The following is a 72089-nucleotide window of genomic DNA, read 5'->3' as shown; positions in this document are numbered from 1 at the left end:
GGAGCTTCATGGGTGGGGTATTCATTGCTAAGATTGTAAAGCCAAAAAAACCCTTGAGATGTGATTTGATGATTCTGCTAAAAATGAATTAGACAATATTTTGTCGTATTTCTTTACCAAAGCACTTTGCACTATTTTTATTTTGTCAATATTAATGTGTGCACTGTACAGTGGATCAAACCTCCAAAAATTTGGTGTGAATAGCAGGAAATGTACTGCTGGTCACAGACACTGGAGACAAATTCAAGGAACGTGGACTACATCGGACCAGTGTGGCAACCTTGTGGGTAATAAATTAGTGAACAAGGGAGTGTCTATTGTCTTTATTTCTGTCTTTTTATGTTTTACAGGTATCCTTTTCTGAACTACTTTGAATTCATTGGATTACTTTGGATCTGCATGGGAGTTTTTTATTTTTTTTCTATAAATTGGTGAACAAGGGATAGTGTGGGGGAGTCTTTATTCAAATAAAGTGTTTTTTTCTGTGTGTTTTATTTTTTATTACTAGGTTAGTAATGGGGGTGTCTGATAGTAACATCTCCATTACTAACCCCTGGGGTTGATGGCAGCTACCAACCCCAACTACCTTTATCCCGATTGCCACCGTACCAGGGCAATCCGGAAGAGCTCAGCGAAGAATTGGCTCATCTAATGTGATGCAACAATTCTGGGGCAGCTGCAGGCTTTTACTTTTAGGCTGGGAAGGGCCAAATAACAGTAGATCTTCCCAGTCTGATAATATAAGCTGTAACATCCCTGGCGGCGTGCTTGCATGGCTTACCACCTCCCACCAAGAACGCAATATTACCTATCAGGCCAGGCTGCACACTTTGCTCCAGTACCTGCCTTTTGTATGTCTCTTGTTTGCTGGCTTAGGGTGGCGGCGCTGCTGCTTCCTGATTCTTAAAGCTACAGTGTGCGCAGTCCTAATGCCTCTCCAGCCTATTGCTGTGAGTCACTGGATACTTAAACCCCCTCCACCCAGTAGGAGGGGCCTGAGCATCACTTTCTTACAGTGTGTTCTGTGCAACTGTGAGTTGCCAGGTCCTGTCCTGACTCTAGTCTGTTTCCGCCACCCTGGGGGCTGAGTACCCAGGGCCGCTACCTGTATCTCTGACTTCTAGTCTGTTTCCGCCACCCTGGGGGCTGAGTACCCAGGGTCGTTACCTGTATCTCTGACTTCTAGCCTGTTTCCGCCACCCTGGGGTCTGAGAACCCAGGCCGCTACCTGTATCTCTGACTTCTAGCCTGTTTCCGCCACCTTGGGGGCTGAGTTCCCAGGCTCGTTCATGTATCTTGTTCCCGGTTCAGTTCCTGTCTGAACAGTGTCCTAGCCCGTTACTTGTTTATCTCTATGTCCGAACCTTCTCTTTTCCTGCAGTGTCTGAACCTGCACCTGACTCCAACTCATTGTCTCTGTACTTCTGTTTGTGAGTTTCGTGTCCACTCGCTACTTCATTGTAAGTACCTTGTGTGTATCTGGTACTGATTGTCCCCTTTCCCTGCCTCCGTATCTACCTCCTGTGTTCTAACCATCTTCCTGTATTTTCCAGTCTGTTCCATGTGAACAGAGCCCTGTCCTGTCTGCCTGCACCTTCTGCTCTGCTTGTTCACTGCACCTGCGGTTCCACTCTGCTCTGCTTGTTCACCGCACCTGCGGTTCAGCTCTGCTCTGCTTGTTCACCGCACCTGCGGTTCCGCTCTGCTCTGCTTGTTCACCGCACCTGCGGTTCAGTTCTGCTCTGCTTGTTACATAGTTACATAGTTACATAGTTTATAAGGCCGAAAAAAGACAAGCGTCCATCCAGTTCAGCCTATTTCTTGTGCACTGCAGCTATTCCGCTATTCCTATACCATGCGGTATAGGCCAATTTACATCATTGAGGAAAAATTCACTTCCCGACTCCAATCTGGCAGTCAGATTAAATCCCTGGATTAATTAACTAAGCAAAAGATGTAATTTTATTGTTCTCAAGAAAGGTGTCCAGGCCTCTCTTGAACTCATTAAGTGAGTTGGACATCACCACTTCCTCTCCCAGAGAGTTCCAGAGTCTCACGGCTCTGACCGTAAAGAATCCCCTTCTATGCTGGTGCAGGAACCTCCTTTCCTCCAGACGCATAGTGTGCCCCCTCGTCTTTGTCACCATCCTTCGTATAAACAGGTCATGGGAGAGATCTCTGTACTGCCCCCTGATGTATTTATACATGTTTATGAGGTCTCCCCTAAGCCTTCTCTTTTCCAATGTAAATAGGCCTAATTTTGACAACCTCTCTGGGTATTCTAGTCCCTCCATTCCCTTTATTACCTTAGTCGCCCTCCTTTGTACCCTCTCTAGCTCCAATATGTCTTTCCTGAGCACCGGAGCCCAGAACTGTGCACAATATTCTAAGTGCGGCCTTACCAGCGCTTTATACAGAGGAAGAACAATGTTCTCATCATATGCCCCTATTCCTCTTCTGATGCATGCCATGACTCTATTTGCCTTCGCAGCTGCTGCCTGACACTGGGCACTCCAATTTAATTTGCTATTAACCAAGACGCCCAGGTCCTTCTCCATGTCAGATTTCCCCAACGGTTTCCCATTTAATATGTATGGGTGACTGCTGTTTTTCTTTCCCATGTGCATGACCTTACATTTATCGGCATTGAACCCCATTTGCCATTTTTTAGCCCAACTCCCCAATTTATCCAAATCCTCCTGTAGCTGTGCCCTGTCCTCATCTTTATTAACTATTTTACAAAGTTTAGTATCATCTGCAAATATTGCTATTTTACTATGCAACCCTTCCACTAGATCATTAATAAATATATTAAATAATATAGGGCCCAAGACAGACCCTTGAGGCACCCCGCTAGTAACCCTGACACACCCTGAGCTTACTCCATTGATAACCATCCTCTGCTTTCTATCACTCAGCCAGCTATTTACCCACTTGCACACATTATCCCCCAGACCAAGCATTCTCATTTTATATACCAACCTTTTGTGTGGCACGGTATCAAACGCTTTGGAGAAGTCAAGGTATACAACATCCACTGACTCTCCCCGGTCCAGCTGTGAGCTCACCTCCTTGTAAAAGGTGATCAGGTTTGTTTGGCAGGAGCGATCCCTCATGAATCCATGTTGATATGGAGTTAGACAGTTATTATCATTAAGATATTCTACAATAGCATCTCTAAGAAATCCTTCAAGCAATTTACCCACAACAGACGTTAAGCTGACTGGTGGGTTTTACGCCGCTCTGCTTGTTCACCGCACCTGCGGTTTTGCTCCGCTCTGCTTGTTCGCCACACCTGCGGTTTTGCTCCGCTCTGCTTGTTCACCGCACCAGCGGTTTTGCTCCGCTCTGCTTGTTCACCTGCGGCTCTGTTCCTGTGTCCCAGTCTGTACTGGACCCTATCCTGCCTGCATTCCTACCTGCCAGTACCTGCCTGTCTGCATGCCAGCCATGCCTGCCAGTGCCCACCTGTCTGCATGCCAGCCGTGCCTGCCAGTGCCCACCTGTCTGCATACCAGCCGTGCCTGCCAATACCCACCTGTCTTCATACCAGCCGTGCCTGCCAGTACCCACCTGTCTGTATGCCAGCCTAACCTGCCTGTTCCTGCATTCCCCGGTGTGGGTCAACAACTGTGACCGGGGTCTGACCTGGAGTAGCACCTGGTCCCTCTGCTCGGTTCCTGCCTGGTTCACGGAGTCGACTGAGCCACCGTGTGACCTTGGTCGGACCGAGTTGATACTTAGTTACGCCCCTCCAGGCACTCCTCGGTTCATGGTCCAGTGGGATCACTAATCAAGCTCACGCCAGTCAGTCCGGGCGCGAGTATAACATAAGCCCAGAGCTGTCTGCTTTACCTTGGCTGGTTATCAAAAATAGGGGGGGGGCCAGGTTGTTTTTTATATTTATTTATTTGGTTAATCCATGTAAAGTAAACTACACACACATAATTATATATCCCAGCTTCCTAATTACCCTATATCTATCTATCTATCTATCTATCTATCTACCCCCTATCTTTATATCTATCTATCTGTCTATCTGTCTATCTACCCCATATCTATCTATGTCTTTGCACATCTAATAACATACCAAACAGAGACAAAAATGCATGCAGCAAAAACACCTGCAAAAACACATACATAAATGCAAGGAAAAGCCCAAGTGAGAGGAGGTGCGGTATTCATGTAGAAATTTCAGCTGCATGAAAGCCTGAACAAACAGTGATTGTGGGAACGTACCCTAAAAGTGAAGTAATACTCTGACAACATTGTTCGCTACAGCGACCTGGGAGTCAGAGATGCGTCCAGGCGTCTTCCACACTCTGTTCCATTCCATTTAATCGCTGTTTCCATCTATTTCAGTTATTTTCTTGACCACTAGACCTCCTGTTAGGGTCTTTTGGAAAAATGCTCCAGTTTCCCAATAACTTCTATTATACTCGTTGCTCGAGTCGAGGCCGTCCGATCTTCCGACCTGCTTGATTTGAGTACAAGTCACTATAGCATTTTAATGCTCCCTCATCAATAGGTTTCACCAAACGTGTTGCAGTCATTATAACAAACATCTCCACTTTAGTCTGGTCTCCCCAAGGAATATAGTTTCAGAACTCTTTTTGTTTGTTCTGATGAAACTTTGCAACCTTCTGTTATGCTGCCATATTCTTTTTAGAAAGAATACATTTTCTCATGGCAATCTTTTAAAAGAATCCATACTTGTTCAGTCTTTCCCCAATTATACTATCATGAACGTGAACATTTAACAAGCTAACTAGTGGTGAGCAAACATGCTCGGTGATACTCAGATATCACTCGATCATCTTTGTACTTGGATGTGCTCGGCACTCGCCGAGCATTGGCTGGTGCTTAGATTTAATGGTCATATCCCCGCAGGTCTGGCACCTGTTAAACAGCCAATAAACATGCAGGGATTGCCTATCAGTCATTGTAATGCCGTAGCCATCTTTGTAGTAGCATTACTGTGATTGGCTGACCCCATTACCTCATTAGAGGTTATAAAAGAACCCTCACCGCCATGCTTGGCATGCTGATGCCATTGCACAGCTGAGGGACAGTTTTAATTGAAGGGAGAGAGTAGTTGTCCAGGCCTGTGTGTGCACAGTTTCACGAATCAGAGTTCTGTACTGGTGATACTGGTGCTAATGCTGAACCATCATATTAAAAGTCCTTGTAAGGACTAATCCTGTGCTTTGCAGTTTCTAAAAGATACATTCTGAATTTAGCCTAGGGACAGCTGCAGGAGCAGGGAAAGTGGCTAAATACAGTCTCTATGCATGGCTTTGCAGTCCATTTCTAAATATTTAGTTGTAGCAGGTTACCACATTTTTTGGAAGGGTTAAAAATTTGACTATATTGTCATCCATGCAGTTTAACGTGCTTTGTGTTATATTACGATTTTATATTAAACTCAAAAAAAATGTTAAAACATTTTTTCTGGACAGAATTAGTCATCCAAAGAGTTTAACATAATTTCTGTTACATTATGATGTTAAATTAAACTAAAAGAAAGATCAAAATTTTTTTCTGGGTTTAATTTATCATCCATGCAGTTTTACAAGCCTTCTTTTACATTAGCGTGGTATTAAACTCCAAAACAACGCTTTGCCTGCTACAGGTGACCAATTTTTTTAAATAAAAAGTAAATTTGGTTTCCAGAGATCTAGCAATTAGAAAATGAGTAAGGCGTGCGGTAATGTACGGGGAAGTGGAAGTGCTGATGATGTAACACGCAGACGCCAAGGACATGGGGCAGGTGCGACTTTGCCTGTTGCCATAGCACAAGAAACATGACCATCCTCGACACATACTGTAACTTCCTGTCACACTTTTCAGGGAGGCACGGGACACCACTTCTGAAGCCATACCAGTGCAAACAGGTGGTCTATTGGATAGCAGATAATGCTTCCAGCATGCTTGCCAGCACCAGCCAGTCTTCCACATGGTCCAGTCTTACCAGCCAAGAGTCTGGATCACTTAATCCTCACCTTGATCCACCTTCCTCCCACCATGTTGAGTCCCAGGATACCAGTAATCCCACACTAGGACACTCTGAGGAGCATTTTAATTCATCATTTCTTGATTGTGGCCTCTCATTCTGCATGTTCTAAGAGTAATCCTCTTAGAACATGCAGAATGAGAGGCCACAATCAAGAAATGATGAATTAAAATGCTCCTCAGAGTAGGACATTCTGTTTATTGATATACAAAACTTACAGCAGCCAGGAGGACATTCTGTTTATTGATGCACAAAACTTACAGCAGCCACGGTCTCAAAAAGATGATGTGGGGAACAGAAAATTTTGTCTAAGGAGGTGGATGATCATGATGAGACACAGTTGCCAATAAGGCTGCGCGCCCACATAGCGTTTTTCAAGCGTTTATGCTGCGGAATTTCCGCAGCATAAACGCTTGTGAAACGCTAGGTAATCCGCACCCCATGGTCCCCAAGGGGATTCCGCATGTTCTATGCACATGCTGCGTACAAAAATCCGCAGCATGTCATTTAATTTTGCGGAAGCGCAGCGGAACTCCCACCATTGACTTGCATTGAGACGCATAGAAACCGCGACTGTACATTTTTACAAGCGGCTTCTATGCGTCTCTATGTGCGGATGGTACCCAGTTCTGGAGGAGAGGAGACTCTCATCCAGACCTGGGTACTATTGTACCTGTAAAAAAAGAATAAAATAACAAATAAAGTTTATATTCACCTGTCCGGCGGCTTCTCTCTGAAAGCCGGCATCGCTTGAGGACCTGCGGTGACGTCACAGTCATGTGACCGCAGGGCCTTCACCGCTCTGTCTCGCGATATGCCGGCAGCCGGGAACCAGACAGGAACGAGCACTGCAGCCACGCCGGGGCCTCGGGGGTGAGTATAGCTTTATTTGTTTTCATTTTTACGGTTCACACTGTATAAATCCATGCTGTTTGCATGGATTTATACAGTGTGACCTAGTTGTCAAGCACTTTCCAAGTGATGCTATCGCCTGGAAAGCGCTTGTCAATCTGCATGCGGAAACGCATGTGAATCCCCATGTGGATCCGCATGTATTCTGCAGGAAAAACGCATGCGCAATCTGCATACGTTTTTTCTGCCAGGGAGATGCAGAAATGCTGCAGAAATTTTCTGCTTCATTTCTGCATCGTGGGCACATAGCCATAGTCAGTTTGTTGTTAAGTCACCAAGTCAAGAGGATCAGGATGCAGCGGTAGAAGACGAGGTGGTGGATGACGAAGTCACTGACCCAAACTGGGAAGCTAACATGCAGAGCGAGGCTAGCAATGCTGAGGAGGCGAAATCGGCAGCACCAAAATAAGCAGGAAGAGGCAGTGGGGTGACCAGAGGGAGATGGCCGGCAACTGTTCCGCATGGCACCGACACTAGTGAATTTCTCCATCAAAAAGTTAGGCGTTCCCCAGTCTGAGACTTTTTTAAAGAGAGTTCAGAGACAAAAAAATGGTAATTTGCAACCTATGCCATGCCTAGACCAGCAGGGGCCTGACCACTAAGAGCCTAACCACCACCAGCATGATCAGGCACATGTCATCTAAGCACCCGACTCGCTGTGCTGAACGCCTCGGTCCATGATTGATGCTAGCAGGTGACACCACTGCCTCTTCCTCTGTGCTAGGTGCTTGCCAATCCCCTTTCCATGACACTGACGCCTCCCGCCCTGCACCTGTCCTTGCATATTCTCATGCACCATCATCAGGCACTTATAATAATAATATTTTTTATTTTTATAGCGCCAACATATGCCGCAGCACTATACAATTTTAGGGGGTCCTTGTACAGACAAAAAGACTTTACAGAATAAGCATAACTCAGATATTAAAAGGAGTGAGGGACCTGCTCGCAAAACTTCCAAAAGCTTGCCCCAGCACTCTATTTAGCTGTCCCTACCCCAGATCTTGGAACGAAAAAGAAAGTTTCCAACCACCCACCCACAGGCCCAAATGCTAAACGGGCACATTTCCAGGCTGCTTGCCGTGGAAAGGTTACCATTTAGACACGGAGGATTTCCACTGACTCATCGTGGCAGTCATCCCTCGGTACAAGGTCCCCAGATACCACTATTTCTCCCTGTGTGGATTCCTGAACATGTCCAGGAACATCACCTGTGCCCTTTCCAATGGACTTACTGGGAATGTAGACAAGCACTTGTGGCCTGAACACTACATTTCCCTGACAGCACACTGGGTGAACATTGCGGAGGCTGGGGCCAAGTCCCATCCTGGAATGGCACATATGCTCCCAACACCAAGGATCGCTGGCCCTACTTCTATCAAGGTTTCCTCCATATCCTACATCAGTTCCTGCACCCCATCCTGCTCCTCCTCATCCTCCATCTCCAATGTGTTATCTCAGCACATGTTGTCCACATTAGCTGGAAGCTGGAAGCTCTGCAGCACTGTCTCAGTGAAGTAGCAACAGGCTCTGCTAAAGCTAATTTGTCTAGGAGACAAACCACACACTGCGGCAGAGTTGCTTAAAGTAATTAAAGACCAGACAGATCTGTGGTTTTTACCGCTGAACCTCCAACCAGGCTTGGTCATGTGTGACAATGGGCATAACCTGGTGGTGGCTGTAAAGCTTGGCAAGCTCACACACGTACCATGCTTGGCCCACATGCTCAACTTGGTAGTTCAGTGGTTTTCTAAAAACCCACCCAGATTTGTCAGAGCTTCTGGTCAAGGTACAGCACTTATTTCCGCAAGTCAGGTACAGCTGCCACTGCTCTGGCAGTACAGCAGCAGCGAATGCAAGTGCAAGCTCACCAAATGGTGTGCGACATAACCACGCACTGGAACTCTACACTGGACATGCTGGCAAGGCTTTGTGAACAGCAGAGGCCAGTTGTCGAATACTAGCTCCGACACGCCTGTCTGTATTCTGGTCAGCCTTCACACATAACAACTGAAGAGTGGGCATGGGTGCCTGACATTTGTACAGTTCTCCAAGTCTTTGAGGACTCCACAAAGATGGTGAGCGGTGATGATACCATAGTCAGCACAATGATGCCGACTCTGTGACTACTTAAACAGTCTTCCTTGACCCTACTTAAAAGCTTCCTTGCCCAACCAAGGAGGAGAGATGAGGGAGACACACACCAGGCACAGCAGAGGCATGGGTACATTGTCAAAGACCTGAACCAATTTTTTTACAGCCTCCCAATGTCCAGGCCTTTATGATCGAGTATCTTTGACAAGGAGGAAAAATTTTTTAAAGATGGTCAAGCAATACCTGGCCTACCAAACCAGTGTACTACCTAATTCCTCTGTGACTTTCAACTATTGGGTCTCAAAGCTGGACACCTGGCATGAGCTATCCCTCTATACCTTGGAGGTGTTGTGCTGTCTTGCCGCTAGCGTCTTATCTGAGAGGGTTATTAGTGCCTCCGGGGGGGGGGGGGAGGAGTCATAAGATACAGGCACTTTCGACTGTGAACAGAAGATGCTGACAGGCTCACTCTGATAAAAATGACTGAAGCCTGGTTTAGCCCCGACTTTTCCACACCACCAGATGACAGTAGCACATAAAGTGTTTTTAATCTTTAATATTTGAATGAAGCCATCCAGTTGTTGCCTTCAAGGGTCTATGGATAACGTGATAACCCTTTTTAAAATTCTTAAATAGGTTTGCACTTTGTGTAGAGGCTTTATGAGTATAGAAGCACATCAACTACACTTTCTTAATATTTTAAAGAGGTCCTCCAGTTGTTGCCTTAAAGGGTCTATTGATGAGCCTGCTTATAATTTTTGTCTGGCTTTGCACTGTGTGCAGAGCTTTTATGAGTGTAGGAGTACCACAACTATACTTTGCTCATAATATTTGAATGAGATACTACAGTTGGTTCCTTCAAGAGTGTATGGATGACCCTGCTTTTAATTTTCGGATTAGTCAGGTGGCCCTTACTGTTCTTAAAGGGCCAGCAGTCAGCCCACGCTATTGTTAGAGAGCCAATTCTAACTCTAAATCGGAGAGCCTCCTAAAAAAAACATTCCCGTTATTAGGAAGTGGGTCTCCCTTACTGTTTGCCTATGCAGTGAATGCAATGGCTGCCAAAAATTTGGAGGAACTCCAATGTCCCTTGCAAGAGACGTAGAGGTCAGGGGGCCTCCTGAAAACAATGTTCCCTTTATTAGGAAGTGTGTCTCCCATACTGTTTGCCTATGCAGTGAATGCAACTGCTGCCAAAAATTTGGAGGAACTTCAATGTTCCCTGCAAGACACGTAGAGGTCGGAGGGCCTCCTGAAAAAATGCTCCCATTATTGGGAAGTGGGTCTCCCCTACTGTTTGCCTATGCAGTGAAGCAATGTCTGCTAAAAATTTGGAGGAACTTCAATGTCACTTGCAAGAGACGTAGATATGTTGATATGGTACATATTGTGGTGATATGGTGGTGTATAATGAGGATGCAAGAAGGAGGATGACAAGAGCAAATAGACAAAATCAGGAAGCGTATACCCATGTCTGGGTGTGAAGACAGGTGCATGGGAATTGAGTTAGTCCTCCCAAAAAAAGACACTGCATTTGAGTTTATGTTACGCTGCTATCATTCGGTGGTGTTGAGAAGTCTGGCCCAATCCAACCCTTGTTCATTTTTATAAGAGTCAGCCTGTCAGCATTTTCAGTTCACAGGCGGATACGCCTACCTGTTATAATTCCACCAGTGGCACTAAAAACCCACTCTGACAAAACATTAGCGGCAGGGCAGGCCAGGACCTCCAAGGTGTAGAGAGCCAGTTCATGCCTTGTGTCCAGCTTGGATACCCAGTAATTATAAGGCACAGAGGAATCACGGAGGACGTTGTTACGGTCGGTAAGGTACTCCCTCACCATCTTCCGAACTTTTCCCTCCTTGGGAGAGTACCCCGCGCCTCAGCACCTGTGCGATGGGAGGGTCTGAGAAAAATGTCACAGAACTTTGCAGTGTTACCTTGCCTCTGCTGGATTGCATTTGTGTCTCTCTCCCCTGTACTCCTTGGTTGTCCTACGAACTGTGACCTCGGCAGTCGGCAGATGGGATTTTTTTTAAATAATTCCGCAACAAGGGTCTTCTCATACTGCCCTATTTTATTAGGCCTGTCCTGCGCAGGAATAAGAGACAGAAAGTTCTCCTTGTAGCATGGGTCTAGAAGTGTCACCAACCATTAATAACTGTAAATGATACCCAAAATTTGGTCAATGCGAGGCTCACGGGAAAGGCAGTGTAACACAAACTCAGCCATGTGTGCCAGACTGTGTCCTCACCAAGAGGTTGACTGACCATGCTCTCCTCCTCCTTCTCTCTGTATTCAGGCCATCCACGCTAAACAGACGGTATGACAGTTGTGCAGGTAGTACCGTCTATAGCGCAGATAACAAGCACCTGTTCTTCCTCCTCCTCCTCCTCTTCCTCATTATCACCCAATCCACATTGAGATGAGATGAGGCTTGGATGTGTAGCATCACCCTGTATAGTTCCTTGCTCCATCCCATCTTGCTCCGCCTGCAATACCTCCTCTTTAATTGTGAGCTGCGAGCATTTCTGTAGACAGAGAAGAGGGATGGAGATGCTAATTATGGCATCATTGCCTCTCACCCTCTTGGTGGAGTCCTCAAAGTTTTGGAGGATGGTACAGATGTCTGATATCCATGCCCACTCCTGAGGTCTTATGTGTGGAGTCTGAACTGAAAACCGACGGCCTTGTTGATGCTGGTAATCAACAACTGCCCTCTTCTGCTCACAAATCCTTCCCAATATCTGCAATGTAGAGTTCCAACACGTGGGAACATTGCGGATCAGTCAGTGAGCTGGAAGCTGCAAACGCTGCTGAAACACGGCAAGGGTGGCAGAAGCTGTAGCTGACTTTCTAAGATTGGCACACAGGCGGCGTATTTTGACAAGGATATCTAACAGATCTGGGTATATTTTGAGAAACCGCTGAACCACAAGGTTAACCATATGGGCCAGGCATGGTACATGTGTGAGCTCACCTTGCCTCAGAGCTGTCACCAGGTTCCGGCCATTGTCACATACGACCATGCCTGGCTGTAGGTTCAGCGGTGTCAGTCAAAGATATGCCTGCTCTTTCAGAGCTGTCCACAACTCTTCAGTGTTGTGCGGTTTGTCACCTAAGCATATTAGCTTCAGCACAGCCTGTTGCCGCTTGTCAGAGGCAGTGCTGCAGTGCTTCCAGCTTGTGACTGATGTGGTCATTTTGGAGATGGAGGCTGAAGAGGCGGAGGATGAGGTGCAGGAGCTGTACACTGTGGGGGCAACCCTGATTGACCCAGGGCCCAAAATCATTGGCATTGGGAGAACGTGTTCCGTACGAAGGTCCGACTGGGTCCCGGCTTCCACTATATTAACCCAGTGAGCCATCAGCAAAATGTACCATCCCTGCCCATAAGCACTTGGCCACGTGTTCATGGTTAGGTGGACTTTCCCAGTAACTGCGTTGTTGAGGGCACAGCTAATGTTGTGGGACACGTGCTCGTGTAATGCGGGGACGGCACTCCGGGAGAAATAGTGGCAGCTGGGGACAAAGTATTGAGGGACAACCGCCGCCATCTGGTTGCGGAAAGCTTCCATCTCCACGAGCCTTTAAGGCAACATTTCGAGCGCAAGCATTCACAAAATGTGTGAATTTAACAGTTTGGCCTGTGGGGAGTTGGCTGTGTATTTGCGCTTGCGTTCCAAGGACTGGGGTAGGGACAACTGAATGCTGCACTTGAACAAGGACATGGACGTGAATGCTGAAGGTGCTACTTGAGAGTGTTCAACGACAGGTGCAGGGTGGAAGTCCTCTTGACATGAGCCATGGACAGGGGATTGGTGTGCACGCACAATAGCGGAAGAAGCAGTGGTGTCACCCGCAGACACTGTTGCTGAACCCTGGGGTTCGGCCCACTTAGTCAGGTGCTTTGCTGCCATGTGCCTGATCATGCTGGTGGTGGTCAAGCTGCTAGTTTTGCTACCCCTGCTGATGCTGGCCTGGTAGGTGGTGAAAATGGCCTTTTTGCGGTTATCTGCAGAGTCTTTAAAAAATTACCAGACTCGGGAAGACCTAACAGTTGTACTAGCAACTTCCTTCGTGTTGGCGTTACGAGGAACACTTTCCTGCCATTTGTCTGCAGCCACCACACTGCTTCTTCTTGCCTTTTGTGCTGCTATGCCTCTCTCTCCCTGTGTGCTGCTATCCTTGCTCTGTATGTTCCCCTGCCAGGTTGGACCAATTACAATATCATTCACCACCTCGTCTCCACTTCCACACCCTGGTCCTCATCCTGACTTTCTGGCAATTGTGTCTCATCATCATTATCCACCTCTTGCGACAGTAATTGCACTTTCCCACCGTGTGACCGTGACTACTCCAATATTTGGGCATCGCTACACGTCTTCTCTTCTTGACTCGCTTGAAGCTGGCCGGGCGAGAGGGCCGAATCTACAAATGGAAAAGTGAACAGTTCTTCTGAGTATCCAAGTGTGGGATCAGTTTTCTCCGGGCACTCGGAATGGTGGGAGGAAGGAGGATTAGGGAGAGGTGTATGCGGTCCAGACTCACGGCTACTGAGACTTGACCGTGTGGAAGACAGGGTGGTTGTGGTGGTGGCAAAATGACTAGAAACATTATTTGCTATCCAACCAACAACCTTTTTAAACTGCTCTGGGTTTAATAGTGGTGTACTGCAGTCCCCTAGTAATTGGGATAGGAAGTTTGAGCAACAAGATGTGGGTGTTTGTTTTGGCACAATTTCAGCTTGCCCATGGCCACGTCCTCGGCCTCTGCATGCGCCATCACCATTACGTCAACTTCCCCGTCCCTTGCCACGCACCTTGCCCATTTCAAATGGAGGACAATATTTTCCATGTTCCCGAGAAATGGCTGATTTTGTAAAGCAGTTATATGTGATACATCTGACAGAGAACCACAATTTTAAATAGTAGGCCTGTAATTTACTAATATTATTCTACACAGAGACCTAGTGTGAATAGCTTGACTGACACACTGCAACAAAATGAAAATGGAAGAAATGGCTGATTTTGGAACACTCTTATTGGTGATATGTCTGAGAGAAAACCACGGTTTTAAATAGCAGGCCTGTAGTTTACTAATACTATTTTTCACAGACACCTAGTGAATAGCTTGACCAACACACTGCAATGAAATGAAAATGGAAGAAATGGCTGATTTTCGAATGCTCTTATAGGTGCTATGTCTGACAGAGAAACACGGTTTTAAATAGCAAGCCTATAATTTACTAATACTATTCTTCACAGACACCTAGCGTGAATAGCTTGACCGACACACTGCAACAGAATGGAAATAGAAGAAATGGCTGATTTTGTAACAGTCTTATAGGTGATATGTCTGACAGAGAACCACAGATTTAAATAGCAGGCGTGTAATTTACTAATAATATTCTACACAGAGACCTAGTGTGAATAGCTTGACCGACACACTGCAACAGAATGGAAATGGAAGAAATTGCTGATTTTGGAACGCAGTTATTTGTGATACATCTGACAGAGAACCACGATTTTAAATAGCAGGCCTGTAATTTAGTAATATTATTCTACACAGAGACCTAGTGTGAATAGTTTGACTGACACACTGCAACAGAATGGAAATGGAAGAAATGGATGATTTTGGAACTCTCTTATAGCTGATATGTCTGACAGAGAACCATGGTTTCAAATAGCAGGCCTGTAATTTACTAATACTATTCTTCACAGATACCTAGTGTTAATAGCTTGACCGACACATTGCAACAGAATGGAAAAGGAGGTCAATATTTTCCACGTTCAGTTCATATTTCTGGATTTTTATAGCAGAAATATGGAAAATATCAGGCTTTATTCTGCAATGCTAACAAGCAAATGGAGCAGAAAAATTGTGTACGTTGGATTGCTTTTTAAGCAAAGAACAAGGATTAAGAAAAAAAAAATTGCCCTGGCCCCTGATATCTGGGGCTATGTCTACACATATCTGTAATTATTACAGCAGCAGCAGACAGGACGTTCAATGGACCCTCTTGTGCTGTATCATACACTGCAGTCTGCCATATACACTGCCTGCCTACCTAGCACTGATTATATGCAGCTGGATTAGTCCTCAGAAGGACTGTTAGTTCAGATGGATATATATATATATGTTGTCGAATACCTATACTAACAGGACATTCAATGGACCCTCTTGTGCTGTATCATGTACTGCAGTCTGCCACATACCCTGCCTGCCTGCCTAACTCCTGCTATCACCACTGAATATATGCAGCTGGATTAGTCTTCAGAAGGACTTTTAGTTCAGATGGATATACAGTATATATAGGTATTTCATTATATATATATATATATATATATATATATATATATATATATATATATACACACACAGTTATATGAAAAAGTTTGGGCACTCCTATCAATCTTAAGCTTAATGTTTTATAGAAATTGGTGTTTTTGCAACAGCTATTTCAGTTTGATATATGTAATAACTGTTGGACACAGTAATGTTTCTGCCTTGAAATGAGGTTTATTGTACTAACAGAAAATGTGCAATCTGCATTCAAACAAAATTTGACAGGTGCATAAGTATGGGCACCTCACCAGAAAAGTGACATTAATATTTAGTAGATCCTCCTTTTGCAAAAATAACAGCCTCTAGTCGCTTCCTGTAGCTTTTAATGAGTTCCTGGATGATGGTATTTTTGACCATTCCTCTTTGCAAAACAATTCCAGTTCAGTTAAGTTTGATTGTCGCCGAGCATGGACAGCTCTCTTCAAATGATCCCACAGATGTTCAATGATATTCAGGTCTGGGGACTGGGATGGCCATTCCAGAACATTGTAATTGTTCCTCTGCATGAATGCCTGAATAGATTTGGAGCGGTGTTTTGGATCATTGTCTTGCTGAAAGATCCATCCCCTGCGTAACTTCAACTTTGTCATTGATTCTTGAACATTATTGTCAAGAATCATTGATACTGAGTGGAAGCCATGCGTCCCTCAACTTTAACAAGATTCCCGGTGCTGGCATTGGCCACACAGCCCCAAAGCATGATGGAACCTCCACCAAATTTTACTGTGGGTAGCAAGTGTTTTTCTTGGAATGCTGTGTTTTTTTGCCGCCATGCATAACGCCTTTTTGTATGACCAAACAACTCAATCTTGGTTTCATCAGTCCACAGGACCTTCTTCCAAAAAGAAATTGGCTTCTCCAAATGTGCTTTTGCATACCTCTGCTGACTCTGTTTGTGGCGTGCTTGTAGAAACGGCTTCTTTCGCATCACTCTCCCATACAGCTTCTCCTTGTGCAAAGTGCGTTGCATAGTTGACTGATGCACAGTGACACCATCTGCAGCAAGTTGATGCTGCAGCTCTCTGGGGGTGGTCAGAGGATTGTCCTTGACTGATCTCACCATTCTTATTCTCTGCCTTTCTGATGTTTTTCTTGGCCTGCCACTTCTGGCCTTAACAAGAACTGTCCCTGTGTTCTTCCATTTCCTTACTATATTCCTCACAGTGGAAACTGACAGGTTAAATCTCTGAGACAGCTTTTTGTATCCTTCCCCTGAACAACTATGTTGAATAATCTTTGTTTTCAGATCATTTGACAGTTGTTTTGAGGAGCCCATGATGCCACTCTTCAGAGGAGATTCAAACAGGAGAAAAACTTGCAAGTGGCCACTTTAAGTAGCTTTTCTCATGATTGAATACACCTGGCTATGAAGTTCAACGCTCAATGAGGTTATAAAACCAAAAAACGTGCTTTAGTAAGTCAGTAAAAAGTAGGTAGGAGTATTTAAAACAAGAAAATGATAAGGGTGCCCATACTTATGCACCTGTCAAATTTTGTTTGAATGCAGATTGCACATTTTCTGTTAGTACAATAAACCTCATTTCAAGGCAGATACATTACTGTGTACAACAGATATTACATATATCAAACTAAAATAGCTGTTGCAAAAACAACAATTTTTATAAAACATTAAGCTTAAGATTAATAGGGGTGCCCAAACTTTTTCATATAACTGTATATATATATATATATATATATATATATATATATATATACAGTGGTGGCCAAAAGTATTGGCACCCCTGCAATTCTGTCAGATAATACTCAGTTTCTTCCTGAAAATGATTGCAATCACACATTCTTTGGTATTATTATCTTCATTTAATTTGTCTTCAATGAAAAAACACAAAAATAATTGTCCTAAAGCCAAATTGGATACAATTCCACACCAAACCTAAAAAAGGGGGTGGACAAAAGTATTGGCACTGTTTGAAAAATCATGTGATGCTTCTCTAATTCGTGTAATTAACAGCACCTATATCTTACCTGTGGCACCTAACAGGTGTTGGCAATAACTAAATCACACTTGCAGCCAGTTAACATGGATTAAAGTTGACTCAACCTCTGTCCTGTGTCCTTGTGTGTACCACATTGAGCATGGAGAAATGAAAGAAGACCAAAGAACTGTCTGAGGACTTGAGAAACCAAATTGTGAGGAAGCATGAGCAATCTCAAGGCTACAAGTCCATCTCCAATACTTTTGGCCACCACTGTATATATATGCACTGTATACACCACTGTATATACAGTACAGGCCAAAAGTTTGGACACACCTTCTCATTTAAAGATTTTTCTGTATTTTCATGACTATGAAAATCGTACATTCACACTGAAGGCATCAAAACTATGAATTAACACATGTGGAATTATATACTTAACAAAAAAGTGTGAAACAACTGAAAATATGTCTTATATTCTAGGTTCTTCAAAGTAGCCACCTTTTGCTTTGATGACTGATTTGCACATTTTTGGCATTCTCTTGATGAGCTTCAAGAGGTAGTCACCAGAAATGGTTTTCACTTCACACGTGTGCCCTGTCAGGTTTAATAAGTGAGATTTCTTGCCTTATTAATGGGGTTGGGACCCTCAGTTGTGTTGTGCAGAAGTCTGGTGGATACACAGCTGATAGTCCTACTGAATAGACTGTTAGAATTTGTATTATGGCAAGAAAAAAGCAGCTAAGTAAAGAAAAACGAGTGGCCATCATGACTTTAAGAAATGAAGGTCAGTCAGTGCGAAAAATTGGGCAAACTTTGAAAGTGTCCCCAAGTGCAGTTGCAAAAACCATCAAGCGCTACAAAGAAACTGGCTCACATAAGGACCGCGCCAGGAAAGGAAGACCAAGAGTCACCTCTGCTTCTGAGGATAAGTTTATCCAAGTCACCAGCCTCAGAAATCGCAGGTTAACAGCAGCTCAGATTAGAGACCAGGTCAATGCCACACAGAGTTCTAGCAGCAGACACATCTCTTCAACAACTGTTAAGAGGAGACTTTGTGCAGCAGGCCTTCATGATAAAATAGCTGCTAGGAAACCACTGCTAAGGACAGGCAACAAGCAGAAGAGACTTGATTGGGCTAAAGAACACAAGGAATGGACATTAAACCAGTGGAAATCTGTGCTTTGGTCTGATGAGTCCAAATTTGAGATCTTTGGTTCCAACCACCGTGTCTTTGTGCGACACAGAAAAGGTGAACGGATGGACTCTACATGCCTGGTTCCCACCGTGAAGCATGGAGGAGGAGGTGTGATGGTGTGGGGGTGCTTTCTGGTGACACTGTTGGGAATTTATTCAAAATAGAAGGCATACTGAACCAGCATGGCTACCACAGCATCTTGCAGCGGCATGCTATTCCATCCGGTTTGCGTTTAGTTGGACCATCGTTTATTTTTCAACAGGACAATGACCCCAAACACACCTCCAGGCTGTGTAAGGGCTATTTGACCAAGAGGGAGAGTGATGGGGTGCTACGCCAGATGACCGGGCCTCCACAGTCACCAGACTTGAACCCAAGTGAGATGGTTTGGGGTGAGCTGGACCGCAGAGTGAAGGCAAAAGGGCCAACCAGTGCTAATCATCTCTGGGAACTCCTTCAAGATTGTTGGAAGACCATTTCCGGTGACTACCTCTTGAAGCTCATCAAGAGAATGCCAAGAGTGTGCAAAGCAGTCATCAAAGCAAAAGGTGGCTACTTTGAAGAATCTAGAATATAAGACTTACTTTCAGTTGTTTCACACTTTTTTGTTAAGTATATAATTCCACATGTGTTAATTCATAGTTTTGATGCCTTCAGTGTTAATGTACAATTTTCAAAGTCATGAAAATACAGAAAAATCTTTAAATGAGAAGGTGTGTCCAAACTTTTTTTCTGTACTGTATATGCCAAAAGTATTGGCACCCCTGCAATTCTGTCAGATAATACTCAGTTTCTTCCTGAAAATGATTGCAATCACAAATTCTTTTATATTATTATCTTCATTTAATTTGCTTGCAAGGAAAAAACACAAAAGAGAATGAAGCAAAAATGAAATCATTGATCATTTCACACAAAACTCCAAAAATGGGCCAGACAAAAGTATTGGCACCCTCAGCCTAATACTCGGTTGCACAACCTTTAGCCAAAATAACTGCGAACAACCGCTTCCGGTAACCATCAATGAGTTTCTTACAATCCTCTGCTGGAACTGTAGACCATTCTTCTTTGGCAAACTGCTCCAGGTCCCTGATATTTGAAGGGTGCCTTCTCCAAACTGACATTTTGAGATCTCTCCAGAGGTGTTCTATGGGATTCAGGTCTGGACTCAATGCTGGCCACCATAGAAGTCTCCAGTGCTTTCTCTCAAACCATTTTATAGTGCTTTTGGAAGTGTGTTTTGGGTCATTGTCCTGCTGGAAGACCCATGACCTCTGAGGGAGACCCAGCTTTCTCACACTGGGCCCTACATTATACTGCAAAATTTGTTGGTAGTCTTCAGACTTCATAATGCCATGCACACAGTCAAGCAGTCCAGTGCCAAAGGCAGCAAAGCAACCCCAAAACATCAGGGAACCTCCGCCATGTTTGACTGTAGGGACCGTGTTCTTTTCTTTGAATGCCTCTTTTTTTCCTGTACACTCTATGTTAATGCTTTTTCCCAAAAAGCTCTACTTTTGTCTCATCTGACCAGAGAACATTCTTCCAAAACGTTTTAGGCTTTCTCAGGTAAGTTTTGGCTTTTTTATGTCTCGGGGTAAGAACTGGGGTCTTCTTGAGTATCCTACCATACAGTCCCTTTTCATTCAGACGCCGACGGATAGTACGAGTTGACAGTGTTGTACCCTCAGACTGCAGGGCAGCTTGAACTTGTTTGGATGTTAGTCGAGGTTCTTTATCCACCATCCGCACAATCTTGCATTGAAATCTCTCGTCAATTTTTCTTTTCCGTCCACATCTAGGGAGGTTAGCCACAGTGCCATGGGCTTTAAACTTCTTGATGACACTGCGCACGGAAGATACAGGAACATTCAGGTCTTTGGAGATGGACTTGTAGCCTTGAGATTGCTCATGCATCCTCACAATTTGGTTTCTCAAGTCCTCAGACAGTTCTTTGGTCTTCTTTCTTTTCTCCATGCTCAATGTGGTACACACAAGGACACAGGACAGAGGTTGAGTCAACTTTAATCCATGTTAACTGGCTGCAAGTGTGATTAAGTTATTGCCAACACCTGTTAGGTGCCACAGGTAAATTACAGGTGCAGTTAATTACACGAATTAGAGAAGCATCACATGATTTTTCAAACAGTGTCAATACTTTTGTCCACCCCCTTTTTTATGCTTGGTGTGGAATTTTATCCAATTTGGCTTTAGGACAGTTCTTTTTGTGTTTTTTCATTGAAGACAAATTAAATGAAGATAATAATACCAAAGAATTTGTGATTGCAATCATTTTCAGGAAGAAACTGAGTATTATCTGACAGAATTGCAGGGGTGCCAATACTTTTGGCCACCACTGTATATATATATATATAGTGGAATACCTACATTTACTATAAAGTAGAAAATCTCTCCCTGACTCAATAGCACCTCTCCCTACTCTGCCTTTTTCCACTGTAGACTGTGATGAGCATAGCTGCACCAGATCTTATATAGACCTGATGAAGCTGTGTGGCCAGCCAATCACTGTAATGCCCACAACCAACATGACTATGGCATTACAGTGCATGGCAGGCAATCCCTGCATGTTCATTGGCTTTCTAAAGATTGCCAAACATGCAGGGAGGGGACCCGAGTTCCCGCCAGAGAAGCCAGGAAATACTCTCTGAGCGCCAAGCTTTTTGAGCACAGTGATGCTCGGGCGAGTACCGAGCAGTGGCAAGCACGTTCACTCATCGCTAGAAATGAGCATCAGAGCATTAGGAATTTCACGGTTGGAGTAACGAGCATCCGAGCATTTAGTACTCGCTCATCCTTAGTGCTAACTAATGTCTTTAGAGTCTAAGTTTTAGCTTTTCTGATTTTTATTTTGCAGTTTTCAATCTAAACCTGGGGTGAATTTACTGGGATGTCAATTCCTGAAAAGGTTGTCAACTACAATATCTTTTCTAAATGTTTCCCATTTCTGAATAACCTTTAGAATGATGGACTCTAAATTTTTGGAAATTTCCTTAAAACCCTTCCCAGATTGAAAAACAGCAACAATTGCTTCTCCAAGATTATTGTCAATTTACTACATCTTTAGCATTAGCATTTGCCTAAATGCTGCGGACTAGCAAACTGCCAAACCTTCTCCTTTTATAGAGTTGATCACATTAGCTGCTGAACAATTAATCATTGGCATTTTATTTAGCAGTACCTGGAGGCTACTTACTTTCTTAATTCTTATGGAAGCGATAATGGTTCAGTATATTTTTTACATACTGCTTCTCCATTTTGGCCTAGTTGTTATTAAATTATACTGTCATTATTTATTTATCAATGAGTTGCTCATTTGAGATTGTATTTACCTAATATTAACACCTCCTTGGTCTGCACACCTTATGTATCCAACTTTCCACAGGCAGGTGTTAAACTCAGTCAGACCCAGGTCCAGGTCTGCCCCTGTCTATCTTGAGGCCTGCTGGCATATAATGAGGCGAGTTACTAGAGTCAGGGACCATCCCGATTGAGTACACATTGTCATGGTGAAGTGTTTTTGTTTTTTACATGCTTTACTGTTTATTTGCTTAGCGCAATGTTTCTATGCATTGTTTTATTCTAGTTTATATTTGTCTATTAATGGCCACAGTGTGTATTGCACTTATGCTAACAGGTATACTGGTCTATGTTTTTTGCCTGTGTGCTAATTTTAATAACTTCTAAGAATCAGATTTTTCTTATGAACTGAAGAAGAGTAAGACCTAAGAATTCAAAGAGTGCGTACATAATTTTTCTCATGACTGTATATCAAGCTCTGCACGCCACACTTTTAATATAAATAATGACTTATATTACAAGCTATTTAAGCTCAAATTTTCAAATTAAATATTGACCTAAACTCTATGGCTTCTTGTTATTGACTGATGAAATCTTCAATGTTATCCTGCTATCTTTTAACTGTGAGAAAATACAAAATGGCTATATTTTCATTTACAAAATATAGTCCCTCGATTTTTTCTATTTGAATTCATGTGTTTTCACTCACTTGCTGATATAGAATCGGTTGTGCATTGACCTTTACTTGCTCACTGGCTGATTGCTGATGGGGAGATTGACAAAACCCATATCCTTTATGTACAGCTGTATAGTGTGATGCAGCTGGGCACACAATGAAAACAATGCTTTCTTGCTTCACTGCTATACTCGACTGACTATCACTCTACAGGTCATTTATCCTAAACCTTTTCATATATATTTTATCATGCTAGTCACATGCTGAATGCATAGCTACATGTTGTTCCGGTGATGTCAAATTCTGTTATCAGTTCAAGGTGACTAGAGTTGAACTCATGTATTGCATTGTATATGTTCTTTCAAGTGTATATAGCCAGTTCCCTTCCATATTTCTCAATAGATTTCAGCTACAGTGGAATACATAATGATTTACATTACTCATTACTCTAAAACATTTTGTGTTAATATCAATGTCTAGAATATAAAACTATTCATATAATTTATAACAGAAGTCATATCAGCATTGCCATAGATTGGCTTCATATGAACAAGGACATATTGATTGAAAGTCTTAAAGGGTTACTTTAGAGGGGTTATCCAGTACTTTATATTACCCCCAATGTATCCCCCCGGGGCCCCTAAGGATTTATGCAAATACCTTATGTTGCTTTTTCTGCCTGTAAGTGGCGCTATCACTGGCCCCTCACAGGCATCACGTGACCCCCTGACTGCAGCCCCTCTGACATCCACTGACGTCACGACAAGGGCTGGCAGAAGCCGGGGGTCTCTGTCTTCTACGTTCCACAGTGGATGCCAGGCTGTGGGCGGGGTTACCCCCCGCGTCACACCCAGCATTCACCACGCACTCTGCCTCTCCCCATTCATTGGGAAAGCGTGCGGTGGATGCTTGGTGTGATGCGGGGGGTAACCCCGCCCACAACCTAGCTGCCACCGCGGGGACCCCAGCGCTGAGTCACGCCTCACTTGTCGTGACATCAGCGCGGGGTCACGTGATGCCTGTGAGCAGCCAAGGATAGCGCCGCTCACAGGCAGAAAAAGCAACGTAAGGTATTTGCAAAAATCCTTAGGGGCCCCGAAGGGATACATTGGGGGGGGTAATATAAAGTAATAGACAACTTCTTTAAGGATGAGATGGGAATGTCTATCAATGCAGCTATTGTTGACTTAACACATAACAAATTACATGCTTTGATGAAGAAAATCGTAACCTGACATTTTAAATCGATTGAGCTGTTTTAAAAGTCAAGTTAAATTTTTTCATCATGGCATGTGATTTGTGAAATGTCAAGTTAATCATTGCTACATCTGTATATGGAGCAACAAAAGGTGATCATCACTGCAGAAACAGAAGGGAGGCCTGTGCTACACTGTTTTTTGTAACTTCCATTTAACTCCTATTCACTTTTATGAGAGTTAAGGAAGCAGCTTAGCTCAACTACTTTTGTAATCCTGTCTATTTCTGATCATCGAATATAGACATACATTTTTTTTCTAGCAATTGGAGCAAGGTTCCTTTTCGCAATGGACAACTATCATTTAACCATGGAATTGGTGCTAAATGTCTTATCCCTGAGAGTTTCTCTGTTAGGCATCTCTGTGGTCCTAAATAAAGATGAGAGTAATGTTAAGTTGATGGCTTTGCCAAATATTCTCCAAATATTTGATTTGCTGTGAATTTATTCGATAGGAATCACAATACTGAAAACCCTATAGTTGCCCAGAAAATACTTATGTCCAAGTGACTAAAATCTATCTAGCCAAGAAAAACTTATACTAACCGGTGAAAACCAGCAGATTATTTAAACGTATACTGCAGATTAAGACATTGGGGGCAGATGCCTGTCATGCTGGTGTTTATACACAAGCAATCCAAATTGAAGACACTGAGTTTTTTACACTGGAGTAGAAAAATGATTTCTGTTTGAGGCAAATCAACACCTTTGTTCTTTGATAAATGAAGTAGCTATAACTTTTTCATAATTTGTACAAAAATTATACCTTTATTTATAAAAACAAAACAGGTGTATTGCTATTGTTATCAACTAAGTATAATTAAAATAAAAATTAGTATGCTCAAAAGGTATGCTATTCACTAGATCATTAAAGGAGTTGTGCAGTACTTTATATTACCCCTCCAATGTATCCCCCAGGGGCCCCTAAGGAATTTTGTAATTACCTTACATTGCAGATACTGACTGTGAGCGGCGCTATCATTGGCTGGTCACAGGCATCATGTGACCCCCGTCTGCAGCGGCTCTGATATCCGCTAACGTCACGACAAGTGCTGGCAGCAGCCGGGGGTCTCTGTCTTCTGCGTTCTGCGGTGGATGCCAGTCTGTGGGCGGTGTTAACCCCCAGCATCACACCCGGAATCCACCGCGCGCTCTGCCTCTCCCCATTCATTGGGAAAGTGCGCGGTGAATGCTAGGTCTGACACGGGGGGTAACCGCGCCCACAACCCAGCAGCCACCGCGGGGACTCCAGCGCTGAGTCATGTCACACTTGTCGTGACATCAGCGTGGGGTCACTTGATGCCTGTGAGCGGCCAAGGATAGCACCTCTCACAGGCAGAAACAGCAATGTAAGGTAATTATAAAAATCCTTAGGGGCCCGGGGGATACATTGGGGAGGTAATATAATGTACTGGACAACTTATTTAAGCAATTACAAAGGTATTTTATCAAACTGTCCAAAAATGATCCATTTTTTTAGGGAGTAGAAACAGGTTAATGAGTAATGGCTTGTCATTAAGCTTTTCCAAAAATGTGCCCTACTTTGCAAGGTATTTCATATTTATGTTCCCTCATGAGTATGAGTATGTCTTCCAGCATCAATACTGTATAGCACTATAAAACACAATGCGCATCCAGGAGATGTATTGATGATGTGGCTGTTCAGTGTCAGAAGCCTTATAGTAGAGAACTAGGACTAGGCAGGTAAAATTTGTGCAGCACTGTAATGTGAGCAATGGCAGCCCTGGCACCAGCAGTACGATTTAGCACCATTGTCATTGTCAAGTTGTGCATTATTAATAAAATTATATTTTTTTTGTCTTTATCCCATATCTAAAGTGCCTCCTCCTTCTCCTGTTGACTAAAGGCCTGAAGTCATGCTGCATAGAGGCTGTCAAACAAGTTGGAGGAAGCGGCACTTGGAGGAGAATAGAGCTGGAGTAACAAAGCTTTGAGATCCAGCATAGCAGTTTGCATATAGAATCAAACTGTGACTTCTCAGTAAGTCTATTACTTGATAATTTTAGTTGTTGTTGTCTGTTCATGTATTTTATTCTCAATAAATTAAACAATTTATATATGTAAAGATTTTCAATTTGCATCTTTCATTCAAGATCTCGCATAATTTAAGTGTTCCTTTAATTAGTTTGAGCAGTGCAGAATTGTATTATAGTGCTAGTCTGCGCAAACGTATAGTTTTAATCTATATAAATGTGCTGATATTGCATTTAATGCTGACTTCTCTTAATGATGCAATAGAAAACTATGCTTTGTTCCTGTAAAAGGGCTACAATCAACACCAAAGATGGGAGACAAGAGGACTGGATCAGTGAGTGCAGATAGCACGATTGGCTAAATGAAGGTGTTCTCCAGCCTTTTTGCTGGTGATACAGTTATTTGTTTACACCATGACAAAACACCAGATCGGATGGAACCAACAAGTATGGCACTAGACACAAACTAATTTAAAGTTAGTTCTGCCTATAAAGTTGGCCATACACATTAGATGGTTGTTGGGCATCTCAGCCAACTCTCCCATACACAGGAGCGCTTGTTCAGCTGTTCCCATTAGAAAGGAACAGGTCTGCTATATAGTTATAGGGTATGCAGTGAGTCCAACGGCTGACAAAATTTAGGAAAAACCTCAATAACAATTTAAAGACACACAGAGCTGGGCCACAGTAATGACATGTTCCCATTAGAAAGGAGTGTGTCTCCCATACTGTTCTTGTGTATGCAGTGACTGCAACGGCTGCCAAAAATTTGGAGGCACTCCAATGTCCCTTGCAAGAGACCTCGAGTTCGGAGGGCCTCCTGAAAACAAGGATCCCATTATTAGGAAGTGGGTCTCCCATACTGTTTGCCTATGCAGTGAATTCAACAGCTGCTAAAAATTTTGAGGAGCTCCAGTGCCCCTTGCAAGAGACGTAGAGGTCGGAGGGCCTCCTGAAAAAAATGTTCACAATATTAGGAAGTGGGTCTCCCATACTGTTTGCCTACGCAGTAAATGCAACGGCTGCCAAAAATTTAGAGGAAATCCTATGCCCCTTGCAATAGACGTGGAAGTCGGAGGGACTCCAGAAAAGAGGGATCCCATTATTAGGAAGTGGGGTCCCATACTGTTTGCCTATGCAGTGAATGCAACGGCTGCCAAAAATTTGGAGGAACCCCAATGCCCCTTGAAAGAGACGTAAATATGTTGATATGGTAAATATGGTGGTGATATGGAAGTGGAGGATGAGGAGAAGGAGGAGGACAAGCGCAAATAGAAAAAATCAAAAAGTATATACCCATGTCTAGGTGTGAAGAGGTGCATGGGAATAGACCTCCCAAAAAAAAGACACTGGATTTGAGTTTATGTTACGCTGCTATCATTCAGTGGTGTTGAGAAGTCTGGCCCAGTCCAGCCCTTGTACATTTTTATGAGTAAGCCTGTCAGCATTTTGAATTGACAGGCGGATGCGCCTATTGGTTATAATTCCACCATCGGCACTAAAATCCCGGTCTGACAAAATGGTAGCGGCAGGGCAGGTCAAGACCTCCAAGGAATAGAGAGCCAGTTCATACTACGTGTGCAGCTTGGATACCCAATAATTATAAGGCACAGAGGAATCATGGAGGACGTTTGTACGGTCAGCAAGGTACTCCCTAAGCATCTTCCAAAAGTTTTCCCTCCTTGTGAGAGTACCCCATGCCTCAGGGCCTGTGCGATGGGAGGGTCTGAGAAAACTGTCACAGAACTTTGACAGTGTTCCTCTGCCTGGGTTGGATTTGTGTCTCTCTCGCCTGTACTCCTTGGTTATCCAATGAACTGTGAGCTCCGCCGCCAGCGTTTTCAGATGGGAATTTTTTAAATAATTCTGCAACAAGCGCATTCTAGTACTGCCCCATTTTATTCAGACCGGCGCAGTAATAAGAGACAGAAAGTTTTCCTTGTAGCGTTGGTCTAGAAGTGTAACCAACCAGTAATGACTGTCACCCAAAATTTGGACAACGCAAGTGCCTCGGGAAAGGCAGCGTAACATAAACTCAGCAATGTGTGCAAGATTGCTAAGGCAAGACTTCTGTGTCCTCACCAAGATGATGACTGACAATGCTCTCCTCCTTATTCTCCTCCCTGTCCTCAGGCCATCCCCGCTGAACAGATAGTATGACAGTTGTGCAGGTAGTACCATCTATAGCGCAGGAAACTAGCTCCTGTTCTTCCTCCTCCGCCTCTTCCTCACTGTCACCTAATCCATGTTGAGATGAGACGAGGATGGGCTGTGTGGAATCACCCTGTATTGTTCCTTGCTCCATCTCATTGTGCTCCGCCTGCAATGCATCCTCTTCAATTGTGAGCAGGGAGCGTTTCAGAAGACAGAGAAGTGGGATGGTGGTGCTAATTTATGGCGTCTTCGCCGCTCACCATCTTTGTGAAGACCTCAAAGTTTTGGAGGATGGTACATATGACTGACATCCATGTCCACTTCTCAGGTCTTATGTGTGGAGTCTGACCTGAATACCCACGGCCTTGTTGACACTGGTAGTCAACAACTACCCTCTTCTGCTCACAAATCCTTCCCAACATATGCAATGTAGAGATCCAACATGTGGGGACATCGCACACCAGTCGGTAAGCCGGAAGCTGCAAATGCTGCTGAAGGACGGCAATGGCTGACTTTCTAAAATGGGCACACGCGCGGCGTACTTTGACAATAGCTCCTGCAGATCTGGGTAGCTTTTGAGAAACTGAAGCTGAACCTTGAGGTTAAGCAGATGGGAGAGGCATAGTACGTGTGTAAGCTCGCTTCAGAGCCACCACCAGGTTCCAGCCCTTGTCACATACGACCATGCCTGGCTGTAGGGTCAGCGGTTTTAGCCACAGATCTGCCTGCTCTTTCAGAGCTGTCCACAACTTTTCAGCATTGTACTGTTTGTCACCTAAGCATATTAGCTTCAGCACAGCCTGCTGCTGCTTGGCCGAGGCAGTTCTGCAGTGTATTCAGTTTGAGACTGATGTGGTCATTTCGGACATGAAGGCTGAAGAGGAGCGGGAGCTGCAAGAGCTGTAGAATGTGGGGGCAACCCTGATTGACCCAGAGCCGGCAATCATTGGCGTCGGGAGGACGTTTTACATCCCAAGGTCCGACTGGGTCCCAGCATCCACTATATTAACCCTGTGTGCAGTTAGCGAGATGTACAGTCCCTGCCCACAAGCACTTGTCTACGTGTCCATGGTTAGTTGGACTTTCCCAGTAACTGCGTTGTTGAGGGCATGGCTAATGTTGTGGGACACGTGCTCGTGTAATGCGGGGACGGCACACTGGGAGTAATAGTGGCGGCTGGGGACCGAGTACCAAGGGACCTCCGCCACCATCAGGTTGCAGAAAGCTTCTGTCTCCACGAGCCTAAAAGGCAACATTTAGAGTGCAAGAATTCGCGAAATGTATGAATTTAGTAGTGTGGCCTGTGAGGCACTGGCTGCGTATTTGCGCTTGTGTTCCAGGGACTGGGGTAGGGACAACTGAACGCTGCACTTGGACAAGGACGTGGAGGTGCTTGCTGATGGTGCTAGTTGATAGTTTGCAACGACAGGTGCAGGGCGGGAGGCATCTTGGTATGCACCATGGACAGGGGATTGTCATGCACATACAACATCAGAAGAAGCAGTGGTGTCACCAGCAGACACTGTTTCTGGACCCTGGGGTTCGGCCTACTTAGTTGGGTGCTTTACTGCCATGTGCCTGATCATGCTGGTGGTGATCAAGCTGCTAGTTTTGCTACGCCTGCTGATGCTGACCTGGCAGGTGGTGCAAATGGCCTTTTTGGGGTTATCTGCAGAGTCTTTAAAAAACAACCAGACTCGGGAAGACCTAACAATTGTACTGGCAAGCTCCGTCGTGTTGGCGTTACGGGAATACTTTCCCGCCTTGTGTCTGCAGCCACCACACTGCTTCTTCCTGCCTGTTTTGGTGCTACGCCTCCTTCCCCCTGTGTGCTGCTGTCCTCGCTCTGCATGTCCCCCTGCCAGGTTGGGTCAGTTACTATGTCATCCACCACTTCGTCTTCCACTTCCACACCCTGGTCCTCCTCCTGATTTTCTGGCAATTGTGTCTCATCATCATCATCATCCACTTCTTGCGACTGTAATTGCACTTTCCCACCATTGCCTTCGTGTGACCGTGGCTGCTCAAATATTTGGGCATCATTACGCGGGTTCTCCTCTTGACTCACTTGAAGCTGACTGGGCGAGAGGCCTGAATCTACAAATCGAAAAGTAAACAGCTCTTCTGAGTGTCTAAGTGTGGTATCAGTTTTCTCTGGGTACTTGGCATGGTGGGAGAAAGGAGGATCAGGGCGAGGAATATGCGGTCCAGACTCACGGCTACTGAGAATTGACCATGTGGAAGATGGTGGTGCTGGTGCTGGCAAAGTGACTGGACGCATTATCTGCTATCCAACCAACAACCTTTTGACACTGCTCTGTGTTCAATAGTGGTGTTCTGCGATCCCTTAGTAATTGGGACAGGAAGGTCAAGCAACAATATGTGGGTGTTTGTTGTGACACAATTTCAGCTTGCCCACAGCCATGGCCTCAGCCTCTGCATGCACCATCACAATCATGTCCACTTCCCTGTCCCTTGCCACACACCTTGCCCATTCTAAATGGAGGACAACATTTTCCAGGTTCACTAGAAATGGCTGATTTTGGAATGCAGTTATATGTGATATGTCTGACAGAGAACCATGGTTTTAAATAGCAGGCCTGTAGTTTATTAATACTATTCTTCAAAGAGACCACGTGTAAATAGCTTGACCAACACACTGCAACAAAATTGAAATGGAAGCCAGAAATGGCTGATTTTGGAACGCAGTTATATGTGATACGTCTGACAGAGTACCATGGTTTTAAATAGCAGGCCTGTAACTTACTAATACTATTCTTCACAGAGACCTCATGTGAATAAGCTTGACCGACACACTGCAACAAAATGGAAATGGAAGCCATAAATGGCTGCTTTTGAAAGGCAGTTATATGTGATACGTCTGACGGAGAACCATGGTTTTACATAGCAGGCCTGTAGTTTGTTAATATTATTCTTCACAATAGCTTGACTGACACACTGCAACAAAATGGAAATGGAGGCCAATATTTTCCATGGTCAGTTTAAATTTCTGGATTTTTATCTCTGTAATATGGAAAAGATATGGCTGTATTCTGCAGTGCTAACAACAAATGGCGCACTAAAATTGTGTACTCTGTATTGATTTTTAAGCAAATAATCAGGATTACGATAAAAAAAATTAGCCCTGACATCTGGGGCTATGTCTAAAAATATTTGTCACAGCAGGATCAGAAGTTGAACGTGCAATAGACCCTCTTGTGCTGTATCATGCACTGCAGTCTGTCAGATACCCTGCCTTTCTGCCTAACTCCTGCTATCACCTTCACCGCTATAAACATGCAGCTGGATTAGTCCTCAGAAGGACTTTTAGTTCAGATGGATATATTTACATATATATATGTTGTGGAATACCTACAGTGGTGGCCAAAAGTATTGGCACCCCAGCAATTCTGTCAGATAATACTCAGTTTCTTCCTGAAAATGATTGCAATCACAAATTCTTTGGTATTATTATCTTTATTTAATTTGTCTTCAATAAAAAAAACTAAAAAAGGGTGTGGACAAAAGTATTGGCACTGTTTGAAAATCATGTGATGCTTCTCTAATTCGTGTAATTAACAGCACCTGTAACTTACCTATGGCACCTAACAGGTGATGGCAATAACTAAATCACACTTACAGCCAGTTAACATGGATTAAAGTTGACTCAACCTCTGTCCTGTGTCCTTGTGTGTACCACATTGAGCATGGAGAAAAGAAAGAAGACCAAAGAACTGTCTGAGGACTTGAGAAACCAAATTGTGAGGAAGCGTGAGCAATCTCAAGGCTATAAGTCCATCTCCAAAGACCTGAATGTTCCTGTGTCTTCCGTGCACAGTGTCATCAAGAAGTTTAAAGCCCATGGCACTGTGGCTAACCTCCCTAGATGTGGACGGAAAAGAAAAATTGACGAGAGATTTCAACGCAAGATTGTGCGGATGGTGGATAAAGAACCTCGACTAACATCCAAACAAGTTCAAGCTGCCCTGCAGTCCGAGGGTACAACAGTGTCAACCCGTACTATCCACTGGTGTCTGAATGAAACGGGACTGTATGGTAGGATACCCAGGAAGACCCCACTTCTTACCCCGAGACATAAAAAAGCCAGGCTGGAGTTTGCCAAAACTTACCTGAGAAAGCCTAAAACGTTTTGGAAGAATGTTCTCTGGTCAGATGAGACAAAAGTAGAGCTTTTTGGGAAAAAGCATCAACATAGAGTGTTCAGGAAAAAAAAATAGGCATTCAAAGAAAAGAACACGGTCCCTACAGTCAAACATGGCGGAGGTTCACTGATGTTTTGGGGTTGCTTTGCTGCCTCTGGCACTGGACTGCTTGACCGTGTGCATGGTATTATGAAGTCTGAAGACTACCAACAAATTTTGCAGCATAATGTAGGGCCCAGTGTGAGAAAGCTGGGTCTCCCTCAGAGATCATGGCTCTTTCAGCAGGACAATGACCCAAAACACACTTCCAAAAGCACAAAAGTTTGAGAGAAAGCACTGGAGACTTCTAAGGTGGCCAGCAATGAGTCCAGACCTAAATCCCATAGAACACCTGTGGAGAGATCTCAAAATGCCAGTTTGGAGAAGGCACCCTTCAAATATCAGGGACCTGGAGCAGTTTGCCAAAGAAGAATGGTCTACAATTCCAGCAGAGCATTGTAAGAAACTCATTGATGGTTACCGGAAGCGGTTGTTCGCAGTTATTTTGGCTAAAGGTTGTGCAACCAAGTATTAGGCTGAGGGTGACAATACTTTTGTCTGGCCCATTTTTGGAGTTTTGTGTGAAATGATCAATGATTTGATTTTTGCTTCATTCTCTTTTGTGTTTTTTCCTTGCAAGCAAATTAAATGAAGATAATAATACCAAAGAATTTGTGATTGCAATCATTTTCAGGAAGAAACTGAGAATTATCTGACAGAATTGCAGGGGTGCCAATACTTTTAGCCACCACTGTATACTAACTATAAACAAGCAAATCCCTCCCTGACTCAGCAGCAGCTTTCCCTACTCTGCCTGTTTCCGGGGTAGGCTGTGACGAGCACAGCGGCACAAGGTCTTATATAGACCTGATGACGCTGTGTGGCCGGCCAATCACTGTAATGCCGTCAACTAACATGGCTACGGCATTACAGTGTGTGGTGAATAATCCCTGCATGTTCATTGGCTCTCTAAAGAGCACCAGACATGCAGGGCGGGGAGCCGAGCTCTTGTCCGAGCAAGCCGGAAATACTCTCAGAGTGCCGAGCTTGTTGAGCACCGTGATGCTCGGGTGAGCACCAAGTAGTGGCGAGCACGTTGGCTCATTACTAGTCATTACATCACGATGCCATTGACTTACGGAACTCCTGCATGGAACCCTCCTGGGAACGTTGACATCCAGAAGACCAGTGCAGGGTGTGAGAAGCAAAATTTCCAACGTAAGCAGTGGAGGATCAGAAGAGGCAGAGAGGACCGCACGGGTGGCAGGTGAGAAGTTAAGGGCTGTAGAGGTGAGCAATGAAGTATCAGGTTTTTTTTAATTTTTAATTATTTGATGGCACATTGGCCTTTAAGAAAAATGGCAGCCAGTGGCCTCATTTTTACTGAATCCGCACCGAGGCGATTTACAAAATGTTGATTTTTCCTAAATTTGAGTAGAATTCAATTGCACTCAAATTTATTTGCTCATCTCTACTTACAATATGCACATTTGCTTTTTTTAAGAATATTGAAGCCTATTAAATGCAAAGCTTAAGAATAGTAAAAAAAAATTCAAGAAGCATCCTATGGAAAGTTTTGAAATGAAATTGAAATGCTATATATATAAAGAAAAGTGGTGGAGTTATGCATATCATGTAAAGTATGATTTCATAAATTGTAGAATGATTTCATAGTTTGCCTAATCTATTATCTCTGCAAATACAATTACATTGGCAAAACATTACGTCTTATTAGTGTCAAATTTAGGATATGTAAAACCGATCTTGAAATGTTCTGTTTCATCTAGATTGATTGAACATGTGAGAACAATACACTGCCAATATATTGCATTTTTCAGGTATAGATAAAATATCAATAACGAGAACTGGAACAGATCGCCACAAAATGGTTCTTAAAAGTATAGAACAGACATAGGCTATAGGGAACTTTGGTTTAAATGATAAAAATGACATAAGTTTCTTTATCTCATGTTATCTAGTAACATACATTTCTCTGTTCCAGCCATAAGCCATTTAAATAATTTATGTTCATGCATGTTGACCTCTGCAGCAGTCGTTTTAGGAAGTTTTTAGAGAGTCTGGACTATTCTTTGTTGCCCTTTTTCATTTACTTCTGACATTACAGTAGACAGTCTAGCTGGTTCACTCTGTTGATGGTAGCTGGTTCACCTTTATTGACAATCACTATATAGATGTTCAGGCTACTCCCAGTCACATATTGTTTCTTGTGCATGTCAGCGCGGTAGTATATATTCCATTATATATATATCCCATTTAAATAATCATCCTTGTGATTTTTATTTTATTTTTGTAAATGCACTGGGATTCATATGCTGTACTTATTAGTTAATGAATAATGTGAATACAGTGCAAAATGCACTAGCAATTTTGGTATGCTATCACTATAGGTTGAATGGCACACAGGTATAAATGAGGTGTTTATGTCAGAAGTCAAAAACATGCAAAACATCTGATCTCCCCCACGTGCGCCCTCATCCTGTTTGATGAAATGTGCCAACTAACAAGCTAAATAGGGAAATATTTAATGGTGGTTTTGTGCCAGTTCCAATTCTTTTATTGCTGCTTGTTTAGGTAGAATTTTTTCAAGAAGTAGAGCAACACTGCAGTGCTACCTGACTGCCTTTCCTCAACCAAATCTGAAGTCCTCACATGCTTGTCTGGGAGTATTACTTGGTCTGCAGTCTTTCACCTGTAAAAGAGGAATTTATTTTAATTGTTTAGGCTGACAATGAGACATATTTTCTTTGAGGAAAGTCATTTTAAAAGATGTAAACTGACAAATAAAAAATAAATAAAAATAAATGAATTTGCTTTGCTTCTTAAAATGGCAGTGACAGAGATAGATATTAATTTGACATAAAGTATTAATCTTCACTATGTCTAAGATCCAGGGCAAAGTCTCATACATTTTCATGAGTTGCTGGCAACTATTGTGGTGAAATTTTTTTCAGGGTCCCTCTCACCTACATTAGAATTATGTTACGTAATTAGCTTTTACGACAGAGCTCATTTTATTGACAAATAGGAAAACTGGAGAATGCAAGGAAAGACTACACAAATGGCATGCAGATATTGTCCTTGATTAGATTTAAAACCTGGACCCCAGTGCTAAAAGGTAACAGTGCTGACCACTGACCATCTAATCCACTGCCCTACTTAAGAATATAAAAATGTTTCAAAATTATTATTAACCTCTACCTAATGGAATGTCAGATATCCACAGTATCAATCAAACTCTACCCCTTGCTCCCCCACACCGCACCTTATTTAAGTACTATTCGAATTTATAGTGAGAAAACTTCTTAAAGAAAACCTGTAAACATTAGTAATGTAAATTTGACTGTCATGATGCTGTAATACAGATTAAATTGATACATTTGGTGAAGAAATTGTTGTTCTTTAACCAATATTTCAAGTTTTCTGCTGATTGAATTTCAGTGATCAGGGGCCGGACTGTACAAAGGGTCTTCTCCTCCCTGTCTGTGATTCCCCGGCCTCTTCGACTGTCTCTGGTCTGTAAATGACAGGTCACTGCTTTGTACATTTTTGGAGGAATGTTGAAGACGGAAAATGGCATTTTATTTTCTTTACTGTCCTTACTATATGGATTAAATAATTTTATATTTTTATACATTTAATCCTAATGGAAAAACAGAATATGATTACTTTTTTTATTACTTTAGTATTGCAGTATGTAGTAAAAAAAAGGTTTCCTATGAAGCCCAGCCTATGATTGGGATTCACAGCATTGCTAAGATGGTAGACATGGCAGCCCTTAACAGATTCCTAGCTTCCCATGGTTGCCCATCCATACTCAGTCTCCCCACCGTGGCCCCCACTCCTAAGCTCATACCACTTAAATGCTGCTGTGAAAGATTGAGAGGGGTTAACAACAGTGATTGTGGCTACCTTAAGGTGCTGGGGTTAGAAGAAATGCCAAATTTATAATATAGCTAATACCTGTGTTATATGGAGAGGGCTTAGTTCCTGAGCCTGCTACATACTCCCGCATCTTCTTTATGACATAGACATACTAGTGCGTCTTGTGGTGGGAAGGGTTTAAGGCTCCTGACAAACTAACAGCACTAAAACCCATAAACATTAATCACATTTTGATTGCCAGTTTAGATTTAGCTCATCAAGATCATAAAGTCATCATTCTTAGGATCCAAAGTAAATAGATAAAAATAGAAAGTATGGGTGATTAAGTTATACCATCCTATAAGCGGGTAAATCCTTGCTTGGCACATAAATCTTAATAATTTACAAATATTTCAGAGAGATAAAATGACCCATTAAACAAGCATCAAGACAAAGTTATATTCCAATAAGGTAAATACATGAAGATGTTTCAATTAGAGAAATTTCACTGAATAGCGGTTCCTATTTCAGCTCCTGTGAGACATTGAATGCATTTATGCTCTTAGTAAAATGCTATCTGGCTCTTAGGTAAACACTGAATCACTCAGCTAAGGAGGAAGAAAGATTTGCTTTAAATGTTAGCAACACATGGGGATTACATTTACTAGACTAACAGAGTGAACATGATATTTAATGGATATGTGCTGCACATAGCAATGTTCTTTGCACTTAATGTAACTTTTGCACTCCTTTGCAGTGTGCATGATTTAAATGACATAGAGCAAATAGATAAACTTACGGCAGCTTCTAATACATCAATAAATAGTGTTGGTGCTTAATATGTGAAAAAAAAGTCTATACAGTAGAAACGAAAAGTCTACACACCCCCTACAGGTAATTTTGTCATGTAAAAAAATCGTACCAAGAACATGGTATGCATTGGACATACCATCACATCCTATTTTGCAGTGCATTCTCCAAATGGACGTACCGGTAAGTCTTGGCGACTATGTGGGCACAGGAGCTGTGCTTCCACTACCACCATCAGGAAATCAGCTTATCTGATAGCCTAGTTCCTGCTGTAACAGCCAGGGCCAGTGCCCAAACTGACCCTAGCTGTTTATCTCACCAAATGCCATGATCAATATCATCCCATCAGTTAGAAATTTGTGAGAGGAAGGGGGCGCCTTAGCCTAGCCCGCCGGACCCCTGGATGAAGCATTTCTCTGCAAAGGGTGCGTCGGGTGTGATGGGTCCCTAGTTTGGTGCACTACAGGTAATGTTACCTTTACTCACTACTGTCATTGCCTGTTTATTCCCCTCATGGTTTGGGGTTCCATATGCAGGTCAGATTGTTACTTTCCATTATTTAATTTGTTATTTACTTATTTCAAATCTTACACGGGATCTGTATGTACTACTCATGATATATTGACTCTTTGTCTGTGCTACGCTCGCGCCCGGACTGACTGGTGTGAGCGTGATTAGTGATCCCACTGTACCATGAACCAAGGAGTGCCTGGAGGGGCGTAACTAAGTATCAACCTGATCCGACCAAGGTCACACGGAGGCTCAGTCGACTCCATGAACCAGGGAGGAACCGAGCAGAGGGACCAGGTGCTACTCCAGGTCAGACCCCGGTCACAGCTGTTGACCCACACCGGGGAATGCAGGAACAGGCAGGTTAGCTGGTATGCAGGCAGGTGGGCACTGGCAGGCATGGCTGGTATGAAGGCAGGTGGGTACTAGCAGGCACGGCTGGTATGAAGGCAGCCCGAAACTTCCGGTTAATCCGAGGCCTTCACTTGCCACGGAGACAGTCATGGTCTTCTGTGGAGAGGAAACACTAATGCCAAGGGCAGCCTCTCCTACAGGCCTAATGTCTTGGGATTCTCCAACCTTCGCTGGACAAAGACCGTCAGGGGGTCCCACACAACCGCAGCGGGACCGGAATCCGATTTTGTGACTGAGTTCTGGCCTCTGCTTTGCCTGACGAACATAGTCATCCTTCATGGATTCTGTGCGGAGAGCTGCCTCTACAGGCTGGGGAACAGGAGGTCTTTGGGAGGACAGAACCTGGCGTGACGGTTTACCTCTACGCCTTGCACGTCTGGACTGCCTCTTGAGGTTGGGAAGGGAAGTATTCTGTGGAGCATTGTCATCCTGTGTGGATTCTGTTTGGGCAGCAGTCTCTTCAGGCTGGAGAACTGGGAGGCTACCAACACACAACACCCATCGGGGCTGCTCCAGGATATTGGGAAATGAGCTTTAGCAGAAGCCTCAGGATTAGGGTCATCGAAGACCATTAGAAAGGCCACCAGGAAGGCCTGCAGGTCAGAGATTATAGGATCCCATGCTTCCCATAGGGGGGTGATCCATTTCAAGGCATCACCCGCTAGGTAGGACATCATGAATGCTACTTTAACCCGATCAGTAGGAAAATAGTGAGCATAGAACTTGAAATGCAGCATGCATTGCTCCACAAATGCACGGCTTCATTTTGGATCCCCATAGTACCGTGGTGGATCCACAGGAACGAGTGCTGATAGATTCATTTGGGCTGGTGCGTAAATCGCCTGGGCCACTGCTTGAGAAAAAAATTTTTCTTGGTGCACATATTCGCCAGACAAGGATTCAAAATGTCTCTGAGAGCGAAGGGCCGTGGGGCTCAACGGGAACCATGGCCTGAGCAAACTGTTACGCTCGCGCCCGGACTGACTGGCATGAGTGTGATTAGTGATCCCACTGTACCATGAACCGAGGAGTGCCTGGTGGGGCGTAACTAAGTATCAACCCGATCTGACCAAGGTCACATGGCGGCTCAGTCGACTCCATGAACCAGGGTGGAACTGAGCAGAGGGACCAGGTGCTACTCCAGGTCAGACCCCGGTCACAGCTGTTGACCCACACTGGGGAATGCAGAAACAGGCAGGTTAGCTGGTATGCAGACAGGTGGGCACTGGCAGGCACGGCTGGTATGAAGTCAGGTGAGTACTAGCAGCCACGGCTGGTATGAAGGCAGGCGGGTGCTGACAGGCACGGCTGGAATGCAGACAGGCAGATACTGGCAGGTATGAATGCAGGCTGGATAGGGACCAGTGCAAACTGGGATACAGGAACAGAGCCACAGGTGCAGTTGACTAGCAGAGCAAAACCGCAGGTGCGGTGAACAAGCAGAGCGGAGCAAAACCGCAGGTGCAGTGAACAAGCAGAGCGGAGCAAAACCGCAGGTGCAGTGAACAAGCAGGGCAGAGCAGAACCGCAGGTGTGGTAAACAAGCGGAGCAATGCAGAACCGCCGGAGCGGTGGACAAGCAGAGCAGAGCAGAACCGTAGGTGCGGTAAACAAGCGGAGCAGAGCGGAACCACAGGTGTGGTAAACAAGCAGAGCAGAGCGGAACCGCAGGTGCAGTAAACAAGCAGAGCAGAGCGGAACCGCAGGTGCAGTAAACAAGCGGAGCAGTGCGGAACCGCCAGAGCGGTGAACAAGCAGAGCAGAGCGGAACCGCAAGTGCGGTAAACAAGCAGAGCAGAGCGGAACTGCAGGTGCGGTAAACAAGCGGTGCAGAGTCGAACTGCAGGTGCGGTAAACAAGTGGAGCAGAGCGGAACCGCCGGAGCGGTGAACAAGCAGAGCAGAGCGGAACCGCAGGGGCGGTAAACAAGCAGAGCGAAACCGCCGGAGCGGTGAGCAAGCAGAGCAGAGCGGAACCGCAGGTGCAGTAAACAAGCAGAGCAGAGCGGAACTGCAAGAGCGGTAAACAAGCGGAGCAGAGCGGAACCGCCGGAGTGGTGAGCAAGCAGAGCGGTACCGCAGGTGCGGTAAACAAGCGGAGCAGAGCAGAACCGCCAGAGCGGTGAGCAAGCAGAGCAGAACAGAGCAGAAGGTGAAGACAGACAGGACAGGGCTCTGTTCACACAGAACAGACTGGAAGATACAGGAAGATAGCTAGAATACAGGAGGTAAATAGGGAATCAGGGAAACAGAACGAGTTGGAGTTAGGTGCAGGTTCAGACACTGCAGGAAAAGGGAAGGTACAAACATGGAAACAAACAAGAATCGGGCTAGGACACTGTTCAGACAGGAACTGAAACAGAAACAAGATACAGAAACGAGCCTGGGAACTCAGCCCCCAGGGTGGCGGAAACAGACAGGTAACAGGCCTGGGTATACAGCCCCCAGGGTGGCAGAACAGACAGGTAACAAGCCTGGGTATACAGCCCCCAGGGTGGCAGAACAGACTAGATACAGGACAGGACCTTGCAATTCAGTTGTAAAGAACAAACTGAGTGAAAGTGTTGCTCAGGCACCTCCTACTGGGTGGAGGGGGTTTAAGTATCCAGTGACGCACAGCAATAGGCTGGGGACGCATTAGGACTGTGCACACAGTAGCTATAAGAAACAAGCAGAAAGCCGCGCTGACGCCCTAAGCAATCAGACAAGAGTCATGGACACAGCAGGTAGAGAAACAAAGAGTACAGCATGGACTGATAGGTAAGATTGCGGTCTTGCATGGCGGGAGGTGGTGCACCATGCAAGCATGCCGCCAGGGATGTTACAGTATGTATTTGGGACATGTTGTTTGATCCTTTTTGTAGTGCATTTAAAGTGTGCCATATACTTTCTTTACCAGTATACTTTGTTTACCAGGTATACCCACCATGTCTTCATCTGTATCCCCATGTATATTGATGTTTTTGATTTATTGATGAAGTAATTTTTAACATTCATAAATAAAGAAGTTCTCTTTTTTAAGTGATGCTGTACATTTATGCTTCATTTCCGGCTATTGTGATTATGGATAGAGGATTTTGTTGGCATTACTATAACTTAACATGTTAATCCAGAGGAAGGAAAAAACCCATGGGACAGGTGTTAATTGCATTATATTAGGGGAAAAAATATTTGTCAACTCCACATACGGCAATCATATTACTTTTCTGGATCAATGTCCCATCACAAAATGTAATACCTAGAACCATAAATATTATATATTTTAAGAAAGACATCCAGGCTCTGTTTTAATCACTTAACCACTACAATATCACATGGTAGAGAATTCCATAATCTCACTCAAGATCAGGCCCACACAGTTCATAAAGTGATGGCATATCTTAACCCCTTCTACACTGGCTGACTTTTCATCATTACACCTGTATTTTCACCACCTCCTTTTTGCAAGAGTCATAACTATTTTATTTTTCAATCTATGTACCTGTATAAGGGCTTGTTTTTAGCAGGATGAGTTGAAGTTTTGAGTGACACCATTCATTTAATTGTATAATGTACTGAAAAATGGGACTAAAAGTGGGATGGAATTTTGAAAAATAATGCAATTTCACAATGCTTTTTTAGATTTTCAGCATTCATTGTGTACTGATAATTGTTTCATAATTTTAAGGTTGAATGTAGACTTAAGTCCATAGAGTTCAGCTTATAGCCTAAAATGTTGATGCAAATGAAGGCAAAAACCCCATGGGGCAGACATTAATAGCTTCATGTTAGGGGAAAAATTCTTACCAAACTCCATACGGCAATCAGACTAGTTCCCTGGTTCAACGTCCCATCGCAGAATCTAGTGACCATAACCTGTAATATTATACAGTATTTATCAAGCAAGGCATCCAGGCCTTTCTTGAATGTTACTGGCAAATCAACCATTACAACATCACGTGGCAGAGAGTTCCATAGTCTTACTGCTCTTACAGTTAAGAATCTGCTTCTGTGATTATGATTAAACCTTCTTTCCTCTAGACGTTGAGGAGGCCCCCTTGTTCCTGTCGCAGGCCTAAGTGTAAAAGATCATTAGAAAGATCTCTGTCTTGTCCCCTCACATATTTGTACATTGTAATAAGATCGCCTTTAAGACTTCATTTTTCCAAACTGAACGTTTAATAGCCTATCTTGATATTGAAGCTCACTCATTCCCTTAATAACCTTGCTCTTCTCTTGCTCTTCTCTGCACCCGCTCTAGTTAAGCTATGTCCTGCTTACACACTGGAGAGCAAAATTGTACACAGTATTCTAAGTTTGGCCAAGCTAATGACTTGCATAGAGGCAAAACTATGTTTTTGTCATGAGCATCTATGCCCCTTTTTAATCCATCCCATTATTTTATTTGCCTTGGAAGCAGCTGCCTGACACTGATCACTAAAGTAGAGTTTGCCATCCACTCATACATCTAAGTCTTTATCAGAGACTTGATTACCTTGTTACTTGTGTTGATTACCTTGCAGAGTTTAGTATCATCTGCAATTATTATAATTCTACTCTGTATGCCCCTTATAAAGTCATTAAGAAATATGTTAAAAGTAGAGGGCCCAAAACTGATCCCTATACCCCACTGTTAACTGTGACGCCATCCGAGTGTGTTCAATTAATAACCACCCTTTGTTTCCTAGGCAGTTTTTAACCCAATTACACATATTTTCCTCTAGTCCCATTTTTCTCATTTTATATACCAACTTTTTGCTTGGCAATGTATCAAACGCCTTTGAAAAGTCCATATAGACAACATCTACTGTGTTTCTCTGGTCCAGTCTGGAACTTACCATTTCTCCAGGTCAGTACAATTACAGTGATACCAAACTTGTGCTGTTGTTTTTTTTTATATTTTAGTAGAGAAAAAAAAATCATAAAATGTGTAAAATTAAATGTTTTTGTTTTTGTTGCCATTTTCTGATATTAGTAATAGTGATGAGCGAGTGTATACGTTACTATTCGCTATTCGCATGGATAGTATGGTATTCGGGTTCCTCGTTATTCTGCGAGTATTTGTGTATTTGCCTTGCTATATTCGGATGTCCCGCCCTGCAGTTTTGCGCCTTCTTTGCAGCCGCTAAAAATGCTGGGCTACTTAACCAATCACAGTAATGCCGCAGACATCTTGGTTGTGGCATTACTGTGATTGGCTGGCTGCCCAGCGTCATAGGATCTATTTAATCCTTGCCGCTGCCATTTTGTGCACATTGCGTCTGGAGCATGCGTTCTATAAGCATAGGGAGAGATCGCTGAGCTGCTAGGGAGAGTGTTTAGGCATTTTGATAAAACAAAAGCCCTTTTAAGACCTACCTGCAGTGTATACTAGTTTTGTGTTGAAAGGAGCCTGTTATGATCTGCAACATAAACAAAGGAAAGAAAGGGGAAGGCTGTCCCTACAGTAAGACTAAGCTGAATCCCTAGGATGTAGCGGGCAGCCTGTTCCTTGAGAACAGACCCGCCTTCATCCTCGGCTAGTCTGAACGGAGACCTATAGAATAAAGGGAGGGGTCCCTAAAAGAACTAAGGACTGGGACAAATAAAGGACACCTCCTAACAAAGGTTGTTGCAGAGCAAAAGACAAACAGACAAAAAGTACTAGAGGTCCCAGAGGACCAAGCAAATTAGACAGAGATAGGCACCGAAGCACCTGAGTAGAGAGACAGGCAACAAACACTGAAGTCCAGCAAAGCCAGAAGGGCGGAGCTGGAATATATAGGCAGCTGGTCACATGACCGCAAAACACAAGATAGCAAAAACTAACAGGAGGGTTCTAACAGTACCCCCTCTTCTATGAGGGTCCTCCGGATCCTCCAGGCCCAGGCCTATCAGGAAACCTCCTGTGGAAAGCTTTAACAAGCCTAGGAGCAGAGACATCATCCGTCCTTACCCAGGAGTTATCTTCGGGACCGAAACCCTTCCAGGAGACAAGATACTGTAATTTCCCTCTATGCCATCTTGAATTCAAAATACGAGAAATTTCATATTCACCGTCTTCCACCACAGGAGGAACTGTGACAGTGGCGTCCCTATTAGAAATGTCAGCCTTTTTCAACAAGGAAACATGAAACACAGGATTAATCCTCCAGGAAGTAGGGACATCAAACCTGACAGCAGATGGGTTAACAACCTGAAGCACTTTAAATGGACCCACAAACTTAGGACCCAGTTTTTTAGAGGGAATCCTCAACCGCAGGTTCTTTGAGGACAACCAAACCATGTCACCCACAGTAAACAAAACCTCTTTATGTTTCCTGTCAAAATACTTCTTGGACTTCTTGTTAGCCTCTTGCAGGTTACAACGTACATTAGTCCAAACTCTCTCCAAATTACCAGAAAAATTCTCCTCCTCCAGCACCGCCGACCCCAATTTGGAGAACGAACCAAAAGACGGATGTCTCCCAGTATAACAAAAAAAAGGAGAACACCCAGCAGAGGAGGATGTATGATTGTTAAGAGCAAATTGTGTGAGAGGCAGAAACTCAGACCACACCTCTTGATTGTCTGCCACAAAGCAACGCAAAAACTGTTCAACATCCTGGTTCTTTCTTTCAGTCTGTCCATTAGACTCAGGATGATAACCAGACGAAAATGACAAATGGACTCCCAACCTGTCACAAAAAGCACGCCAAAAGCGAGCCACAAACTGAGGTCCTCTATCCGAAACAATATCCGTGGGGACACCATGGAGCTTGACAACCTCCTTAACAAACGCCTTAGCGAGTGTCTTGGCGCAGGGCAACTAAATGAATGGAACCAAATGACACATCTTACTAAAACGGTCCACGACCACCCAGATGACAGTAAAACCCTCAGACACAGGAAGATCATTAATAAAATCCATAGTGAGAGGCGTCCAAGGCGCACTAGGAACCTCCAGAGGGAAAAGCAACCCTGCAGCAGGAGTATGTGAAGCCTTTGACCTAGCACACACAGTACACTGACGCACCCACTTGATGACTTCCTTCTGCCATCCAGGCCACAAAAACTGCGACTGATAAGTCTCTTAGTCTCCGAAACTCCTGGATGACCTGGAGACTCATGACACTCCACAAACAAATCTCTCCTAAAGGCTCTAGGCACGAACAACCTCCCATGAGGAGTGTTAGATGAAGCATCATCTTGAGCATTTAGAATCCCATTCTCCAAATGTCCAATGCCGCCACCACAACTCCTTTCTGCAAAATGCTCTCCTCCTCCTCGGCACCGACCGTAGGAGAGAAGCTGCGAGATAAAGCATCGGCTTTAGCATTCTTAGTACCAGGGATATAGGTAACAGAAAAATGAAACCATCCAGATAGATCAAATTCTTATGATCTGTGAAAACCTGAATAGGAAATCTAGCGCCTTCTAAAAAATGACACCAGTGTTCAAGCGCAAGTTTAATAGCCAGCAACTCCCGATTTCCAACATCATAATTCAGTTCAGTTTCCGAAATTTTTTTTGAAAAGAAGGCACAAGGATGTACTCCACCCTCGTTCTCTTGAGACAAAACTGCTCCGACCCCCACTGATGAAGCATCGACCTCGACCAAAAAAGGCTTGGTCTCATCAGGCTGCATAAGGATAGGGGCAGAACTGAACCTCTCTTTGAGATACTCAAATGCTTCAATTGCCTCAGTAGTCCACTGGGCCATATTCGCACCTTTCCTGGTGAGATCGGTTAGAGGTTTAACAATTACAGAAGAATTCTTAATGAATTTCCTGTAATAATTGGCAAAACCCAAAAATCTCTGTACAGATTTCAAACCAACAGGCCTAGGCCATTCCTGCACAGCCTGAACTTCACAGGGTCCATCTCAAAGCCCTCGCTGGAGACAATGTAGCCCAAAAAACTAATTTTCTGCACAGCGAACTCACATTTCTCCAGCTTAGCAAAGAGTGAATTATCACTCAATAACTGCAAACCTTCAAGTACACTCTGCCAATGGGACTCTAGATCTGGTGAATAAATCAAAATGTCATCCAAATACACAACCACATTCTTACCAATCAAAGGTCTCTGGATGTCATTAATAAGGTTCTGAAAAAATGCAAGTGCATTGGTAAGACCGAAAGGCATCACCAGATTCTCAAAATGACCTACCGGAGTGTTAAAAGCAGTTTTCCATTCATCACCCTCCTTCACACGTAACAAATTGTATGCCCCTCGGAGATCAATTTTTGAGAACCACTTGGCTCCCACTAACTGGTTAAACAAGTCAGGAATTAATGGCATTGGGTAGGAATTGCGTACAGTAATCTTATTAATTTCATGAAATTCCAGACGTGGACGTAAACCGCCGTCCATTTTTTAACAAAGAAGAATCCGACTGCCACAGGCGACTTAGAAGGTCTAATGTGACCAGCAGCCAGGCTAGTCTCTATATACTCCTCCAAGTCCTTTCTTTCAGGGACAGTCAGATTAAACAAGCGACTTTTGGGAAGAGTAGCACCCGGAACAAACTCAATGGCGCAATCATAATCCCTATGAGGAGGTAAAACTTGCGACTCCTCCGAAAAAACCCTCCAAAAATCTTGAATAGGTACTGGTAATTCCCCTTTTTCCACAGCCGCAATGCGACCATTACAACATTTATCATAGCACTTCGGACTCCAAGACTTAATCACATTAGTAGACCAGTCCAATAAAGGATTGTGCAGTTTTAACCAAGGCAATCCTAGAACAACTGGAGAGGGCAAATTATCCAAAACAACCAAGTCCAAAATTTCTTGGTGAACACGATTGATAGTGAGGGGAAATGCAGCAGTCTTGTGAGTTATACATTTCAAAGGAGTGTTATCAATTGCAACAACAGAAATAGGTGATGACAAAGGTTTGGATTTCAATTTAAGTTTTTCCAAAAACCCTTTATCAATCACATTAAGTGTTAAACCACAATCCGCAAATACCTGAAATTCAATCAAATCTCCCTGCAGAGCAGTACTCCCAGAAAGGAACACTCCTGCAGAGCGTAAACAAGCTATACGGGCGTAACTGACCTTTTTTTTTTCTTTACTTAAACGACGCTCACAATACTTAATCAAATGATCAGCTTTACCACAATAAAGACACAAACCTTCGGCGAATCTCCGATCTCTTTCTTGAGAGCGGAGTGACATCGCCCCAACCTCCATTGGTTCTCCGCTGTCAGAGCAGATTTTCTGGAAACTAGGACCTGAAGTTACAGGAGTTTTTACATCATTGACCCTGGATCTTATTCTCCTGTCCACACGAACAGCTAACTGCATAGCTTCCTGCAGAGTCTCAGGTGCAGGGAATGCAATTAGCAAATCCTTAACCCTTTCACTCAGACCAGCAAGAAATAAACATTTCAACGCCGAATCATTCCATTTAACTTCTGAGGCCCATCTCCTGAAGTGTGTGCAATAAATTTCAACATCACCTGACCCCTGATTCAAACATCTAAGTTCTGATTAAGCAGATGAAATTCAAATCAGGATGGTCATATAATAGCCCCATAGCAGAAAAAAAATCTTCAACAGAACTTAAACACGGATCATAAGGTTGGAGAGAAAAGGCCCACCCCTGTGGTTCATTGCGCAAAAGTAACATAAAACCAATGCGCAGCGATTCATTCCCAGAGGACCTTGGTCTCAAACGAAAATATAACAAACAAGCATTTTTAAAGGAAAAAAATTCATGCTGTTTACCATAAAAAACATCAGGCAGTCCTACCTTTGGTTCAACAAAATGCGCTCCAGGACAGCTACTCACGTGTTGCTGAAGCTCGGCCACCTCCAGAAACCATCCCTGCAGGCGTTGAGCCAAATCTTGGACGGAAACCATACTGATCCCCGAATTTCTTTCCTTTTAGGTTTTTTTGGGCTGGACTTACTGTTATGATCTGCAACATAAACTAAGGAAAGAAAGAGGAAGGCTGTCCCTACAGTAAGACTAAGCTGAATCCCTACGATGTAGCGGGCAGCCTGTTCCTTGTGAACAGACCCGCCTTCGTCCTCAGCTTGTCTGAACGGAGACCTATAGAATAAAGGGAGGGGTCCCTAAAAGAACTAAGGACTGGGACAAAAAAAAGGACACCTCCTAACAGAAGTTGTTGCAGAGCAAAAGACAAACAGACAAAAAGTACTAGAGGTCCCAGAGGACCAAGCGAACTAGACAGAGATAGACACTGAAGCACCTGGCTAGAGAGACAGGCAAAAAACACTGAAGTTCAGCAAAGCCAGAAGGGCGGAGCTGGAATATATAGGCAGCTGGTCACATGACCGCAAACACAAGATAGCAAAAACTAACAGGAGGGTTCTAACCGAGCCGCTCACTAGCTTCATAATACCACCAAAAAATAGCTCGTTTCAGAGCTGAAGGAGCACAACAAAGTCAGAGTACAGGGAGCGAGAGATTGTGTGTTAGGTAGGGAGTAGTGTTGAGCGAGCACTAAAATGATCAGGTGCTCGAAGCTTGGGCCGAGCTCATCGTGATACTCGGGTGCTCGACCCGAGCAACGAGCCCAATGTTAGTCTATGGGAGACCTGAGCATTTTTGTGGCGGCACCCCCGGCAGGCTGTAGAAAGCCTAAAAAGTGCCCAAAAAAAAGTGCTCAAATGACATGGGGGACAGGATGGGGATCGCCCCAGGAAGCATTTATGACCCCCAGGTCACTGCTGTCAACAACGTGGTCAGAGGTATTAAGACACTTTTACGGGCTCACAATAAAACGTTCAAAAACGAAACAAACTGCTTTCCTGTGAAATATGTTAAGGAACATCCTTTCCAGGAAAAAGACTTGTGCATAAGGTAAAATAAATAACCAAAAACAAAAATACTCCTCCACACCTTGGGCTATGTTCACAAGTAGCATTTATTATGCGTTTTTGCACTTTTGTATTGCTTTCAACCGTGACAAAGGATTTCATGGGACATGTCATTTTAACATTTTACAACCTTATCTGGCCATGTGCTGTGTGACACATGCATACAGTGCTTAAAAGACATGGGAACAGCATGGGGAAGACCCCTGGAAGCATCTCTGACACCCAGGTCACTGCCTAAAAGTGTGCCCATCAGAAGTGATCCGTGCCGCATCAGAAGATGCAGACTTGCAACTATCCCCGTGCAAGTCCTTGTCCCATAGCAGTGTTCAATTGTACCTTCCCAATTCCTTGCAATGCAAGCGCAAGTATGCAGCCTGCAGCCCACCCACCCCCAGGCTGCAATACCATACTGCGACAGCCTAACCACAAACACGTGGACAAGTGAATGTGGCCAGGGATGGTACATCTCACTGACGCCTTCACACTGGGTAATATTGTGGAAGCCGGGACACTGTTGGACACTGGGATGCAACTCGTTCTCCAGACATAGAGGATTGCGGGTCCTGGGTCAATCAGGCTTCAACACAAAGTTCAGAAGGTAGACAGCAGCAGTGGTCAGCCTTCTACACAATGAATAAATTATTCATGTTCATAAGGCCATCCATCTCCTTAGCTTTCTGTTCCTTGGAATGCAAGCGCATGTACGTAGTAGCGGCTAGGCCTGAGGTGGTCAGCGTTTTGGCGCATATCCTACCTCCTCCGAGGATTGCTGGATGTTTTCCTGCTACTATCCCAGTTCTATGACTCCCGTTAAAACAAAGCTTCAGGTGATGAATGATGGATGAGGTGGTGGCAAAGGGGAAAGAGCAGCAGGAACAGGGACCATTCACATCAATATCAGGCCAGTCAACCACACATGTCTTGTAGGATATGTTTCTGTACCAAAAGGAGCGGTTCGGCTACACAGGTATAGGGCATACAGTGAGTGCAATGCCTACCAAAAATTTTGAAGCACTCCAATGTCCCTTGGAAGTGACATGGAGGTCAGAGGGCCTTAACTAAACCGTTTTTTCCATTTATAGCAACTGAGTCTCCAGTACACTGTTGGCCTAAGCAGTGAATGGAAGGCTTTCCAAAATTTATGAGGAACTACAATGCCCCTTGAAACAGATGTGGATTACAGCGTACTAAAAACCTTCTACCCATTATTAGGGAGTGGGTCTCTCTTAGTGTTCGCCTATGAATTGAAAAGCAAAAGCTGACTAAAATTAGGAGGAAATGCAATGACTGTTGGAAGAGTCGTGGAGGTTAGAGGTAATTAAAAACAACATTTCAATGCACCTTGGAAGAGACGTGGAGGTCAGAGTGGTTTAACAAGACAGTTTTAATACCCCTTGGAAGAGACGTGGAGGTCACAGTAGCTTAACAAGACGGTTTTAATGCCCCTTGGAAGAGACGTGGAGGTCCCAGTGGAATAAAAAGACAATATCAATGCCCCTTGGAATAGAGGTAGAGGTCGCAGTGGAATAAAAATACAATATCAATGCCCCTTGGAGGAGTAGTGGAGGTCACAGTGGAATAAAAAGACAATATCAATGCCCCTTGGAAGAGTGGTGGAGGTCCCAGTGGAATAAAAAGACAATATAAATGCCCCTTAGAAGAGTGGTGGAGGTCCCAGAGGAATAAAAAGACAATATCAATGACCCTTGGAAGAGACGTGGAGGTCACAGTAGCTGAACAAGACGGTTTTAATGCCCCTTGGAAGAGACGTGGAGTTCAGGGTGGTTTAACAAGACGGTTTTAATACCCCTTGGAAGAGGCGTGGAGGTCCCAGTGAAATAAAAAGACAATATCAATGCCCCTTGGAAGAGTGGTCGAGGTCGCAGTGGAATAAAAAGACAATATCAATGCCCCTTGGAAGAGAAGTGGAGGTCACAGTAGCTTAACAAGACCATTTTAATACCACTTGGAAGAGACGTGGAGTTCAGAGAGGTTTAACAAGACGGTTTTAATGCCCCTTGGAAGAGACGTGGAGGTCACAGTAGCTTAACTTGATGGTTTTAATGCCCCTTGGAAGAGACGTGGAGTTCAGAGTGGTTTAACAAGACTGTTTTAATGCCTCTTTGAAGAGACGTGGAGGTCCCAGTGGAATAAAAAGACAATATCAATGCCCCTTGGAATAGTGGTAGAGGTCGCAGTGGAATAAAAATACAATATCAATGCCCCTTGGATGAGTAGTGGAGGTCACAGTGGAATAAAAAGACAATATCAATGCCCCTTGGAAGAGTGGTGGAGGTCCCAGTGGAATAAAAAGACAATATCAATGCCCCTTGGAATAGTGGTAGAGGTCGCAGTGGAATAAAAATACAATATCAATGCCCCTTGGAAGAGACGTGGAGTTCAGAGTGGTTTAACAAGAAGATTTTAATGCCCCTTGGAAGAGACGTGGAGGTCACAGTAGCTTAAAATGTCAATTTTAATGCCGTTTGGAAGAGACGTGGAGTTCAGAGTGGTTAAACAAGACGGTTTTAATGCCCCTTGGCAGAGACATGGAGATCACAGTAGCTTTAAAAGAAAGTTTTAATGCACCTTTGAAGAGATGTGGGCGTCCCAGTGGAATAAAAAGACAATATCAATGCCCCTTGGATGAGTGGTGGAGGTCCCAGTGGAATAAAAAGACAATATCAATGACCCTTGGAAGAGATGTGGAGGTCACAGTAGCTTAACAAGACGAATTTAATGCCCCTTGGAAGAAACATGGAGTTCAGAGTGGTTTAACAAGACAGTTTTAATGCCCCTTGGAAGAGACATGGAGGACACACTGGAATAAAAAGACAAAATCAATGACCCTTGGAAGAGACGTGGAGGCCACAGTAGCTTAACAAGACTATTTTAATGCCCCTTGCAAGAGCCATGCAGTACAGCAAATTAAAAACATTATTCCCATTATTGGGGAGTGGATCTCCCATAGTCTTTGCCAATGCCTTACAAGCATAAGCTGCCAAAAATTAGCACGGAGGAACTTGAAATGCCCCTTACAAGAGCCATGCAGTACAGCATATTAAAAACATTATTCCCATTATTGGGGACTGGGTCTCCCATAGTCTTTGCCTATGCCTTCCAAGCAAAAGCTGCCAAAAATTAGGACGGAGGAACTTGCAATGCCCCTTACAAGAGCCATGCAGTACAGCATATTAAAACAATTATTCCCATTATTGGGTAGTGGGTCTTCCATAGTCTTTGCCTATGTCTTCCAAGCAAAAGCTGCCAAAAATTCGGAATGAGGAAATTGCAATGCCCCTTACAAGAGCCATGCAGTACAGCATATTATAACCATTATTCCCATTATTGGGGAGTGGGTCTCCCATAGTCTTTGCCTATGCCTTCCAAGCAAAAGCTGCCAAAAATTAGGACGGAGGAACTTACAATGCTGGCAACATGGACCACGGTCACCCTTGTGGTATAGTTGTGGTGGAGGCTGAGGATAAGGAGAAGAGCAAAAAGCCGAAATGAGGAAGCGTATACCCATGTGTGGGTGTGAAGCGGTGCATGTGAATACACCTCCCGAAATAACACAGTGGATTTGACTTTATGTTACTCTGCTGTCATTTGGTGGTGATGAGAAGTCTGGCCCAATCCTGCCCTTGTTCATTTTGATAAGGGTCAGATTGTCAGCATTGTCATTTGACAGGCGAGTGCTCTTATCAGTTATAATTTCCCCAGCGGCACTAGAAACACGCTCCAGTAACAAGCTAGCGGCAGCGCAGGCCAGGACCTCCAAGGTGTACAGAGCGAGTTCATTCCAAGTGTCCAGCTTGGATACCCAATAATTAAAAGGCACAGAGGAAACTCAGAGGATGCTGGTACGGTCGGCAAGGTACTCCCTCACCATCTTTTGAAACTTTCCACTCCTTGTGAGAGTACCCCGCGCCTCAGGGCCTGTAAGCTGGGCGGGTCTAAGAAAACTGTCCCAGAACGTCAACAGTGCTCCGCTGCCTCTACTGGATTGGAGTTGCATCTCTCTCGCCTGTACGCCTTGGTTGGGCAATGAACTGTGACCTCTGCTGCTAGCGTGTTCAGATTAGAATTTTTTAACAGTTCTACAGCAAGGGCCTTCTGGTACTGCCCCATTTTTGTAGACCTCTCCACCTCAGGAATAAGACAGTGAAAGTTCTCCTTGTAGCGGGGGTCTAAAAGTGTCACCAACCAGTAATGACTGTCACCCAACATTTTGACAACGCGAGGGTCACCGTTAAGGCAGCGTAACATAAAGTCAGGCATGCGTGCCAGACTGGTAGCGGGCAAGAATTCCGTATCCTCACCAAGATGACGATTGAGCATGCTCTCCTCCTCCTCCTCCCCCCCCCTGTCCTCAGGCCACCCATGCTGAACCGACGGTATGAAAGTTGTACATGTACTAACGTCTACAGTGCATGATACCAGCTCCTGTTCTTCCTCCTCCTCATCTCCCTCATTGTCCCCCAATGCATGCTGGGATGAGATGAGGCTGGGATGTGTATAATCGCCCGCAACGGCTTCTTGATCCATCTCATCATGCTCTGGCTGCAATGCCTCCTCTTTAATTCTCTGCAGAGAGCATTACAAAAGACAGACAAGTGGGATTCTGATGCTAATGATGGCGTCATCGCCACTCACCATCTTTGTGGACTCCTCAAAGTTTGTGAGGTTGGTACATATGTCAGACATCCAGGTTCACTCCTGATGTCTTATGTGTGGAGTCTGACCTGAATATCGATGGCCTTGTTGCAGCTGGTACTCCAGAACTGCTCTATTCTGCTCACAAATCCTTTGCAACATGTGGAGGGTAGAGTTCCAACATGTGGGGACATCACACACCAGTCGGTGTGCTGGAAGCTGCAAAGGCTGCTGCAACACAGCAAGGGCGACGGAAGCTGTAGCCGACTTGCGAAAATGAGCTGCCAGGCGGTGTACTTTAACGAGCAGATCGGGCAACTCGGGGTACGATTTAAGAAACCGCTGAACCACGAGGTTAAGCACATGAGCCAGGCATGGTACGTGTGTGATCTCGCCTTTCCTCAGAGCTGCCACCAGGTTAAGGCCATTGTCACACACGACCATGCCTAGATGTAGGTTCAGCGGTCTCAGCCACAGATCTGCCTGCTCTTTCACAGCTGTCCACAACTCACAAGCAGTGTGAGGTTTATCGCCTAAGCTTATGAATTTCAGCACAGCCTGTTGCCGCTTGGCTGAGGCAGTACTGCAGTGCTTTCAGCTTGTAACTGATGTGGTGATATCTGAGATGGAGGCTGATCATGAGGAGGAGGAGGAGGATGATGGGCAGGAGCTGTACACTGTGGGGGAAACTCTGACTGACATAGGGCCAGCAATCCTCGGTGTGGGGAGGATGTGTTCTGTCCCAAGGTCCGACTGGGTCCCAGCTTCCACTATGTTTACCCAGTGTGCTGTCAGGGTGATGTACCATCCCTGACCACAAGCACTGGTCCACGTGTCCGTTGTCAGGTGGACTCTCCCAGTAACTGCGCTGTTGAGGGCACGGCAGATGATTTTGGACACGTACTTGTGTAGTGCGGGGATGGCACACCGGGCAAAATAGTGTCGGCTGGGGACCGAGTACCGAGGGATGGCCACCGCCTTAAGGTTGCGGAAGGATTTCATCTCCACCAGCCTAAAAGGCAGCATTTCCAACGCAAGCAGTCGTGAAATGTGCGAATTTAGGATTGTGGCCTGTGGGGCATCGGCTGCGAATTTGCAGTTTAGTTCAAAGGTCTGGGATATGGACAATTGAACCCTGCGGTGGGACGTGGACGTGGACGTTGATGCTGTTTCTGGAGAAACTGCCATAACAAGTGAAGACTGAGAGGAGGGGGCATCTTTGCATGCAGTATGAACAGGGGATTGCCTTGCACACTCAACAGGGGATTCTCTTACACGCACAACAGTGGAAGAAGCAGTCGTGACACCCGCTGACACTGGCCGTGGACTCTGGGGTTTGCCCCACAAAGTCGGGTGCTTTGCTGACATGTGACTGATCATGCTGGCGGTGGTCAGGCTGGTAGTTTTGTCACCCCTGCTGATGCTGGCTTGGCAGGTGGTACAAATGGCCTTTTTGGGGTTATCAGCAGAGTATTTAAAAAATTTCCAGAGTGTGGAAGACCTACCAGTTGTACTGGCAATGTCCCTCATGTTGGTGTTACGGGAAACGGTTGCCCGCCTTCTGTCTGCGGCCACCACACTGCTTCTTCCTGCTTGTTGGGGTACTCTGCCTTCCTCCCCCTGTGTGCTGCTGGCCTCGCTCTGCGTGTCCTCCTGCCACATTGCGTCAGTTACTAGATCATCCACCACCTCCTCCTCTTCCACTTCCGCACCACGGTCCTCCTCCTCACTTCGTGGCAATTGTGTCTTGTCATCGTCCACCTCTTGTGACAAATTGCCAGCGTCGCCTTCCTGTGGCTGTGGCTGTTCAAATATTTAGCCATCACTACATGGGATCTCCTCTTCCACCACTTCAAGCGGAGCAGGCGAGGGGCCCAAATATGGAAATGCACCAGTGAACAGCTCTTCAGAGTGTCCAACTGTGGGATCAGTTGCTGTCTGAAGACACTCGGCATGGTGGGAGGAAGGAGCATCAGGGTGAGGAGGAGTATGCAGTCGAGACTCATGGCTACTAAGACTTGACTGTGTGGAAGACAGACCGGAGGTGGTGGTGCCCAGGTGACTGGAAGAATTATCTGCTATCCAATTAATAACCTGTTCACAGTGATCAGTTGGCAATAGTGGTGTTGTTGTGTGCTTCCCTAGTAATTTGGTGAAGATCTGGAAGCGAGAAGATGTGGCTGTTGGTTGTGGCACATTTTCACCTTGGCAGCGGCCCCGTCCTCTGCACGCACCATCACAAGAACGTCCAGTTCCACGTCCCTTGCCACGCGCCTTGCCCATTGTAAATGAAGTAAAATAGCTTACACTCGCACAATCAATGGCAAAAGGGTAATAAAAAGGAGATTAGAACCGTGGAAGAGGAAAACCACAGTTCTAGTTTTCTGGCCTACACCAGAATCTTTTAAACAGATATATTTGTGTCTGAACAGTCAGCGAGACACTCAAACTGTTTTTTTTTATGGAAAAAAGGCAAAAAGGTGGATAATACAGAGATTTGAACCGTGGAACTGCAAAACCACAGTTCTAGTAATCTGGCCGAAACCAGACTCTTTTAAACAGATATATTTGTGTCTGAACACTCACACTCAATTTTTTTTTTGGGGGGTGGGAAATACCAAAAGGTTAATAAAAGTGTATTTGTACAGTCTGACTGAGGAAAAAAAATAAAAAGAGGATTTAGATGAAAAAAAAAAAGGATTTTTCCTGGCCCCTGTGACCTGGGGCTTAATCTAGCAATTTGAGAAGCAGCACACAGGACTGTAATGCATTGTTTGTTAGTATAACCACTGCATCTCCCGCCCAAGTAACCCGAAAATGCTCGGTGCTCACCGAACATCCCGAGTAGTGAGATGCTCAGGCGAGTACCGAGCAGTGTCGAGCATGCTCGCTCAACACTAATCCTAATTGCATCTGTTTTTTTCTCTCATCTATTTTTTTCTGTTGAATCATGGTAGACTGAACTTTTTTATATTGACTCTTAGCAATAGATCAATTAAAAATAAGTGAAATTCAGATGGAACACTGAAGCACAAAATATGTTTCCCGTCTTTCATCCAATTTATATGGATTTCCACAGACTTTAATGGGTGAGCCCTATCTGAAAAATTAATGAAAATAGGACATGCTCTAAATGTCATTGACCAGTGCAATTGATCCATTTTTAAAATTGATATTTGTATGGATCAATGAAACTCTACCAGTCCGTGCATTGCAATCTGACATCGGACCGATTATTACGGAAACCTGAAAGAGCCATTAAGTTGGTTGTCTCAGAATAGACATTAAACAGATGAAAAATATTGTCAAGTGAATATGCCCTTAAAACTCCAATCAGGTTTAGCAGGGTCCCATAAAGTACTATGCTGAAGATGCACGTGTGGGTGCGGCCTTAAAGTGTTGGAACTAACTAAATAAATAATAATCGACATACATAAAATAATTATGTTTTGGCACTCTCATACATGCTAAACAAATAGTGACCAATGAGATGGAAAAAGCATAAGAAAGAACCATGAGTTGCAGAAAAAAAATGCAATTATAGTACATCAAAAATCATCCAAAGTGTTTAAAAGACGTATTGGTATTGGCATGCAGTAAAGTAACTTTGCATAAGCTGTTTGTTAATGTAGAAAACATTTAAATGAGGCAACAATAAAGTAAAATGTTGTACACATTCCTCTTGAAATTTGGAAGACCAATGAAGCATGGAAAACTAATTGCACGTTTTACTTTATTTTTCTGTTAGCCAGCTAAAATGCTAAATCACATCACAGCCTTGCAAATTAAAAAGTGCTTGTTTAGCTGACTACTCACTATATTCCTTCTATAGTAATTAATTTTAATTTAGACTAAATAAACTAATCAAATCATAAACAAGGGCTTTCATTTGACATTATGACCTTTACAAATCTGGCTGGAAGGATTGGAGGAGCATGAAAAAATGTACTTATACTGGACATTGTTAAAACATTAATTCAATGAATCATTTTGACTTCAGTACATTTTGAAGGATATTTGAAGGATATAATTTAAAAATTATTATGTAGCATTCAGATTAACAGGTAAAATAGATGTAACTCATTATATTCTCATATACATGTGTTATAACTATAGCCTATTATATGCATGCATTCATTTTTCTAAATGGATTTTTGCTCCTGTGTGTGGCAGTGTAAATCACAAGAAATAATAAATCACAATAAAAATCAATACAGTGTTCTTATTTACAGTGCTAACAGATTATTCTTATTAACAGTGTCACAATTCCCCAACTGAGTTCCTTCATTAGCAATGCCATCAAAGTGTCTTCATCAACAATACTACCACAGTGTTCACATTTACAGTACCACCAGAGTCTCTTGTTATCTATGTAAGAGGGACTCTTCCAGCAAAGAATGACTGTTTAAAACAAGTACAGGCACTCTGTGCACAAAGGTGTGGCCAAATAATTAAGTACACCTTACCGTCTGCTTTTTTTCATTTATCTTCTGCCTTTCTCTGTCTCTATGAAACCAAAGCTGCCAATCAAATAAGGAGGAGGGATGGAGATAAAGCAAAAGCAAGCAGTTAGGAAGGTGTACTTAAAGGGGTTTTTCCACGAACAAAAGTTGATTTTAATCAATAGATCTTGGAATAATAATAGCTTTCACAATTGAATGTATTTAAATAAAATGTTCCTGTGCTGAGATAATCTTATAAATGTTCTCCTGCCATGTACTGTGCAATGGCTGTGTCTGACGGTGTACGAAATACGGTCTGATCATACCACATCTACTGGGCAGGGGAGGAAGCAAAAGAGAGTATACAGACATTACAGCATGGGATCGCAGCTGATTTTTTCTTGATGTAAAACATTGTTTAAAAAGAGGCAGAGGGATGTTTTACCTCACAAAAAGAATCATCTGTGATCCCGTGCTGTAATATCTATATACTCTTTTACTTCCTCCCCTGCCCAGGAGATGTGTTCTGATTAGACCATGTTCCGTACACAGTCAGACACGGCCGTTACACAGGGGAACATTTATAAGATTATCTCAACACAGGAACATTTTATTTAAACACATCCAATTGTGGAAGTTATTTTTATTCCAAGATCTATTGATGAAAATGAACTTTTGTTTGTCAGAAAGCCCCTTTAAATGTTTGTCCACATTATGGTGCACCGAGCACCTGTACTTGGATTCAACACTCATTCTGTGCTGACAGAGTTCCTTTAAGTAAATTTCCTACCTGCTTGTTTTTCCTCAATCTCCACCCCCCTCTTCTTTCATTGACAGCTCTGGCATCATAGATACAGAGATGGCTGGAGATAGATGGAAAACAAGCAGGTTGGAAGGTGCACTTAAATGTCTTGCCATGCTATTCTACACAACGTGTCTCTACTTGGTTTGAACAGTCATTCTGTGCTGACAGAGTCCCTTTAAGTACTTCTACCATTTAAAATGCCTGTAGTTCACAGCCCTTCAAAATTCAACCTGACTGTCCTCTCTGAACCTAGTGAGCACCTTAATAACTCATTAAGACAAAGGTAGGTGAAGCACCTGCATGTTGGTGGAGCAATAGCAATAGAAGATTTTAGAGAGAGGTGTATCACATAATAGTCTCATTTAGGCCAAGAATTCATAGTATTCAATCTTTTAGATTGAATGGTCGGTATTCTGCAACTGATGTACATAGGTGAGATGTGTCTCAAGGATGTAATCACTAGTGTTGAGTAGTGTTGAGCCACCCCCGTAGTGTTCGAGTTCGGTTCGGTTCGTCGAACACCCGTGTGTTCGCCGAACTGTTCGTCGAACTGTTCGTCGAACACCTTCGAACACCGTTAAAACCAATGGCAGGCAAACAAAAACACATAGAAACACATAGAAAACACCTTCAAAGGTGTCCAAAAGCTGACAAACTGCTCAGAAGACACAACTAACACATGGAAAAGTGACAAGTACATATAGTCATGCGAAAAGAAAAGAGGTGGAGGAGTAAAAGGAGGGGGAGACACAGATATAGGCATGTCATGCCCTTCTAAAATCCAAAAAGTGAGAAGCCGAGACGGCCAATCCGCTCCTGCCCGTGCCACCTCCGTGTCGCCGGGTTTGTGCCAGAGCCGCGGTGAACCCTGACGGCCAGCCCCCCTCTCCCAATACTGGTGCCTGTCCGCTGGTGGGTCGAGAGAGTCCCCCTGTGGTGGAGGCAGCTCTAAGCTTTTTAATTTAAATTGCCCCTCTAATTTGAATGAATACACTTTAAATCCATTTACAAGGATCTATTGGAGGGCAAGTCTCATGCCAGCAGCCGCGTAATTCCAGCTCCAGTAGCGTCCACTAAAGCTGCTGCAGTTAAAAAGCTTTTATAAGGATCGAGCTCGGCTGTCCACCGCAAGGCATCCTAGTGCCAGTCCCAGCCCCTATGCCTTGGGGTGCCTCCTGATGCTCTTCACTAAGTATCCCGTGGTCCCGAAGCATTTCCTTTGAAAAAATTAAGTGTCCAAACTACAGGTGGTGTAGCTTGCTTAACAGCCGGGATAATCCGCTGACTAGCAGACACTGCTACTAGGCACAAAGTATTTCCTGGGCTAGATGCAGTTAAAAATTTGTAAGTAGATACTCTCGTTGGATGCTGAGAAAGCATTCCATAGAGTCTCCTGGCACACCATATATGATTCTCTTAAAAAGCTTGGGGTAGGGGCCTAGGGGACCCTTTTATAGCCAAAATCACGGCCCTGTATCACAATACGTCACCTAGGCTGAAGATAAATGGAACTGTAGCACCGAGGGCTCGGTTGCTACAGACATATTGCACCTCACCCAGAGGTGTGATATCTCACTCTCAGATAAGGATGGAGTGTGGATCAGGACCAGACACCTGCATGCATTACACCACATTGCCGTGGGGCAGGGCGACCAATATGCCCCTGAGATGGGCACGACAGTCCCTGTCCCTGGCTGGAGTGGGGGGAGGGAACACTGAGGAAGGGGAACCCTGCAGTGCAGGAGCAGGGAGGAAGCAGTTCCTGGGTGCATTGAGAAGGGAGTATAAAAGGTGGGCACCATCTTAGTTCAGTGCAGAGAAGTCTGATCAGAAGTGGCAGGGAGCAGGGGCTCTGCATGAGCTCTGCTCCGGAGGCGGGCCTAGTAACAGAGGCCCAGGCCTGCAAGAGGGAGAAGGAAGGAAGAGGAGCGGAGAAGGCTCCAGGAATGAGGAATGAAGGGATCCCAGGGGTGCGGACGGGCGAGTCGCCACCGCACGCCCGAATCCACCTGCGTGGAGGGGTCAGGCCAAAGGGGGAGACCGGTCCCCGAACTAGTGGAGGCAGGAAACGACCCTCAGCTAGAAACCGGAGGCTCTGACATTTTATGTGGCGCAGCCCCTTGCTCCACCCGCTAGGAAGGCACCACATAGGGTCAGGGAAACTGGCGCCAAGTTTACCAAGAGGAGGCCCGAGGCAGCCGGACAGAAGTGTTGGTAAGAAAGGCCAGACAAAGGACACACAAAGGGGGTCCTGTGAAGCGCTCCAAAGTTATCTGGGAGTTGTCTGAGCCCCTCACCTGGTGAGCACAGTACGACGTGAGCAGCCGTTACCTGCAGACGTGGTCTGGATAATAAGAACTGTGAGTAAAGGCCCTGAACTGCATCACTGACTCCGTGTCGTTACTGCTGCTGCCCTGCACCATCACCCCCATCCTCCGCATACACTGCCCTGAGGCTATACTCCTCCCGTGGGGAGTTATGCTACGCTCTGCTGCACCCACAACACCAGCCTTAGCTGTCTGCCCTGTAGCGGCGGTTCACTCTGACCGCAATCCACGGGTGGCGTAGTCGGACATTTAAACATCAAAACCACATAAATAGTTCCGCCACTGGTTTGACCGCCCTGAGCCACGGAACCGGATCGCCGCCACGAAGACTACAACCACCAGCATCCACCAAAAAGGGTCCGGCTCCGGGTGTCCCAAGGCCCAGGGGGTGCGTCAGAACATTTTCATCACCTTTCACAATCACCAATGGGACAAGGCAGGGATGTCCTCTGTCCCCTCTCTTATACATCCTAGTGACGGAGCACCTGCTCTCATCAATTCGCCATAACCCCAATATTAGGTGGATTGAGGTGGGAGGCACCGAGTACAAGTGCTCTCTATTTGCTGATGATGTCCTAGTATATATCACTCAATCACATATATCCATCCCTGCTGTTATGGCTGAAATAGATCACTTTGTTACATGGTAAAATTTTAAAATCAATGCAGCGAAGTCTGAGGCCCTCGATGTCTCCCTCCCTAAATCCATATAGGATTCCATCCAGTCCAACTTTCCCTTTGCCTGGCCCTCACAGGGTATCAAATACTTAGGAATTCCTATTCATAGAGACCTCTCCCATCTATGTTATCTTAATTTTGGGCCCTTTATTGAACAATTCCATACAGACCACGGTTGGCAAGTTAGAACTGTAAGATTCACTACGTGAACCACTGGTGTTTTGTGGAAAAGCACATGTACACCGCGTTCCAAATTATTATGCAAAAAGTGTTTAGGAGTGATAAGGGAAGAATTTGTTTGTTTGTCAGTTAAACTCATTGATGGTGATGTGTGTCAGGGCTCTTTATATCACTGTAAGCAATTGCAGACACCTGTGCTAATTAGTTTGGCAGGTGTGTCCAATGAAAGGCAAGACTACTTAAGAAGGCTCTCTCACATTATTAAGCAGCCTACATTTTCTGCCAAAATGGGAAAGAAAAAGGATGTGTCGGCTGCTGAGAAGCAACAAATTGTGGAGTGTTTAGGTCAAGGCATGACTACAATCAACATTGTGCGATGATCAGGATGAAGTGTCTTGGCAATCAAGAAGTATGTAGCTGATTCACAGTACACACGTGTGCGTGCTGATAAGGGCAAATTGAGGACTCTTTCCTACAGGCAATTACGTCAGGTTGAAACAGCAGCGGCAAAAAAGCCTTGTCATAGCAGCAGACAAGTTTTTGAAGCTGCTTGTGCCTCCAACGTCCCCCGAACAACAAGATGCAGGGTCCTTCAGAGGTTTGCAGCTGTGCATACGCCATCCTGTCGACCTCCTCTATCCACTTCACACAAGCAGAAACGGCTCCAGTGGGCCAAACATTATATGAAGACGGATTTCAAAACTGTTTTGTTCACGGATGAGTGCCGTGCAGCGCTCGATGGTCCAGATGAATGGAGTGGAGGATGGCTGGTTGATGGACACCCCACGCAAACACGGCTACAGCGCCAACAAGGAGGAGGTGGAGTAATGTTTTGGGCTGGAATCATGGGGAGAGAGATTGTTGGCCCCTTTAGGATCCCTGAAGGCGCTAAAGATGAACTCCATAATGTATGTGGATTTTCTCAAACAGCACTTCCTGCCATGGTTCAAGAAGAAGAACCGTGTATTTCACAGCAAGATCATTTTTCTGCATGATAATGCACCATCTCATGCTGCACATAAAACATCTGCATCTCTGGCTGATATGGGCATAAAAGGGGACAAACTTATGGTGTGACCCCCATGCTCCCCTGACCTCTACCCCATTCAGAACCTTTGGAGCATCATTAAAAGGAGTGTCTATGATGGCGGGATGCAGTTCACATCTAAGCAACAGCTCTGGGAGGGAATTCTGTCCTCATGCAAAACAATTGAAGCAGAAACCATCCAAAACCTGACAAATTCAATGGACGAGAGAGTTCAGAAGCTCCTTTCGAACAAGGGGTCCTATGTGAAAATGTAACATCACTTAGAATAAAGTTTTGAGTTGAAAACTGTTTGATTTCAGTTTCTAACAACCTGCTAATGCTTATAATTTCAAAAATGACCATTTTTTTGGTCTTTATTAAAATGAAAAGATTGATCGAAAAGTTTGGGGGATCTAAGAGTGTGGCAACCCAGTAGTCATGATTACTTCGAATTCTGACAATATGAGGGTCATGCTGCAGGTAGTGCAGCAAGAAGGCACTTATGTGTCTTGCGCATCTCGGAGCCCCAAAATTATTTTCCGGGCTAGATGCAGCTAAAAATTATTTTTAATTTTAAATCTGGTGAAGCTTATTATAGATGGCCTAATAGGATCAGTGCTGCACACTGCTACAAAGCCTAAATTATTTTCCAGTCAAGATACAGATAAACATGATTAGTAATTTGAAAGCTTAAAACGGTTGGTAGGGTGATTTTAACCAATCATCAAGCTTTTACTCTCCCCAGGATGACACAGGGGTAGAAAAGTCGTTTCGGATCCATGATTTGTTCATCTTTATGAACGTCAGTCTGTCTACATTATCAGTGGAGAGCCGCGTGCGCTTATCTGTCAGCACACCACCAGCAGCGCTGAACACACGTTCAGACAGAACGCTGGCTGCGGGGCATGACAAGATCTCCAAGGCGTAAGTGGCTAGCTCCGGCCGTTTATCCAGATTGGAAGCCCAAAAAGAGCAAGGGTCCAGTGACACAGTCGTGGCTTCAATGTTTACTTGGAGATACTCCTGTACCATCGTCTCTAGGCGTTGACTATGTGTCAGACTTCTTGTCTCCTGTGGCCTTGCAAAGGATGGGCTAAAAAAGTGGTGAAATGATTCCGCAAAATTGATGTTACCAGCAGATACTGTGGTTCTGTTACGGTTTGAGTGCTGAACACTTGACGGTCCCACGGTTGGCAAGTTGGAACTGTGAGATTCACTACGTGCACCACTGGTATTTTGTGGAAAAGCACATGTAAGATTCTGCAACAGTCTCTGCTGATACTCCTGCATGCGTGCATCCCTTTCTATGGCAGGAATAATTTCTGCAAATTTACTTTTGTACCGGGGATCTAACAGTGTGGCAACCCAGTAGTCAGGATTATTTCTAATTCTCACAATTCGAGGGTCATGTTGCAGGTAGTGCAGCAAGAAGGCACTCATGTGTGTTGCGCATCCAGGAGCACCAAGTCCCTGTTGTGTTGGTGGCGAGGTAACAATCATGCTTCCTTCCTCTGTCCTCTCCCCCCAACCTCGCACAACAGAAATGTGATCAAGGTCTCCCTCATCTGATGAGTCTTCCATCAGTTCGTCCTCCACTTCTTCCTGGGCTCCTGCACCTTCCTCACTAGTTTGGCTGCTACCATGCGCCCTGGTAAAATCATCTCCCCCACCCTCACATGCCTGCCGCCCTGGTGCTGCCGACCGTCTGGACCTTGCAGATGTTAGCCCTTCCGCATACAACTCCTCCTCCTCTACTTCCTCCACCTCCTCTTGTGCCACCACCTGACTCCGAATTCTGTTTAACATGTGCTCCAGCATGTAAATCACCGGAATAGTCATGCTGATAATGGCATCGTCAGCACTAAACATCTTCGTCGCTATTTCAAAACTGTGCAGAAGGGTGCATAGGTCCCTGATCTGAGACCACTCCTCCAGCGTGATTTGCCCCACCTCTGAATCTCGTTGGCCCAGGCTATACGTCAGAACGTATTGCACCAGGGCTTGTCGGTGCTGCCACAGTCGCTGCAACATGTGCAGAGTTGAATTCCACCGGGTAGGCACATCGCATTTTAGCCGGTGAAGTGGCAGGCCCAACGACTTCTGTAGAGATGTAAGTCGCTGAGCTGCGGGATGCGAACGGCGGAAGTGAGCACACAGCGACCGTGCCCTCTGCAGAAGGCCATCTAGTCTGGGATAGTGGGCTAAAAATTGCTGGACAACCAGGTTCAACACGTGAGCCATACAAGGCACGTGTGTGACATTGCCCCGGCGAAGGGCCGCACCCAGGTTTGCAGCATTGTCGCACACGGCCTTCCCTGGTTTCAGGTCCAGTGGAGACAACCATTCATGAAATTGGTTCTCCAGAGCTGACCACAACTCCTCAGCTGTGTGACTCACATTTCCCAGACATTTCAATGTAAAAACCGCCTGATGACGTTGAGCCCTACTGCCAGCATAGTAAGGAGGTGTGCAGGATCCCTTCTGCGCAGTTAGAAAGCTTGTGGCATGACCAGACAGGCTTTGGGTGCAGGTGGAAGACCGAGAGGAGGTTGAGGAGGCAGAAGCAGTGGAGGAAAAATGACATAAAGAGGATTGACGCACAACTCGTGGGGACGGCAAGACTTGGACAGCAGCCCCTTGTCCTGCTGTCACCATAGTTACCCAGTGCCCAGTCAGCGACATGTAACGCCCCTGTCCATGCCTACTCGTCCAAGTGTCTGTGGTGAAATGCACCCTGTCACACACAGAGTTTCTCAAAGAAGCGGTGATGTTGTGTGCGACATGCTGGTGGAGCGCAGGCACACCTTTCTTTGAGAAGTAGTGCCGACTGGGCATCTGGTACTGGGGCACTGCGACGGACATAAGGTCTCGAAAATCCTCTGTGTCCACCAGGCGGAAAGGCAGCATTTCTGTAGCCAAGAGCTTGCAGATGGTGAAATTCAACCTCTTAGCTTTCTCATGGCTAGGAGGAAATGGTCTTTTACTTGTCCACATCTGAGGGACCGAGGGCTGGCTATTGTGCTTAGACGGGGTTGATAAGGGTGTCCCCGGCAAACTGCCGGTCTGTGAGGAAGATGCAGGCGGACATGTTAGGTTGCCTTGATCCAAAGGTGGTGCTATCGATGTCGGACAGCGCTCAAGACCAGCTGGTGTTACCACCTCCAAAGAAAATCATGACCTGCCAATCACGCTGGCTGTTGCGGGTAAAGAGGTGGCAGGTCTGCGCCCCAAAACAGGTGTGACTGCTGTCCCCCCAGTCACAGAGGATGAAGAGGCCGCGGATGCACAAGATATGGCAGACGGTGGTTGGCCCGGCCGGCTAGACCGCATTGTAGCACACTGAGCTTCCCACTGCAACTTATGCTTCATGTCCATGTGCCGGTTCATGCATGAAGTACTCAAACTATGTATTTTTTGGCCTCTACTTAGCTTTTGCTGACAAATGTTACAGATAACACGAGTTGGGTCATCTTTATCGATCTGAAAAAATGCCCAGGCTATGCAAGGCTTAGCACCCATGCGACCTGAAGAGCCACCACGACTTGTGGTGAGAGGCAGAGTTGTGTTTGAGGATGCAGTTGTTGACGTGCTTCCAGTACTACGTCTCTGTCCAGGAAGGCGCAACCTGACCTCGTCGTCACTAGCATCTTCCTCCACCTCCTCTGCTGACCTCATCTCTTGGCTGACTGTGGGTTGACAGTAAGTGGGATCTCCGACCTCATCATCATCACCCTGTGCGTTATCACACCCGTCGTCCTCAGAGCCAACCTGTTCCTGCCCTGACAAAAAACTAAAGTTGTCGCTCCAATCAGGTATTTGAGTCTTATCATCGTCTTCCTCATTGTCTCCACCAACAGGAGTTACAGTTTGGGAATGAGGGTCTACATTATGGTCAGAACCTTCTGCGTCTGGTCCTGGATCCGACTCATAAAGATTCTGGGCATCAGTGCAGATCATTTCCTCGTCTGGATTCACAGAAGCGCTGGAGTCGACCTCTGATTCCCAGGCTATAGTATGAGTAAACAGCTCTGCAGACTCAACCATCTGTTCTACCTCATACTCAGACGGGCAGCTGGAGATTTGGGAGCTGTGAGGAAGCAAGTGCGATTTGGGTGACACCTTTGAGGACTGGAGTATTTGTGATGTTGAAGTTGATGTGGAGGAGAGCCCACTTAAAGGAGCACTTGATATCCGTTGAAGCACCTGCTGTTTTTGTGCCTCATCTGGAATTTGTAGCGATTGGCGTGGCCGTAAGAAAGGGATCTTATCACATTGTCCGCTAAAAGAAGTAGACATTTTAGTTTGGCTGGAAGATGGTCTTTCTTCTGCACCTACCCCACGGACACAACCTTTTTTCCCCTTCCCAACACGCCTATTCCCCTTTCCACCAGCAGCAGGCCTTTTTCCACTCATTTTGGTGGTTAACTAATTCCCAACTCTGGAGTTGTTTGCACAAAAAAACAATGGATGGTAACCGAGCAGAGCTGAGTGGCCAAACTGTGGTATTAGGCCAAAACTATTGGCTGGGTTAGATGCAGAAAAAAATTATTTTTAATTTGCAACCTGATGGAGGTCAGTATAGATGGACTAATAGACCAAGTCCCACACACCGCTAGAAGCCCAAATATTTTTTCAGAGCTAGATGCAGAAAATTTTTTTATTCAATTTGCAACCTGATGGAGGTCAGTATAGATGGACTAATAGACCAAGTCCCACACACTGCTAGAAGCCCAAATATTTTTTCAGAGCTAGATGCAGAAAAAAATTATTTTTAATTTGCAACCTGATGGAGGTCAGTATAGATGGACTAATAGACCATGTCCCACACACTGCTAGAAGCCCAAATATTTTTTCAGAGCTAGATGCAGAAAAAAATTATATTCAATTTGCAACCTGCTGGAGGTCAGTATAGAAGGACTAATAGAACAAGTCCCACACACTGCTAGAAGCCCAAATATTTTTTCAGAGCTAAATGAAGAAAAAAATTATTTTTAATTTGCAACCTGATGGAGGTCAGTATAGATGGACTAATAGACCAAGTCCCACACACTGCTAGAAGCCCAAATATTTTTTCAGAGCTAGATGCAGAAAAAAATTATATTCAGTTTGCAACCTGATGGAGGTCAGTATAGATGGACTAATAGAATGATGCTATGCCCAAAAGATTTTACTTCACTAGGTGCAGTAAAAAAATTGGTATTCTATACACAGGTGGTATATCTTGCAACACAGATAGGCTACTCCACTGACTAACACACTCTGCAATAGGCCAAAAAGGATTAGCTTTGCTAGATTCAGCCAAATGCTGTGAAAAAAACTTGCACAGCACTGGCACAGACCTGCCTGGCAAAAACTGATAGGAACTGATGTAACCTAGTCCTGAAAAGGACTCCAATTACAATTAGTCTTTACTCCCACAATCTATCTATTTAAGAGCACAGACCTGCCTGATAAAAGTCGTAGGAAATGCTGTAACCTAGTCCTTAAAAGGACTGCAATCACAACTATTCCCTACTCCCAAGCTATCTGTATATTTGTGCGAAAATTGGCTTGAAATTAACAAGGTATAGCGCACACAGCAACAGCGGTGCCGTCTAACACGCAGCTGCAGCAGTGAGAAAATGGTGGCGACGGGGAAAATGGCTTGGTCTTATAGGGCAAGGACATGTGACATACACTGCCAATCACACATGCCCTTGCTTGTGTGAAAAAAAGCACTTCGCTCCGTGTGTGCGCTGCTGATAGGCTGACAGATTGCACCTCCCCACTGCAAATGCGGGAAAGAGAAAAAAAAATGGAGATCTTCATTGTTCCTGCAGAGATCCATCCCCTGCCCCTCCCCTCGCCCCGCTGTACACTCAAACTGCGTATTAACATTAATTTTCATCATTACTGAGAAAAAATCCAGTTATGATTTTGGTGCACGAACAGTTATCGAACATAACCTCGAACAGCCGAATTTTTCTCAAATTGTTCGTGTTCGCCGACCGGCTCGAACACCGCCCAAAACAGCTCGAATTTGAGATTGGCGAACAGTTCGAGTAGAACAACGCTCATCTCTAGTAATCACGTATCTCTGTACAAGCAATGGTATATGGGATACTTGCTATTCTCTATGCTCTAACCTGACCAGCTGCACGTGGTAGATCCAGGAAGAAAGATGTAGTGGATGAACTTTTAGGTAGTTTATTGACAGTACCCAGGGGTGGGATTACATTTTTTAACAACGGGCTCCCTATTTGTGTTTGGAAACCACGTCCATTTAAAAAAGACACACCTATTTCTGAGCACATTTTTCTCAACCACAAAATACAAGCAACGGTAACTAAAAGTAAAGGCGCACTACGCTTCTTACCCAACCTCATTGCCTCCTGTCCAGCACACATTGTCTCAGTCAGTCACTTCTTAGTATGATGGATATTTTTAAAAAGTCTCCTACAAGTTTTGAAAATTAGTACTAATGGAACCCTGATAAAATTGGAAAGGATGACCACCTGTCCATATGTCAGTTCAACTGTCTGCTACAACTAATCTAATAACATCCCACAATGACAAAACTACATATTGCCTCCACATAGTGACCAAATAATGCCACACACATGGGATACATACCGTCACACCATGACCAGACCAGATATTACCCGCACATAGTGACTGAATAATACCACATACTAGGGACAAATATCACCACACCATGACTGTATCACATATTACCACCACATAGTGATCGAATAATACCACATACTAGGGACAAATGCTGCCATACCATGACCTCATATAACCACCACACAGTGACCGAATACTACAATACTGATCATTAATAAAAAACACAATGCTAATAACACTAATATTACCGTAAGTGCCACTATACACAGGAGCGATGTATATGGCCTCAGTGTACAGGTAATACAGTGATCACCAGTGACATTATAGACAGGAGCTCTGTATATAGCATCAGTATATAGGTAATACAGAGATCATCAGTGACATTATACACTGTATATAGTGTCAGTGTACAGGTAATACAGGGATCACCAGTGAAATGATACACATGAGATCTGTATATACTGTATAGTGTATAGAGTAAGTGTACAGGTAACACACTGACTTACCAGTGATGTCTGTAGTTGAAGTGATTCATTTTCACTTTTTTTCTTCATCCAGAGCTGACCATCATCACTGCTTCCATCCAGGACTTGTCCCTGCAGAAAATAACATTCATCTATAGCAGATCGCTTCTAGAGCACATTCATCACTTTTTTTCTGACTTCGTCACTTCACCACATGAACAATAAAAGCAACATAGTGCAGCCCTGTACAGTAACAGGGCCCCCCATTGAAAACAGTATCCTCAAAAATAAAATACACCACAGCAGTAATAATATCCCTTAATTAGCCCCTGATGTTATATTGTCCCTCACCCTGGCCTCTTCCTGTCATAATGTCCTCCATCCTGGCACCTTCCTGTAATATTGTCCTCCATCATGGGCCTCTTCCTGATATAATGTCCCCATCCTAGGGCCTCTTCATGAAATAATGTCCCCATCCTAGGCCCCTTACTGTAATAATGTCCCTCATCCCTTGTTCCTTGCTGTAATAATGTCCCTCATCCTGGACCCCTTCCTGTAATGTCCCTCATTCTGGGCCTGTTTATTTAATATTCCCCATCCTGGCCCCTTTAAGAAATAATTTCCCCCATTCTGGGCCCCACTGTCCTCCATCTTGGGTCCTATATGTCTCTCATATGTCCCCCATTCTGGACCCCACATGTTTCTATTAGAGATGAGCGAACATTTAAATTTTCGGTTCGGGAAAGCTTGATGAACAAATAGACATTTGCCGAATTTATTCACTGAATATTCGACGAACATTTCCGAATCCAATAGGAGTCAAAGGGGGGACCAAAAAAATGCACATCAAATTAGGTGTAGATACCAGGGAAGAGCCATCAATTGACCCAGAGTACAAGTACTATAATTATTATTACTATGAGAGCCACATTTATTCAGTGGCGCTTTACATGTCAAAAGGGGTCACCAACTGGTACAAGAAGAGAGAGGACCCTGCCTGCGAGGGTGCACAAACAATCTGCAAGGGATGGGGGAGCATACAGTAGGTCGGGGTACCGCTAGTCGTGCAGCGGTATGCTGGAGCGAGGGTTACCGCAGATTGTATGCTTGTCACAAGAAGTTGGTTTTCAGCTTCCTTTTCAAGGTTTCCATGGTAAGCAACAGTCTGATGTGTTGGGGTACAGAGTCACACAGTAGCAGAGATGCACCTGACAAATCTTGTATGTGATTGTGACAAGAAGAGATAAGAGGGAAGTAGAGAAAGAGATCTTGGAAGGATGGGAGTTTGCGTGCAGGTAACTAGTACAGGGAGACTAGGTCACACATGTATGGAGGAAATAGGTTTTCGATGGCTTGGTATGCCAAAGTTAGGCTTTTCAACTGGAGTGTCTGGGCAACAGGAAGCCCGTGCAGGGATTGACAGAGGGGAGACGCCTGGGAATAGTGGGGTGACAGGTCAGCACACTTTAGGATAGATTAGAGGGGTGCGAGAGTGGTAGAAGGGAGGCCACAGAGCAGGAGCTTGTAGTAAAAGAGGCGGGAGATGATGAGGGCATGAACTGGTGTTTTTGTAGATGCATGGTTGAGGAATGTGCGGATCCATGAGATACTTTGGAGTTGGAGTCAGCAGCAAGTGGAAAGGGCTTGGATCTGACGTTTTGAGGGACAGATCATAGTCAAGCTTGCGGGACTGGGGAGAGTGGGCAGCCATTCCCTTTGATGGATAGGTCAGTTGGGGGGATGAATGAGATGGTGGAAAGATGATACATTCCGTTTTATCCATGTTAAGTTTTACAAATCTAGCAGAGAAGAAAGATGAAATACAGGACACACATCGTGGGATTCTGGTTAGTAATGAGGTGATATCAGGTCCAGAGAGGTAGATCTTTGTGTTATCAGCATAGAGGTGATACTGAAAGCCATGAGACCATGAGCTGTCCCAGGCCGAAGGTGTAGATGGAGAAGAGCCTGTGTCCCAGAACATTACCCATGCCCTTCCCAGCACACGTATTGGGAAGGACAGCCTAACCACAAACACATGGACAAGTGAATGTGGCCAGGGACGGTACAGAGCCAGTCCACAGTGAAAAATCAGCCACAAAGTGTCAGGGAACCTTTCCACAAACTTTTCTTAGCCAGGGCTGCTTCTTGGCAGGGTTGGACAGGCCCACCAGAGAAATGAAGAATCCCCCAGTGGGCCCTGTCTTCTCCGTCAAGAGAGTTCATAGCGAAAACCTTGCAGGTTGTGATGATGATGAGGCCATCCATCTCCTTAGTTTTCTGTTACTTGTAATGCAAGCGCAAGTATGCAGCCAGCCACCCACCAACAGGCCGCAATACTAAACTGCCACATTTCTGGACAGCTGCTTGCACTTGAAATATTTTGAAATATTGC

Source organism: Phyllobates terribilis, unplaced genomic scaffold, assembly GCF_046119375.1.
Source record: "Phyllobates terribilis strain yellow unplaced genomic scaffold, ASM4611937v1 Scaffold_1__5_contigs__length_1240528914, whole genome shotgun sequence".
NCBI lineage: Eukaryota > Metazoa > Chordata > Amphibia > Anura > Dendrobatidae > Phyllobates > Phyllobates terribilis.
This window is presented reverse-complemented; position numbering follows the sequence as displayed.